The sequence below is a fragment of the Pantherophis guttatus genome, chromosome 3 (assembly GCF_059756535.1).
Source record: "Pantherophis guttatus breed Tessera chromosome 3, ASM5975653v1, whole genome shotgun sequence".
NCBI lineage: Eukaryota > Metazoa > Chordata > Lepidosauria > Squamata > Colubridae > Pantherophis > Pantherophis guttatus.
Window position 1 is genome coordinate 16,833,377 of NC_142065.1, and position 67,596 is coordinate 16,900,972.

Here is a 67,596-nt window from a genome sequence, read left to right on the forward strand (position 1 = left end):
AAGAAGAGGAAGAGATTTGGGGATTTCCCCACATCCCCAAAACTTTAACCTTAGACTGTCTACTGTAGTCCTCACCCCATTCCTAAGAGGTCTGTAAGGGGCGTGCATAAGCGTACCAGCGTGCCTACCGTCCCTGTCCTAATGTTTTCTTTTATTCGTATCCTTTTCATGTATTTATAATTATGTTTACACTTGTATCTGTCATGAAATACATACTTGATGAAATAAATAAATAAAAATAAAAAAATAAATAGAAAGGATGTGTTTCCACCTGGAGTTATTTATAAAATAATAAAGGCAGGATAAAAAAAATAAATATTCTTGATTCTACCTTCAGAGGGGATGAAATTTTTTCTTATGTGTTGAATGCAACCCCTTTGTTGTAGCTGGAGTTCATAAAGTGTACCATTGTGTCTATCCCTGACTGAAGTCCTCTTTCGTAGATTAAAAATTGGGGGGACATCAAATCTGAATTTCTACAATATACAACTAGGCTGGTTATAACTATTTCTGTTAGCATTTGCTTTTCCTTTCTATCAAATTGCCTGCTGCAGAACTACACTAGAAAGTCATTTTGTAATTACATTTCTGCAAAAATGGAGCAAATATAGTTCGTATTCCTGAAAATTTAAATGGGCTTTTTCAGGTTGCACAATTCCTACCTAAAGCTGTGCTTAGCAAAAAAAAATAAATAAAATCTGGCACCTGCATCTTTACAGAAGCCTTGTGCCACATCCATTACCTCACTGAAACTTCATTTCATTGGCTGACCAAATCTTGAGAATAGATTCTTTTTTTAAAAAAAAAAAGCCCTATAAAGTTACCAACTGTAAAAAGTAGCCTTGTTCAGAAGACTGTAACTTTTCCATTTATATGGAGGTCTCACATCCAAGTCTGCTTTCTACATTTGGTTTTGCAGAAAACAGAAACAAAGCCCCCAGTGCCTCAAGGAGGATACAGATTAAATACTTCAATAAACTAGGTACTACATATCATTTTGCCTCACTCAAAATAAAACCAACTCCTGTCACGTCACTGGATATTCCATGAAGGAGATTAGATGAATTCGAACCCCGAGTAGCTACGGACAAACTCCCCCCCACTAACTACTCCTTTTGTGGAAAAACAAGCTGGAATTGGGAAGATACACTGACTAAACAATAGTTCCACCTGACTAACTTGCCGGCTTTGGGGGAAAGAGAAAGACACGAGAGATGATGGCGATGATGCTACAAATACAGGTTGGAGGAGTTAGGGGGGAGGGAGGACCAAAAAAAAAAAAAATCCTCTATTTCAGTTGCTTCCAAAAATAGGCTGTTGAAGCTGAAGCTGTATTGTGGGTGAGGTGGGGGCGGATTATTTATTTATGCATTTCCAGTTTGTCTGTCTGAGGACTCGAGCACGCACCAAAAAGAGAATAGGGGGGAAAGCAGCGGTATAAAACGCCGTTTCCTCCATCGGAAGCAGCTGATTAAAATCTTTTGCGTCCGAACTACGGAGGTTATGTAATTGAGGAGAGAGAGAAAAACCGGGAGGAGGAAGTTTCTAGAAGATGATTCCTCGTCTAACTTTTCTGCTTCTCTCTCCCCCCCCCCCCCCACTTCGTTTCCCTGGGAGCGTCTGACTAGTTCTGCAGCTTGGCAGAAAAGCCAGACGTTACCTCATAGCTGCGGCCAGACAGCCCCGTCTTCTGTGCCAAGCAGCTACGGCAGAAGCTCACGCGGCTCCGGCCTCGCTTGATTAGCACTTTGGCTGCTTTTCGAGAATCCTGGAGTGTTTTTGTTCCAGGTGGGCCGCCCAGGGTGGTGCGGAGACTGAGGCTCCTTTGGTGTAAATGAGCCTTGCGTGGAAAACGAAGTGGGAGCGCGAAGCAGCATTTAAAACACACACACACACACACACACACACACACACACACCCCTAGAGTCTGTAGAGATTCTCAGTCATCCAGGTCATGATTCTCTCTCTCTCTCTCTCTCTCTCTCTCTCTCACACACACACACACACACACACACACGCGCACACACACACACACACACACACACACCCCTAGAGTCTAAAGATTCTCAATCATCCAAGTCATGGTTGTCACACACACACACACACACACACACACACACACCCCTAGAGTCTAGAGATTCTCAATCATCCAAGTCATGGTTGTCACACACACACACACACACACACACAGACACACACACACACCCCTAGAGTCTAGAGATTCTCAATCATCCAAGTTATGGTGGTCACATACACACACATTTGTAGAAATTCTCAGTCATCCAGATCATGGTTGTCACACGCACACGCACACAAACACACACACAGACACACCTAGAGTTTAGAGATTCTCAATCATCCAGGTCATGGTGGTCACACACACATACACACACACGTCTAGAAATTCTCAGTCAGCCAGGTCATGGTTGTCACACACACAGACACACACACAGACACACAGACACACCTAGAGTCTAGAGATTCTCAATCATCCAGGTCATGGTTGTCTGAAAGGTGCTTTTTCAGGAGGCAACTGGACATTTTCTTGTTTTTTCTTTGAAGATGTTTTGCTTCTCATCCAAGAAGCTTCTGACAGGATAGCAGAGAATGGAAGGATTTATATTCCTTGCAGACAGCTAGTCATTTGCATCCTTTTGCATCCTGGATGACTGAGAATCTCTATAGACCTTTAGCTATACAATTTGGGATGAACACCCTTTGAACGGTGTGGGAGAGTAGGAATGGATTTCCAGATTTTGGGGGGGGGTGGAAATGGCAGACTACAGGAACCAGGAGCACCACTCAGGTGACCCTGAGGACACAGATAAACTTCCAAGTGCTTCAATGACCCTCTAAAAGGATGCAGATGACCGGCTGTCTGCAAGGAATATAAATCCTTCCATTCCCCACTATCCTGTCAGAGCTGAAGAAGCTTCTTGGATGAGAAGCGAAACGTCTTCAAAAGATAAAAGAAGAAAGTCCAATTGCCTCCTGAGAAAGCACCTTTGGGGCACCCACACCTCTAGAGTGTTGATGGGTTACTAAGAGGACACACAAGGCAATCGCAATTTCCTTTCTGTCGTCTGCGCAAAACTGGATCTGTTCTTTATGTTTAAGGCCATCATCAAGGACTCTCAGAATCCGGCAATCTAGGGGAGGGGGAAACGAAACAAAACAAGAAGTACCTATGGGACAAGTGGTTATTGTGTTCCTTGATGGGTTGTGTAGGGATATACAGGATCACATGACCTTGGGACACTGCAACAGTCATAAATGTGAATCAGTTGTCAAGCATCCAAGTGTTAATCACATGACTTGAAGGGATGCTGCAACAATCATAAGTGTGAAAAATCATTAAGTGACTTTTCAGTGCCGTTGTAACTTCAAACAGTCACTAAGTGAAGCTGTTGTAAGTCGAGGACTACCTGTATAGCTGTGCCATTTATTTCTGCGATTGTGAAGAGAAGAATGCTTGTGACCATCAGAATGGCTGTATCATCTTGATTTTGAACTTTATTGTTGCAGGAGGATGCAATTAACTTCACTTTTTTCCCCCCTCCTCTTCGTTACGTGATAGTCTACCCAATTGCCCAGGCTTCCCAGCCTGAAAAAGACCGAGAGGAGTTCTTTTTTTCATTATACCTCTTTGAAGAAGAATGAAAATGTGGAAAGATGGGGTGGGATCCTACCCAGTGGTGGGATTCAGCCAGTTTGCACCACTTCAGGAGAACCGGTTGTTAACTTTCTGAGCAGTTTGACAAACTGGTTGTTGGAAGAAATCATTAGGGCAGAGAACCGGTTGTTAAATTGCTTGAATCCCACCACTGGTTCTATCCCTCCATCAGCTAACTAGGGGAACTAAACAATCTTACATCCTACCAGTGAGAATTTTGTTAAAATTTATTCTTAAAAAAAATCAAAACACCGCCCCACATAAAACTCTGAAGCATTTTCCTTTCCAACAGACTGAATAAGAATGATTGAAAAATGCAGGATTTTTTTTTGACATCCGTGTGAAGCTAAACCGGATGAACCTGTATAATTTCTGAGGTAAATATGGGTTTATCTTTCATTTTTGACAGAGTTCCTTCCTCCAACTTATATGCCTTTCCTTTTCTTCCGTCTGTATAGATAATCTTCAATTTACAATCATAATTGAGGCATTGGATGTATTATGTTTTTTGCAGTGGTTGTTAAGCAAATGCTGGCGTTGTTAAGCAAACATAGCAGTCATTAAGTGAACACTGTAGCCATTATGTGAATCCATGGTAACTTATGGGCATTATTTGCCAGAAACCAGAAGTAAACACCAGAAATCAGCAAAAAAAAAAAAAAAAAATCAAAAATAATGGTCCTGTGACCGCAAGGTGCTACAAATGGCCATAAAGTGAGTTGGTTGCCAAGCACTCAAAATATGATCACATGATTGGGGTGTGTGGCAATCCTACCTCTCAAATTGACTCCTAAGTAGCTTTTGGGAGGGTCTGTTGTAACTTTGAACAGTTGCTAGGCAATTACTCATAAGTTGTGGACTACCTGTATTACTTTGATTATTATTTTCCTCTTCAGTTCTTTCTCATAAGTACAGCTTCATCCTCCATCCTGCAACCCTCTTTCTTTTTGATGCTGCCCTGTTCCAATTCTTCAGCCACCCTCAGTGACATTTGTCTCTTGCCTTTGGGACATTTGTATTTTGCTAGACTCTGGTGGAGTTAGAACAGTGATGGCTAACCTTTTTGCCGTCGTTTGCCAAAAGAGGGGGGAGAATGGGGGGGTCATGTGCGTGTGTGCCCATACCCATAATTCAATGTGCCCCGTGCACGCTCCCTCTGTTTTTGGCACGCAATGGCACAGTGGACCCGGTAGGCCTGTTTTTCACTCTCCCCAGGCTCCAGAGGCTTTCTTGGAGCCTGGGGAGGGCAAAAACAGGCTTCCCCACCCCTCTGGAGGCCAGAAAAGGCCCATTTGATGACTTCCAGTGGGCCCAGAAGGCCCAAAAATTAGATGCGTGCGCTGGAGCTGAGCTAGGGCAACGCTCGCGTGCCCACCAATATGGCTCCGCATGCCACCTGTGGCACACGTGCCATAAGTTTGCCATCACGGGGTTAGAACATAAAGGTATCTGTCAGGAGAAGGGTTGAGATCCAAAGATGGCAGAAAGACAAAGACGAGGATGGGAGAACTTAAGACCAATCGTCATCTGGTGATGGAAATGGCTCGCTGCGCCCCATTTAGTGTTTGCTTGACATTTCCTGTCACTGTAGTTGATGCATAAAATATTAAATATTTGGTTGATCTGCAGAAATGGCACCATCTAGACCGTCTACCTTCTATCCTCCAGAGGTAGTGGATTACAACTGCTAGAATTCCCTGTTGATGAATTCTCTAGAGATTGGAACAGTTGAAAGGAACGGAGCACTACTCAGGCAATACACAGTAGATTTTTCTTCTCACAAGAAAGCCTACATCAGAAAATATGTGTCGTGATGGCTTTCCTAGAATCTTACAGTCCAAGAAAGAGTGCCTTCCTCTAAAGACATTTAGACTGATTTGTATCATTTCTCTCTTTTGCAGACCAAACAATGTTATTCAAATTCACACATTTGCTCTGTTTTCTACCAAATGATTCTTTTCAATATATATGTGTGTGTGTGTGTTTGTGCGTTTGCATTGTTTTCACATCTCACTGTTACTCAGCGTGAAGTGTCCATTTAATTAGCAAACATATGGTACAAGTCACGCAATAATAAACATCTCATTTCTTTTCTAGTTAATAATTATTAGCCGTTCAGCAGTGTTATGTTTTAAAATATATTGCATTAGTCAGTATAACGTGACCAGGGCAGATTCATTTTCACATTCTAATAATAATAAATGAGACTCCGAAATAACCATGGCAGCATAGAGAGCTTCTGTTTAACATTCCATCCAGTGATGCCCTCTCCAGTATATGCCATTCCATCCCGCCCATGGCCAGTCATCACGAGGCATTTGGTAAGGATGGCTATATAAATCTTTGAAAGGATGCTTGGACTTGGAATCATAGCATATGGCTGGAAAGGATCTTTGGAGGTCTTATTGTCCAACCTCCTGCCCAAGGCAGAAGTCCTTGTACTATCCCAGACAAAGATGTCCAATCTTTTCTTTAAAACCCCACAACTTTGGGAGGTAAGCTGTTCCATTGATTGTTCTTTCTGGAATTTCCTCCTTGGTTCCAGGCTGAATCTCAGAATCTCCCTCTGATGAGGGAGATTCCACCTGTTGCTTCTTGTCCTGCCCTCAAGGGTCACGGAGAATAAATTGACCCCTCCCTTCTCTGTGATGACTCTCCAAATATTAGAAGACGGCTATCATGTCACCTCTAAGCCTTCTCTTTGTTAGGCTAAACATGCTTGTTCCTTTAGCCATTCATCATATGGTTTAGCGGCCAGTGGTGGAATTCAATTTTTTTTTCTACTGGTTCTGTGGATGTGGCTTGGTAGGCGTGGTATGGCTTGGTGGGCATGGCAGGGGAAGGATACTGCAAAATCTCTACCCCACTCCAGGGGAAGGATACTGCAAAATCCCCATTCCCTCCCCACTCCTGGGGGAAGGATATTGCAAAATCCCCATTCCCTCCCCACTCCTGGGGGAAGGATATTGCAAAATCTCCATTCCCACACCACTCTGGGGCCAGCCAGAGGTAGTATTTGCTGGTTCTCCGAACTACTCAAAATTTCCACTACCGGTTCTCCAGAACCTGTCAGAACCTGCTGAATAGCACCTCTGGTTTAGCCTCCAGGCCCCTTATCATCTTTGTTCTTCTCTGCACTCTTTCTAGGGCCTCGGCTCTTCTTTTTGTACCATGCTGCTCAGAACTGCACACAGTATTGACCTCACTAGTGCAGTACAGAGCGTTACTATCATTTCCCGTGATCTTGATGCTATCATCCTTCTGTTGAAGCAGTCTAGGACTGCATTGGCTTTTTTGGCAGCTGCAGCACATTGCTGACTCATGCTTGTTAAAGCTCCATCTGAAACAAAGCCGCAGAATGGCACCCATCCTTGAAGCAAAGGCAACTAATCCTTGGTTGACTTACAGTGACATGTATTCAACAGCTACTGTTAGAGAAGCAGAAGCAAAGCAGCCAGTTTAGATGAGTTGTCTAGATGTGGCAGAATGTAGCCCAGAAGGAAAAGGGTCTTTCCCAAGGAGCAAAAAAGACATAGTTTGGAATCTTTGTGATGGGAAAAGATAGATCCTTCCTAGCCATTCATAGGGTATATCTAATAGCTATGCAGATTAGTGCTTTTAGCCCGGCAAGATTTCTATTGATAGACAAGCAACAATAAAGAAACTATTTTGAAATAACCTCACGTCGTTGTTGATTCCTTGGGCCTGACACCATCTTTGACTCTGTCACAGTGGAGTGATGTAACTCTATAACACCCTTCACTTCAAGTCAGAGTGATACCCCTCTAAGGCACAGCACCTTGTGGAGGCAGATCTATACTGAATAAGTTTAGAATCCTTTGAGCTTTTCCTTTAGCTTAGGTTATCTTTTTCTACAGATTTTTGGTCCTTCCTGCCATAAGCCTTACGGCTCCAAAAAGCCAGCTGGTACTGTACCTCCCTCTCATGAATGAGATGTCATTTGCAAGATATAAGGTAGGGTATTTACAACTGAATACAAAAATTGCAAGAATGATTTTCCTGGAAAAATAAAAGTATGTCTTTCAAGGAATTCTGTTGTTGAAGCCCTAATGTATCTGGAGTACCTCATATTAGGAACACTGCAGGGGTGAAATCCAGCAGGTTCTGACAGGTTCTGGAGAACCAGGAGCAGGAATTTTGAGCAGAAAATTCCGGAAAATTGGTAGCAGAAATTTTGAGTAGTTTGGAGAACTGATAAATACCACCTCTGGCTGGGCTCAGAGTGGGGTGGGAATGGATATTTTGCAATATCCTTCCTCCAGGAGTGGGGAGGGAATGGGGATTTTGCAGTATCCTTCCCCTGGAGTGGGGTGGGAATGGAGATTTTGCAGTATTCTTCTCCTGCCACGCCCACCAAGCCACACCATGCCCACCAAGCCACGCCCACAGAACCGGTAGTAAAAAAATTTGGATTTCACCACTGGAACACTCACTGGTATATTTAGTTTGACTCCTATTTATTTATTTACTTCTTCATTTCAAGCCATGAATACTATAGGCACACAACTCAGCTCCAATAAATCACTTTTTCTCATCTTTCCATGGTAGTATAAATCTCAGATTCTCTAACAGTAGTATCACAATAATATTCCTCCTGTTCTTTCAAAGTAAAAGCGACTTTGAAGAATAATTTTGATACTAAAGTCAGTGGTAAGAGAACCTTCTGATTTTGACAGTCACAAAGGAAAAACCTCAGCTGTGTAATATAAAGTAACTTCCTATCATTTGAGCTATGCCAAGGAAGTTGACAGTGCTTTCTTGCAGGTTAAGTTGTTACTGTTTTTAATGATTTTAATGATCTTTTGGAAGTGAGGTGGGTGGTTATAGAAACTTAATTAAGAAATATATAAATTTGGTCAAGATCCAGAATAATGGCTTGAGTCAAATTTTAAACGGATTTTAAATTGGAATGTTTTAATTACGGCCAAAATTATTTAATTATTTTAAACAGATTTTAGATTTTGTATGTTTTGTATGTATGTCTTGTTTTTACTTTGGCTGTTCACCGCCCTGAGTCCTACATTGGAGAAGGGCAGTATAGAAATTTAAACAAATAAATAAATAAATAAATAAATAAATAAATAAATAAATAAATAAATAAATAAATAAATAATGTTTTTGTATAGTCTTCAAGAAAGCAGATTTTACTAAGTTTAGAGAAATGATAATAGGATCCTGTGGCAGGAAAAGCTAATGGATGGGTGGAAGAAGGAAGAAAAAGCTAATGGAGCCCAAAATGGATAGGAGAAGGGAGAAGACAGAAATGATAAAAATTACTGAGATTTTTAAAAAATGGAAATTGCATAAAAAGGCAGTGCTGCTGCACAAAAATCCTGATAACGAAAAGCACACCTACCGTAGGAGATGGAAAGAATCACTCAAGAATACCAAAGAATGATATGAAATTTTAGATCATAATTTTAGAGATTTTGTGAGGAAAATTAAAGTTAGCAAAAGATATTTAAGATCAACTGGGAAAAAAACCATTGTAAATATGTTCAAAATCATAGGCAGAGAAAAGAAAGAAGCATTCCAGCTACTCTGAGGATGGCAAAAGGTTCCAGGTTGAATTACTCAACACAGCTTTTGGCTCAGGCTTCCTTGAGAAGATGGAAGGTGTCCCACCACATACTTTTAAAGAAGCAGGTTTTCAATCAAGCTGGAGCTTAACAGACACATAGGGAATATCTGATGACAATCAGACATGCAAGATTGATCTCAGCCCCAGTAGGAAGATCAGACCATAAAATCAACTCCATGGGAAGCTAAAACTACTTTTATAGAGATAGGCTAAAATAACAGAATCTTCCAAGTTTATGCTGGGCCTCCTCCTTCTCCTCCTCATAGTTCTGGATGCCTTGAGAGATATCTACACTTCTGAATGTTATCTAGTTCTGAACCTAAAAAGTATTTCAACCCCTTTGCCTATATAATTAGAAGAACAGCAGGCAGAGCTGGGGCTGATGGTGGAATGAAGCACATCATCAGATTAAAGTTATTGTGTTACCATAAACAACCCCTGTCCAATCCCTCTTGAGTTCTGTTGACCCTTATCTGGCTCTAAATTAGTATTCAACTTTAGTTGATTCATGTGTATAGACTTGAGCAATAAATTCTTTTGGAATTGCAACTTAACACATGATTCTGATTCTTTGCACCTGACAGTAAAGGTTCCTGCACATTTCTATCAAGGTCATTTTCCTTACTCTACAGGTATCAAATGGACTAAGCAATTGAATTTAATACCTTTTCATACGGAGCTACAGAAAGCAAATACTTAAATATACGTAGCTAGATAATAGTAGATAAGAAATTGAAATCTTGAAATTGTAGCTGAAGATAAACTGAATTTGAGTTACTAGTGTGATATTGCTGCTAAAATGACAAGTATAGTTTTAGGTAGCATTACTGGAAGTATCATTTCCAGATTTCAGGAAGTAAAAGTTCATCTGTATTCTGCATTACTCTGATTCCAACTCCAAATCATTTTCAGTTCTGGGTAACACATTTTAAGAAAAATTTAGAACAACTGAAATGCAGGCAAAGGAGGGTGAAGATCAAGCTGGTACAGCTACCATTGACCTAAATATGATCAATGTGAGACCATGCCTTTAAAAAGTCTTCATGATCCTATTACAATAGTACCAATTATTATATTCTTTAGCAAGATCCTCAAGCTAACGATTGCTAGGTAAGATCTTCTATTTTTTAGAAAACTGATTTCCTAAATACATATTAATCAGGTTTCAATTCTAGCTTTGGCCCAGAAACATTGATAGTTGATTTGTGCTGGAAGAATGGGATCAGAAGGAATGACCCTATCATCAGTTTTCTGTTCTGTTGATTAGCCTATTGAAGTTGACATTCACGAGATTGTAGTCATCCCATATCACTAACTGGAGGGCTGTTTTTACAAGCCAGTGAAGGTTTTTGAACAGGATATCACTAACACACCAATAACAACATCATTCTGTTCCATATGTATTTTCTGTCTAGTTCAGGTGAGGCAGAGAAATGTTAAATTGGTGGCAAGACAGAATGAAACTCTTAAGTAAAAGCAGCTTTTTTTTTTTCCCCCATCAGCCATGCTGAACAAGAGAAAATGAACTGGAAAGGCAGGATATAAATTTTCTAAGCAATGTTTCTGATAAATATTTGATTTTTTAAAAAAAAATTCCATATTCCTCAATTAATGATAATGCATCTTTATGGTCTTTCTTACTCTTTCTCTCTCCCAACTGACATGACACATTCCCTCCTCTGCCTCCACCTCCCCTTCTTCTCTTGTCTCAGACATTTTGTGTTTTAGTTTGTGAGCCTGCAGGCAGAAACTTGTGTTTTCTATTTTTGCATAGCACCTGGTGTATACTAAAGAAGTTGATGTTGATAAGGTGCCATTTAAGCATCATGACTAATAGCCACTGATTACTTATACATAAATTTGTGTAATCCTCCTTAAAACAATCTAAACCAGTGGTCCTAACCACATACTGTGGCTGTAAATTCAACATGTTAATTATGTACTGTGTAATACTTTGTTTTTTTCTGTCCTGACTGTACTGAACAAATACTGTTCTAAACTAAAATGCCCCCTAACCTCACAAAAGAGTGATATATATTTGGATTTTGTCTAATCAACTATCTTATTATTCATACTCAAACATACAGTTGGGTCTAAATAAAACTGATGATACATGATAGAAAACACTAAACAGTGGAAGCCTTTCAAGCCATAATTTATAAATCAAAATTCTCAAATTCAATTTATCTTAGAACTCCTATGTGAAATGCAGTACAACAGGCTTCTGCTTTCACTGACAGCTATTATAGAATATAGAAGTCTACTGTATATATTTGTGAAGGTTTTTTCTTCAATTGCCAACTTAATAATTTCAGAAGATTGTCGTGATTGTTTTCCCCTTACTGGCTTTATAGTTGGTATTTCATTTCATTTGGAAATTTCTGAATCAATTTTCCCCAACATGGTATATTTTAGAAGCCTTGTGACAACAGTGGTCATGACGGTTGAAAAATTGGGGTGGGTGTTGGAGACTGCTGAAAGATCTAGTAGAGTTGTGACCCCCCCTCCCATTTCAGCCAAACTAAGGTCATCAATGAGAACAGCCAATGCAATTTCAGAGAAAAGAGCTGCTACCAAGACAACAGTCAAATAAAAGAGGGCTGACTCTAGAGCAGTAAAGTAACCGGAATAAACATCTCAGATGAGACCTTCCCTAGTTCTCATAAAAATAAGGGGTGGGGGGAGAGGAAGGATGCATTCAGAATCACAGGATTCTGTTACTATAGCTTTACATTAAAAGTAGTATTGACCTACATGACATTGAGTTCCTAGTCTGATCAATCTTGAAGGGTTGACAGAACCAGATAATCCTTTTTTTTTTCTAAAGCCCTATGGAATTGATGGCTTACCTCTTTCTCATTCACCTTCACCAAAAAGGGCAAGTTTGAAATACAGCTGGGGTCAAGGCTGGCCTCTTAATGAGGATCACGCCAATGCCACTTCAGGGAGATGGCCATCTCTTTCTTCTGCACTAAGTCATTCATAGCCAACTGGACCCAGCTTCTAATCCCTACTCTGGCAGTATATTTTAGTCAAGGGGAACAGGGATCAAACTGACAGAAGGCAATGTTCATGTCACCAAGGTCTTTGTCTAATTCCTCAGGATCTTCAACTTCAAAATCCTCCCAGGTAACCCTGCTGGATGTCATTTCTTCAGAGCCTACCCAGCTTGCTTCTAATTAATTGTTATCACATAGGATGCTCGGTTTGTGGCCTGTAGGTTTCATGTGCCCCCAGACACCATTTTATGTCTCCAGTATGAGTAGCCAATGCAATCCTAAATTGCATTAACAGAGGGATACAATCAAGATCAAGTGAGGTACTAATACCACTCTATAAAGCCCTAGTAAGATCACACCTAGAGTACTGCATCCAGTTTTGGTCACCACACTATAAAAAAGATGTTGAGACTCTAGAAAAAGTGCAGAGAAGAGCAACCAGAATGATTAGGGGGTTGGAGGCTAAAACATACGAAGAACGGTTGCAGGAACTGGGCATAGCTAGTCTAGTGAAGAGAAGGACCAGGGGAGACATGATAGCCATCTTCCAATATTTAAGGAGCTTCCACAGAGAGGAAGGGCTCAAGCTATTTTCCAAAGCACCTGAAGGCCAGACAAGGAATAATGGATGGAAACTGACCAAGAAGAGATTCAACCTAGAAATGAGGAGGAACGTTCTGACAATGAGAACAATCAACCAATGGAACAGCTTGGCTTCAGAAGTTGTGGGAGCTTCATCACTTGAGACTTTTAAGAAAAGATTGGACTGCCATTTGTCAGAAATGGTGTAGGGTCTCCTGCTTTGGGGGGGGGTTGGACTAGATGACCTACAAGGTCCCTTCTAACTCTGTTAATCTGTTAAATTTTGAGATCTATTAAAGAACTAAATAGTTCAGATTCTGTGGGGTTGGGGGAATTAAAAGACCAAGGTGCTTTATGCCAACATGCACCTTTAAAAATCCCCCACCCCCCAAAACCTGGCTGATTTTACTTGGGGGAGGGCTATCTAGTTACAATACACCTTTGCAAAACCCCTCTAATGTACAGTTCCTATGTTAAAGTCATACTCCTCCAACTTACATCACAGCATTTGAGGCCATTAAGAGTGGAATGAAGAATTTTAGCACTCAGCCAGAGGGGAATAATGGAAGCTGACATTTAATCCTTAATATCCAGCACATGGAGAACAGAAAGAATAACATGGATGCAACTTCGATAATATCATTATGATCCCAACATAAGCAACACTAAGCTTCCAGATAAAACTTTAAGAGACTGTTCACACCAGCTTCTCCTCATGTACATCTTCCAGAATCTTGGTAACATTTGCAAAACATCCCAGATGAAGCTCCACATCTGGATTTTGCTGCAAGAACAATTAGGGAGAAACTCACTTCTGGATGCTGTCTGAAGACTTGGAAAGAACCATTCATCCTGTTCATGAAATAAAGGAGAATAGTCTGTGACAGAGATAAATATAGTTTATTTCTTTTTTTGGAAAAGAATGGGGTGGAACAATCATGCCAAAAGTAAGTTTGTGTAGGACTGTAGCAGGCAACCTTATGTGCTATAAATACGACATTGAGAAATATTCAGATTGTCAAAGAAGATTTTCTTGCATGGAGTTTAAGCTTCTAATGTGCCAGAATAAAAACAGGAGAAGGGGAGGAAAAAGGGCACACTAGTCTTACCTGAAGGTAGAGATTTAAGCAAGTAGAGACTGACTGTCCTAGTGTGTCATTATGGGCTGTAATCAGAGATGTTTCGGAGACTGAAACTAGCAATAGAAATATTTTATAGACCATCAAACCAGAAAGAACAAATGGGCTGTGAAATGACTGTGTAAATAATACAGATGTGTCAAGTGAAGGAGGAGGAGGAGGCAAAGAGCAAGAACTTTGGATTTAGTAGCATTCCCTAAACGTTTAATAGCTGACTCCACTTCTTTTTTATTATTTAAAAAAAGGAAAGGGAAAAAATTTCTTCCTACAACCTTAAAAAATTTAAAATGCATCCCAATTTATGACTGCTTTCATGATGTACTTATCCATAACTAACTTAAGTACCGTCTGCACAATTAATCCAATTTTTTTGTGATCACTGAACACAATGAACCACAAAGCAACTATGTGATCTGGCTTTCCATGATTGTTTAAGGCAAAAACTGAGTGGCTTCTTTGTGTCATGTGAATGCAGCTTACAGTTCTACGTCACTATGCAGTGGACTTGTGTATTGGTGTATCGCTTGCTCTGATGCTATTGATAAATGGACAAAAACAACACATGAGTTCTTATCTTTAAATCAGATTTAAAACAGACCAGACTTTAAATAAACCAGGGCTCATCAAACTTTTCTGGCACCTGACACTGTATGCAATTTCATTCAGTATCCCAAAAAACATTGCTAACATTTCATAATTTTCAGGATCCTATTTAATTTCAGCAATATTGTGTAATATGTTTGGGCTCCTTTGGGGATGTTTCTGCATAATATTTGATGAGATTTCTGGGATTTTGTGCAAATTTACATGTGATTTCATGATCTTGCAACCTTTTAAAGGTTTTTGGAGGCCACTTTTTCCACTCCAGTTATTACCCATGGACACCCATGAAGTACCTCTGGAATAAAGGATATTTCCAAACAGAGGACAGCCTGACATATAAATGATTTAAACAAAATATGATGCATGACTCAGTATAGGATGTGGTGATGTTCATTAGTTTTATAGAATGATTCATCCAATTATTTACTGCTGATTAGTCATGGCAGCTGTGAGGTAGTTCCTGATTTGAAAGTGGCATCTTTTCAAATATCGTTTGCTGGGGAACAAGAATTGAGAAGGAATCTCCAGAGAAACCTACTTGACCATGGGTAAGAAGATGCTGAACTGAGTATAAGAATTTAGTCTGATAAGAACTTCATCTATAAGAACTTAATCTGATATAGAACGATTTTTGTTACATGCATGACAGCTTCCCCACCCTTGATAAGGCTAGCAGAAACAAGAAGAACAGGTGTACTAGCCAATTATCAAGGCAATCATTTTGGATTTATGGAAGTTTATAAGCCACAAGAAAATGGATTCTTGCTTCCAAAATATCTTATAATCTACAATTCAACCAAACAAAAAGAGACCAAAAGAGGAAGAATGTATGTTTATTTCCATAACACTCACCTAGGGTTAATTACACAGGGCACTGATTTTCAATCTGGTGCCTATGTAAGAGTCGTGAACTTCAATTTCCACAATTCCTTCTCAGAAACTATATTGCCTCATGATGATGGACACTGAAGTAGGAAATATTGGACTCCTCCCCAAAATGGCTGCTGTGGGGAGAGAGCTTTTCTTTCTCTTATCCACAATCTACTGTGTTTGCTGCCAGAGCTGGCTCTTCAGCAGCGCGCGCGCGCGCACACACACACACACACACACACACACACACGGATTTGAATGGGGCAGTGGTGGAATTAAAAATTTTTTACTACTGGTTCTGTGGATGTGGCTTGATGGAGGTGGTGTGGTTGGTGGGTGTGTCTTGGTGGGTGTGGCAGGGGAAGGATACTGCAAAATCTCCATTCCCATCCTACTTCAGGGGAAAGATACTGCAAAATTCCCATTCCCTCCCTACTCCTGGGGGAAGGATGTTGCAAAATCTCCATTCCCACCCCACTCTGAGGCCAGACAGAGATGGTATTTACTAGTTCTCTGAACTACTCAAAATTTCCACTACCAGTTCTCCAGAACCTGTCAGAACCTGCTGAATAGCACCCCTGCAATGGGGGCACTTAGGAATAACCTGAGGTGACTTTTGGACGGCTGTCTACCTACCTACCTGGGAGAAAGAATCTTAATGATTGCAACTCCTTGAGGAAAGTCAAGGGACTTTTACTTCTCTTCCTACTGGCAGAGTGTTTTTGTAAGCAAGCCTGGGTCTTTTAACTTCACTTTTAGAACTTTTGTTTTTGTTTTTTTTATCTCTGAAGTAGGAAATGATTACAGAACCCAGACCTGTTTCCATACTGAGCAGATTCACCAATATTACTCAGATATCAAAGGCTGCTCAAAGACTGTCATAAAGTTATTTGATTTGATACTCAAATATCCAAGAACAGTACAAAGGAGTATCCAAGGAGAAATGCATTATTTTCTTTTTATCACTCTGACCTGATGTAGCCATGATGACATCTATCCAGGGAGGACATTTTCCAAGATGAACTGCAAAACTGATGAAAACAAAAACACTTCCCAGACTTTGAAAGCCTGCCATTTGGAAGATAATTTTCAGAGACAAGCAGCCCAGTTATAGATTATTACACTTCCTTGCCAGTTAAGGTCATTATCCAACTTCAATAAAACTTGTAACTTCAAAGGATCTGTCCCCTCCTCTCTCGGTGCTCAGGTTTTTTTAATACGAAAGGATGCTGTCATCATTAGATTTTTGCAATGCTCCCGGGGATGAAAATGGGCTGCAAAAAATTTGTCGTAGACATTCTCACAAGCAACCCCTGTAACTATTCGTCCATCTGTGAACATTAGTGCTTGGTTCACACTAATCAACAGTAGTGATTATGGATCAATAACAACCTCGGCATGGATTTTAGCCTTTGTTTGTTGTGTTTATTTGTTTGTTTTCAGCATTGTTAGAAATGTCAGACTTTATACTGGAGATTTACCCCATACAAGCGGGGGTGAAATCCAGCAGGTTCTGACAGGTTCTGGAGAACTGGTAGCGGAAATTTTGAGTAGTTCAGAGAACCGGCAAATACCACCTCTGGCTGACCCCAGAGTAGGGTGGGAATGGAGATTTTGCAGTATCCTTCCCCTGCCACGCCCACCAAGACACGCCCACCAAGCCACACCACGCCCACCAAGCCACACCCACAGAACTGATAGTAAAAAAAAAAATTGGATTTCGCCACTACATACAAGCAGGGGTGGCTTCTACTTTCCTTTACCACCGGTTCGCAACGGGATCACAGACACGCTCACTTCGCTCGCGCACGGGCCTTGCTTCTGAGCATGTGTGGAAGCTTCTGCTCATGCGCAGATCGCTGATGACGACATCTGGGGTGGTGGATGGGGCTCCCGCCGGTTTTACTACCGGTTCTTGTGAACCGGTCCGAACCGGGGGCAACCCACCACTGCATACAAGTATGTACTCTTCTATCAGGTCAGAGGTTCATTTTAGCTAAAAGAAAAGTAGGAGCAAAGGACAACTTCCTGAAAGAAAATACGATGGTTTCTTCAAAATCCCTGTGAAATTGCAGTGGGATAGGATAGTGTTAAACGCAGCTTAAAAGCCCAGATAGAGTGTCCAACCACACAAGACTTTTTCTCCCATCTGCTCCTAGACACACTCCCATCCATCAACCAAGGGCTGACTGCAAACCAGCGATGCTCCATTGAAAAGAGCAAAAAAAAAAATTATCTGCCTGCAACCTTGGGGAACCACTTCCCTTCCTCACCCCCACTTTCCTATCAATCCATTTCAAATAGTATATGCATTCAAGGGCATTTCTCTTCTCTCCATGGCCCCTGCCTCCTAACTTGTATTTCATATTCTCTCAGCTGGTAGTAACAAGCTGCTGGAAATATTTGCAGTCTGCAGTTGATGAAGTGAACGTAGATCCTGCCTATAGTTGTGTTAAGACCCTGGATTGCGGTGTGAATGAATTGTGTAGAAGAAGGGTTCATTGTTAGGATCTGAGCATCAAGACTACCCGTGCAGTGCTTTTGGCCAGCTTCCACCAGTCTGTTCCTTTTAAGGTGTGTTAAATTTTGGTTCCTAGCAACCTGCTGTTTGTGTGACTCTGAAATCTAATATATCTGGAGGATGTCAGGTTGAGCAGGCTGGTCTGAGCATCTGCATCTCATCCTGAGTCATCAATTTGCCTGTTAAGACAGAATGATATGTTGGGCAGAGAAGTCACAGAATAGCAGCAAATGATTAGGGATGTTGGTGATGATAACAATGATGATGATTGCTAGGGATGAAGAGAAGCAACTGGTACCTCATGTGTCATAATACGTAATTTGCCCGTCTCTGTATATTGAATAGCTTGATTTGTAGGGCAGATGTCAAGGGTAATTTGTTCACAGCAAGGTATCTTTGGTCTATCCTTGAGGGATGCCAGGGAAGAAAATAGGTTGAACAGAGGACAGATCTGCTCCTTTCCTGTTTTCTGCTCATAAACTTGATTGGCATTTGACTAGGGTTGAAATAATAGGAAAACTTCAAGAATTCTACTATATTTAATCACGCTCTTTCCAATAACTTTGCAAGAACTACGAGAACGAATTCTTGGATGTACAAGTTCCATCTGAGATTAAATTAATGATATTTGTGCGGCAAATGTTTGCTTAACCAAATGCAAATTCTCTAGTGAGGGACACAGATGAAGGTTCTATGATTAAAAAGACATTGATATCACAATTGCAGGCGACAAAAATGAATTCTGGTCAACCTCTGAAAGATAAAAATGCTATTTAAGATCGCAGAACCACTAGAAAATACCACAGAAGTGGGATTTATGTGGTATTCACACAATCCAGTTTCGTATTATACAAAGCAAGGCAAATAAGAACCAGTAGGCTGAAAAATTAAAGCATAAAATAAAATTTTTTTAAAAGGAAATATAATTAAATCTTCCCCACGCTTCCCCACCCCATTCTGTCCATTCAAACTACTTCTACAACATCCATGTGTCAGTCTTAACAAAATATCCATCAACTGTGACAACAAAACTTAGGTGAGCACTTAAGAACTTCAAAGAATACTCAAAGAAGTGGGAGGAACATAACATAAACCAAATTTCTCAGCGCAAATGTCTCAACTTGAATATTTCATCTGCTTCTGTAGTTTTAACTCAAAAAGTTTTATCACATGCCAGGGATTGAACATGTTTCGAAAAACCAAGCAAAAGCTGTTACATGTAGGTGAAGTCTTCCCTGCCAAGCAAAACACATTTTTGTCAGTTGTCTCTTCCACCACCCATTTCCCTGTTCCTCCTTTGTTTTCTCTTTTAAAAAGAATCTTTTCTATATATCAAGCAGACATGACAAGCTGTTCTGTTTCATGGCTTGATTAGAGCTGCAGATGTAAATCAATGGGGAACAGTGCCCAATTCCTAATGAAAAAAAAAAAACACCAATACGTTGTAAAGACTACATGGTATGGTTTAAACCAGTGGTGGAATTGAATTTTTTTTACTATCAGTCCTGTGGGCATGGCAGGGGAAGGATACTGCAAAATATCCATTCCCACCCCACTCCAGGGGGAAGGATACTGCAAAATCCCCATTCCTGGGGGAAGGATACTGCAAAATCCCCATTCCCTCCCTACTCCTGGGGGAAGGATACTGCAAAATCCCCACTCCAGGGGAAGGATACTGAAAAATCTCCATTCCCTCCCCACTCCTGGGGCTAGGAAATTGCAAAATCTCTATTCCCACCCCACTCTGAGGCCAGACAGAAGTGGTATTTGCCAGTTCTCCAAACTACTAAAAATTTCTATTACCGGTTCTCCAGAACCTGTCAGAACCTTCTGAATAGCACCTCTGGTTTAAACCCATTAAGCTCCTAGCTAGCACTATGGACTGTTGCGAAATTATTCCAGATTCATGATAGCAAAACAAAGGCTACAAATATACTTCAAATCAGTGCCTGCCTTAAAGTTTGTAATTCAAAATATGCCATATTGGTGACACAGTCTCTATCTCAAGATACTAGTTCAGAAAAAAATTGGAGTTGACTGGAGACTTTAACCTTATGCACTTTCCTAATCTGAGATTGGAGTCAGCTCAAATGGAGTTAAACCAGATGATAATCATTTGAACACAGAGAGAAAAAGGAAGAGATGTATTTTGTAATAATTTCAATGTGAAAGAATCATTGTGGCTGAGTACAAGTAGGAGGATTTCTTATTCGAACCCCACATATCCCAGATATCTGGAGTAAAATGTAGGTGATACAGGATTAGGTGTTTTAGCAAATTTAGCAATCACCTTTAGCTAAATACACATTCTTCACTGTATTACAGCCTTACCACTAAATTCTCAGAGTGATTCTAATTTGAAATTAAAGAAATATGACATCATCAAAGTGTCCCCAAAAGCCAACTGACATCTACTGTACAAAATGCTGCAGAATGCAAACTAGCAGGATAGAAGGGATGATGAGAAAAAAACAATTCATTTTATGAATTCTGGAGCTAATAATAATAATAAAATAAAGCCTGGATAAAGGAGATGGATAAGGGGAAAAAAGGTTGAAATGATAGACTTATAACAACAGCAGATATGTCCCAAAGGTGCTTTTTCAAGACGCAACTGGACTTTCTGGTTTTTCTTTGAAGACGTTTCACTTCTCATCCAAGAAGCTTCTTCTGCTCTGACTGAAGAAACCTCCATGTGGCCTCAACAACTCTGTAAAAAGAATGCAAATAACCAGCTGTGTGCAAGGAGTATAAATCCTTCCATTCCTCACCATCCGGCCAGAGCTGAAGAAGCTTCTTGGATGAGAAGTTAAAAATCTTCAAAGAAAATCCAGAAAGTCCAGCTGCCTCTTGAAAAAGCACCTTTGGAATAACCATGACCTGGATAACTGAGAATCTCCTTAGACATTTAGCGATGCACAAAGCTGAAGAAGCTTCTTGAATGAGAATTGAAATGTCTTCAAAGAAAAACCAGAAAGTCCAGTTGCCTCTTGAAAAAGCACCTTTGAGACAACCATGACCTGGATGACTGAGAAGCTCCATAAACAGCACAAATGGTGAAGAAGAGGGCAAGAAAAATCAATAATTGGTCAGAACAAGGGGAAGATGAACTGCATGGCTTTGGATTGAAACATCTGACTATACCCACTCATATGAGTAAATATGGAATATAGTTCTATTAACTATATTAAATGCATGCTCTTCACAGTGTTGCCCAACCTCGATAAATTCCACGTTTGTGAACTTTAGTTCCCCAAATTCTCAAATCAATGACCCTGATAGTTATGGGATTCTGGGATTTGAAGTTCATACACCTGGAAGTTGTCGGTTTGAGAAACATTGTTCTATCAGATCAGAATAATTTTGTGGCCTATCCAGACCTTGCCACTATCTAAAGTAGCCTGCCAAGAGGTCTGTTTTTGCATTCCCAGATGGACCGAATAACAAGACACATCTCTGCACTCGTTTTGCAGCACTGCTGGATTATAATAATTAACAATTCTTACAGATTTACAGAGAAGAGATGAAATAAGAGATTGGGAGGGAGGGAGGGAGGGAGGGAGGGAGGGAGGGAAGGAAGGAAGGAAGGAAGGAAGGAAGGAAGGAAGGAAGGAAGGAAGGAAGGAAGGAAGGAAGGAAGGAAGGAACTGTATTTTCATTATAATGTAGCACAGTGTGGGAATATTTATTTGTGCATGTTTCCAGCAGTGAATTTGTTTCCACGCATTATTACGATAGTTGGACTTTGGTAAACCCTGAAAATAGAATATCAAAGATTCATCTGAACAATAGCAGCTGCTTCCAACCGAGTTACATCTGACTGAAACAAGTTGAATGCAGCAGGATGGAAAGCAATGTTGACAAAACAGACAGAGGCTCTTTCTCCCCAGCTCAGTTAAAGCGCTAACCCCGTTTCTTTAAGCCAGGAGAATACTATAACAACAGCCTTAACTTTGCTATCCTCATTGTCAGTGGGCTGGCTTGCTGCCAGATGGTGGTGTCTGGATTTCCAAGGTGCAGGAAGTATGAAGCCCAAGCCAAGCCATTGATTAAACTCGTTGACTTTGCTCTGCCCTCTTTCTTAATGTCACCAGCCAGTGGGCCACTATCTGCTAATTGCAACACTGCTGTCATTGGTGAATGGTTTTGACAGATGGCTTAGATCTGCAGTAAAGATGCTAGTATTTCCCTAAAATGTCTGGTAGGTGTTCTTTAAGGACAGGGCAAAAGCAGGAGACACTCTTGGATCTACCCAGCAGTTCCCCCCAGCCCCAACAATCAGCAGTTTGATAGGCATCTTCTGATGGGGCAAAGAGTGATGTCTTGTGCCATTGTCATGCCAATGGCATACTTTTTGAAATGCAGTAGTAGAATTATGTACCATCCAGGGGTGGGCTGCTACGGATTCGCCTGGGTTCAGGAGAACCTGTAGCTAATGTTATGCTGGTTTGGAGAACTTCCAATCCCAGACCTGGCTGGCCCACCCCATCCCACCCCGCCCCACCCACCCCACCCCTCCCAGGAGTCTCCACGCAGCCCATTTTGAATGTAGGGCCTGCGCGGAGGCTCGGGGAGCGGGAAAAATGGGCCTCCCAGAAGTTCCAGAAGTCCAAAAACAGGCCCGTTTCCACCTCCGGAGGGCCTCCAGAGCCTGGGAGAGGCAAAAACGCTCCCCCCAATGTGGTGCAGGAGGCCAACTAGGTCACGCCCACCATGGCCACACCCGCCCACCAACCGGGCAGAGAACCCATTGCTGAAATTTTTGAAGCTCACCCCTCTGGTTCCCTCAGAAGATTTAGGGATATGTAATCAGAGATCCAAGTCCCAGGGAAGGAGGATAAGAGGGAGGACACCTATTTGAGTAAAGTTTGGTTATGTATAAGTCAATATGTACTTGATACGTTTTGCAAATTAAATTGAAATTCAGTATGCTTCTACAATAGTCTGGAAGATTATGAACCGTGATCCGTGCACCTATTCAGACAGCTCTCCATATATTCATTCCTGAACAATTATAAAAGAGCTGATTTGAGCGTTTGGATCAGTCAGCACTTCCAATACAAATAACTTCCAATAAGCACACTTTGACAGTTCTAAAAATGAGGATATATAGCCCTTTTACCGAAGGATGAGCTAAATGGCAATATCTAGCCAACTGTGGCTAATGTGGAAAAAAGTCTTGGATTTGATTAGTACATGGGGTGGGAATCTACCAGGATGGGATATAAGAGCTAGGAAAAAATTACTTGAAGAAGGCATTGGTCAACCGATTTCAGTTTGCTGCCAAGATACCTACAGCAGAGAGAGTCAGAAAGTCAGGACGGCAACTGTGACATGCACATTAAAAATTGTGTTGCACTGCGTATAAAAACAGGCAGAATTTCAATCATATCTTTGAAGCTGCTATTTTTTGACTATACTGTAAGAACACCCCCAATGACTATGCAAATGTATTTAGCAAGCAATGAGCTACCTTCCTTCTAAGGAATCTTTTCCAGGGGATGATTGACATTGAATTATGGATGACCTAAATCAAGAATGAAAGTCACTACAGTGTCCAAATTAGAATGTTATTAACTTAAAACTGGAATAAACTTCTTTGGGAACTTGTCTTCCTGTTATGTTGCTCTAGCTGTGATAGTTGGTAGTCCCAACGATTATGTTCACACAGCATACTTGCCAGGTCACAGGGAAAGACCTAACACAGGTACATTTGCCCGACACGCTGAGCTCAGTTTAGAACTAGTTTGGGTTTTTCTGAATACGTGGTGTAGCATGTTGTGCGAACTCAGTCATTTCGATTAATTGGTGATTCAGTGGACCGTGTAAACCTAAAAATGGATTGATTCAGTAAGCAGCTCAAACATGTTATGTGAAATCAGGCACAGTGCTAAAGAGCTTTCTGATGTACTTGTGACCATAATGACAATGCAACTGCCAATTTTCTACTTTGGTTCTTGTTGTGTTCTTTCCATGCCACCCGCCCCAAGCCATTCTTCTTTGTCTCCCCCCCTCCCCTCCCCTCCCCCCAAAAAACAAAGAAAAGTTGAAAATAAAACTGAACATCACAACTACATATTTGGGATGTGGAGCAGCACTCCCACAAGGGAGCTGTTACCTTCTTCTGATGCTTTTCTTCAAAAGAAAGATGGAAAAAAAAGAACACAATTTGTTATTTTCAGCAGTCTGTTACCTCAAATCTGATAAAACACGGAATATCAGCAGATTGTATTATTGTTGCTTACAGAAGCAAATATCATGCCCATAGCAGCACAAAGTACAGAGGCGCTGGGAGTCAGGCCGTCTATAAATATAATATGTTGTTGTTGTTTATCATTGAATTTAACCCTACAGATGCATATCTCTTTGTGCAAGAATGATTCTGAAGGACCCAGCCCCCTGTGGAATTGAAGTCAGGGTTATCCACAAGGAGGAGGTCAAAAACTCAAGATGGCAGCCAGAATACTTGAGGGACAGCTTTAATCTCATGACTGTGGTACCATTTAGATGTTTTTGACCCCCTCACTGGTTGAAGTACTTCCTCAAACGTTCTCATGAAGTTGATTGTTCCAATTGCTGATCCTTGTTCTGGCACTAACTGTCTTAATTTCAAGACCTGCAGTCACCTGACTTCCCTCTATTTTATACATTCTCCACATCCATTGATTTCTTTTTCCCATTGAAGAGAAGAGGTATCACCCAGTGGTGGCTTTCAAAATTTTTTACTATCAATTCTGTGGGCGTGGCTTGGTGGGTGTGGTGTAGCTTGGTGGGCGTGGTTTGGTGGGCATGGCAGGGGAAGGATACTGTAAAGTCTCCATTCCCTCCCCAATCCAGGGGAAGGTTACTGCAAAATCCCCATTTCCTCCCAATCAGCTGGGACTTGGGCAGCAGAGAATAGATGGGGGCAGGGCCAGTCAGAATTTTTACTACCGGTTCTCTGAACTACTCAAAATTTCTGCTACTGGTTCTCCAGAACTGGTCAGAACCTGCTGAAACCCACCTCTGGTATCACCTGGTGTCTTACTATTCTGCTGCTGCCTGTCTACATCAGGAGTCTCCAGATTTGGCAACTTTTGGTAACTTTGCTGGCTGGGGAATTCTGGGAGTTGAAGTCCACAAGTCTTAAAGTTGCCAAATTTGGAGACCCCTGAACTACATCACAGGGTTAAAGATGGAACAACCAAAAGTCACTCCCTGCTAATAACCCACAGGGCTGTTTCTAGGGGCTCTGGAAAGTTTTGGGTCCTTTGAATGTGAATATAGACACATCTAGGTATGGATGGAATGACACTGCTCCAGACAGATCTGATGCACAATCTGAGGATCCTGTTTGACTCACAACTCTTGCTCAATGAACAGGTGGCATTTGAAGCTAGGAGAGCCCTTCAGTTGTATACCAGTTATGCTTATTCCTGGAGGCCCTATGCCCAGTCATCACCTCCTGGTCACCTCCCACATGGATTATCGAAAGTTGCTGTAGGGGCTTCCCTTGAAGAGCATACAGAAGCTTCAGCTGGTACAAAATGTGTGGGTTGTTTTATTTTTTATGTGTCTAATGGTTTATATTGTTTTTAAAGTTTTTTTTTTAATTTTATGTTTTTGGTTATGTTGTTTTGTTGCTTTTGTATTTTTAACTATGTCTGCAGAGTCACACACATGAGATGGTAGCCATATAAAATTAACAAATAAATAAATAAATAATGCAAACTCATGGTCACTGTTTCTCTCTCTCTCCCTCTCGCCCTCTCCCTCCCTCTCTCCCTCTCTCTCATGCTTTGCTTTTGCCCAGCTTTTATCTCTTTTGCTGGTTGACTGGTTTGATGTTTAGGAATGTTTAACAAATAAACATCAAGGTATATATGTTTTTTTCCTTGCTGAACTGAGTAGCATGTACACTTGTTTTGATATGAATATAGGAACTGACTGGAAATTAGATTGGAATTACTGAGAGTATAATTTTCCAACATCCTCCAGGTAATGAATGACAAAGGTAAACAGGTATTATATACCTTGAAATTGGTCTTGAACTCTGCAGGAATAAACAAGAAAATGCTATTTTAACACCAGACAGCTAAAGATGACTTAAGGCTGCATTGCTCATGGGCTTGTGATGAGACGAAGCAATGTAATGGAAATGCAACAGAAGAAAGAAATGGGAGGAGGAGGAGATGGATGGATGACCAACACTTGCATACTAATTTAGATAGAATATATCTTAAGTGGGATTTATAAGTGCACTTTCTCTGAAGCTGTCCCTTCCCTGTGGAATATCCCCTCCATGAGATCTGGCAGACCACACCCTTTAGTCTTCTGGAAGGGTTAGCTCTTCCCCCATGTGCTGGGCTAGGGTGAGGATAAAACATTCAATAAAGGTCAATGAAACTGTACAGTGCCACTTTGGGGCACTGGAGTTGTTTGGTGTTGGTTTGGCTATTTCCTTTCCTTCCCATCCTTTTCCCTTTCCCTTTCCCTCTCTTTTCCTTTCCTTTCCTTTCCTTTCCTTTCCTTTCCTTTCCTTTCCTTTCCTTTCCTTTCCTTTCCCTCTCCTTTCCATTCCGTTCCGTTCCTTTCCCTCTCCTCTCCTCTCCTCTCCTCTCCTCTCCTCTCTTTCCCTTCCCTTCCCTTCCCTTCCCACCCCACCCCACTCCATCCCATCCCATCCCATCCTTGTGAGTGCCCAGGATTATTGTATATACTGTAAGATGGCCATATACATCTTTTTACTAAATAAAGAGCAGGAGTAAGCATATTAAAAGTAGGCAGCTGTGAATAATTCTGGCCAGTGTCAGCCTCTTGTGGATCTTGTCTAGATCCAGAAGGGAAGTAAGATTGGCCCATAGCTGATAATTGGATAGGAGACTGTTAAGAATGATCAAGGCTGCCTGCCTGTATCCTGACTAAAATCAGTGCCAAATTCCTTTCCTATTCTTGTTAAAAAAGAAATTTTCATTCAGGTGTTCGTGATGCCACAATGCCTTTATTTTTCCAGACCTTATTACTATTTTGCTTGGTTTCCCATGAATCCATTTTAGTTTAGTTTCCCATTGAATCCATTTTAGCATCCTGATTCTGCCTATTTTGAGGGGGGTGGTGTTCAGGCATAACCATAAAATGCAACCCTTGCTCAACTTGAGCTACAAGCATCTTCAGAATTCCCTCAAGGTTGCCTGTAGGCAGGGTGGTAGAGCAAGGAGAGAAAAGGATGTGGCCAGAGAAAGCTGAACGAGCAAAGGTCTGAAAGACCAGGTTTGGCTCTTGGCATTATGAAACTTCCCTTGTCCCAAGTCTAACTTCTGACACCCTAAATGTGGATCTCCTTCATCATATCTGTGTAAACAAGGGGATGTGGGAGGGGATCAAATCAGGGAGATATCTGAGACCCCAGTATATGGGTTGACTTATTTTGTAGAACTTCTTGTGTCTGAATTCTCCTACCCTATTTCCCCGATGACTAGACGTTTCATCTTAGGTTAACTTCCATCATATGGGTATTGGAAGGGAATGCCCCACACCTATTTTTCTCTGCTTGCAACATGCTACAAAGAGCAAAATCATTTTCTGCATATAAATTTTTAATTAACCCAATAGAACCAAGTTATTAGCAGTCTCAAAAGAACCCAAACACAGCTTTATTTATCCACATGGACGATATAAGCGAAGAGAAAGCGAGAAATGGAGAAATTATAGAACAATTAAATAGTAACCTAAAATATGAACAAGTTGAGTCACAAATTAGCCAAGCTACATTTGTCCAGTCTACATGCTCAGTCCATCCCTCCCTAAACTTTTATTTCTAATTTAAATCTTAAACCTATTGCCATCCACCCCAACATTGAAATGAAAAGAGTAATAGGCTTAATATGCTTTACTGTATGAATTCAAATTAAATTAAATTTGGAAAATTAGAATGGTTTTGTTCTACCTTTCCCAGCCACATCTCCTTCCCTTCCCTCAGTCTAAGCTATCGTCTTAGGAAAGCCCAACCTGCCTGCATTGAAAAGCGTTCAGCAATGCAGAGAAAAGAGATCAGCTGCCGAGGCTGAAATAAAAGAGAGAGAAAAGCTAAGCTTGCTCTGTGTAACTTTTCTGCGAGAACCTGGCAAGGCAATAAATAAAACCAGCAGATTCTGTCTAGACCTCCCCTGCTGTTCTGGGGAAGGAGAAGTCTTGCAGTCAAGCAGATGGCGTGGGTGAAATCCTAATAGATCCACTGACATCAGAATTGCTGGATTCACCCCGCCAGTATCCTGCCTCGTCAGTAAAGGTTTCACATTTGAACCGGCTTCCTTCTGAGCTTTAAAGGGAGCTGTAATAACTCCAGCAGTGTGCTTGCCTCCAGCAAAGCAAGTAACATATGAATTAAAGAAGAAAAAGAGGGAACATTTATTATTAACCAGTAACAGGCCAGTCATTATGATGAATGATGGGCACTCTCACGGAAGGGGGAACATATTAAAGACAACCCCCCCTCTCCGAAATGAGGAGAGAGGGAGGGGGGAGAGAGTAGGTCTCTGTTCATTCTCTGTGGATACAAAAAATTAAGAAGGCATTTTTATGATACTTAATCATGGAGAATCAATTTTGCCTCTCTGGTGGTTCCAAGTAAGCTGCCAAGTTCACTCAACTTTTCATCATGAAAGGGGGGCCAGGAGAAAGACCCCCACTGGAATTCCAACTGTCTTTATTCTCAAGGGGTTCTCATTCAATCAAATTCATCCTTTGATAATTAAGGGAAGAAAGGTTTTTTCTTTTGATTGCCGGAGAAATCAGACTTATTGAAGTTCTGATCTTCCCTAGCTATCAAACTTTTGGAACCAAACAAACTTCCTTAACGATTGCATATCATTTTTGGCACATCTCCTGTAAAGCTGCTTAGTTTTGAATAAGAACCAGGAAAGCCAATTTGGTGAAGGGGTTTAAACACTGAACTGCAACAGAGAGGTAGTTTTAAGTCTACTTGATTGTGGAACATATTTGGTGGCAGTGGTGTCCACATAAGATGGTGAAAAACATCCCGATGATGACTGTGATAATATAAATGAAATTCCAGTTAGCTTTTAACCTGCAATGCATGGTTGTAGTTGCCATCTTGTCTTTTTTTAACCATGCACTGTAGAAAACCCTGTATTGTAGCCAGGGGTGAAATCCAGCAGGTTCTGACAAGTTCTGGAGAACCGGTAGCAGAAATTTTGAGTAGTTCAGAGAAGCGGCAAATGCCACCTCTGGCTGGCCCCAGAGTGGGGTGGGAATGGAGATTTTGCAGTATCCTTCCTCCAGGAGTGGGGTGGGAATGGAGATTTTGCAGTATCCTTCCACCAGGAGTGGGGTGGGAATGGAGATTTTGCAATATCCTTCCCCCAGGAGTGGGGAGGGAATGGAGATTTTGCAGTATCCTTCTGCCAGGAGTGGGGTGGGAATGGAGATTTTGCAATATCCTTCCCCCAGGAGTGGGGAGGGAATGGAGATTTTGCCGTGTCCTTTCCCTGCCACGCCACCAAGCCACACCCACAGAACCAGTAGTAAAAAAAAAATGTATTTCACCACTGATTGTAGCCTGCCACACATGAGAGTAAGAGAGAGAGTGAGATGAGAGAGGGGGGGAGAGGGGTGGGAGTGAGAGAAAGAGAGAGAGAGAGAGAGATAAGAATTATTATAGAGATAAGCTAGAGAACTCTATGTCAATTTTTGATCCCCTAGAAGAAGGATAAAATAGGAATTTGCATAAGTAATCAAACAAATACTTGATAGGAAGCCACCAGAAATGCCAGTGCTATAGTCTGGGAAGTTAAAAATCATCCCCAAAGAAGGAAATAGCAAGCCACTTCTATACTATTGGCAAGAAAACTGCATAGTTGTGTTGATATAGTTAACAAGAATCAAGCTCAATTCCAGTGTAACATGAAGTCATGGTACTTCTCTATGTAGCCCAGGACTATTTGCTTCTGCAAGAAGCAGATCCTCAGAAAAAATCGTGCATTTTTATGGGCCTTTCTTTAACCTATTATACATTCTAATGCATGTTACAAACTGAACTACAAAAGGCAAACAACAAAAATTGTTACCCACTGTGTGGGGACCAGATGTGGGTAACCTACAGTTCACATGGCACCCTTACGCTCATTTTTGTGGTCCTCAGAGGAGGGCATCCATGGGGGGAGGTGTCAAAAAAAATGTCAAAACAGTTGCCATAACTGTGCAATCAAAGCTGTCCCCTTTTTATGTACATAAGAAGAGAGAGGCAAGACAACTGTGCTGTTCCAATTGCTGTTTTGATTTTTTTGACACGTGTGTATCCAGATGCCGCTGGTTAGAGTCCTCTGAAATATTTCTACTGTTAATGCAGAAGCAAAAGCTTGGGTTTTTTAAAATTATGCTGTTCTTTCTCTTTTTTTTGGAAAAAAAAAAAAACAAATCCAAAAAGAGATACATTTGTTTTGAATTCCCTTAAACCCACACCAATTCTCCAGGCTGAAAATCTCCATTTCTCTTATCTGCAGACTTTGAAAACATTAAATAAATAAAAAGAAGGATGCCTCCCCTCGGCCAAAATATATATATATATATATAGTTCGCCTCTGACAGATAAATTCCAGAAATTAAAGTTTCGTTACACAAATTGCTCCTCCATCTCTTCATGTCTGATGGATAAATTTAAGAAAGATATAGCACAACCTCCAATCAGCCTAGATCTCAGTAAACCATGAAGGCATCATGACCAGGTTTTTTTAGCAAGAGTTTTTCAATTAAAAAAGAAGTAAACGAATACAGTGGCTTTCTTAAGGTCACCCAATGATTTTAAGACTTGCAACGCAAGCATCGTAGCCATGACACTAGAACAATTCTCCTTTCCTTTCACATGGACTTTTCATTCCTCCTTGTACCGAACACAATGTCCCCAGCTAAACAGCTAACAACAGATAAAGGCAAATATCTCGTCCTCACATCATTTTAGTAACCAAGAAAGACTAGACTTCTGATTGCACATCCGTCATTATTTTCTGAGCTTCTGTTGACTTTTAAGACCTGCGCTTCAGCTAACAGAATGAAAATAAAATCCTCATAAGTATTCCTGGAAATGAAGCTCGGTGGGATATCTTATTATGAAGTTCCTCTTTTGCCTTCTATCATTGCTTAAAATTATTTCAAGAGGTCCAGATTCTAAGAGAAGAAACCGCATGTTCTTTTATTGGGGGGTGGGGGGAAGGGACGGAGAATATAATGGTTATATCCACACTTTTAAAAAAACAAAAAACAAGCAGTTAATTTAGATTAAGCCTGTAGAAACGGTAATGGCCAGTCTGAATTCACCCTGCCAGTTATTTATTTATTTCCTGTGTTTTTCTCAACTGCAGAGCATCACAATAGTATGTTGTTATTTCCAAGGACAATTTGTTTTTCAGAAACATAGAATGGCTGCTAGAGTCAACCAAGATACTGCTTGGGGAAAAAAGGTGGCACGGGGTAGGAGAAATCGATGTTATTTTTTTTAAAGGTGGGCTATATAGAATAGAATAGAATAGAATAGAATAGAATAGAATAGAATAGAATAGAATAGAATAGAATAGAATAGAATAGAATAGAATAGAATAGAATAGAATTCTTTATTGGCCAAGTGTGATTGGACACACAAGGAATTTGTCTTGGTGCATACGCTCTCAGTGTACATAAAAGAAAATATACATTCGTCAAGAATCATAAGGTACAACACTTGATGATAGTCATAGGGTACAAATAAGCAATCAAACTATATTAGAAAACAGTCAATATAAATCGTAAGGATACCAGCAACAAGGTTACAGTCATACTGTCATAAGTGGGAGGAGATGGGTGATTATTTCAATATGAGACCACCCCAAAAATATTCATAGAATTTTCCCACCCAAAATCTCCTTACCTGTAAAACTATGTGTTAGAGAAGAGTCAAGCACCTTTAGTATACAGAGCAATACCGTAAGAATAGCCTAAGGGCTTTCTCTCACACAGTTATGTTAACATACTGGCCTGTAGTCCTTGCCCTGGCGGAAAGGTATGTTAACATATGTTGCATTGTCCAGACACCCAAGCCTTACCCTGCTTTGCTGTTAGGCAGGTGTCTTTCCAGTTTTAATGCAGAATAATGTAGAAGAGCCGCGGTGGCGCAGTGGTTAGAGTGCGGTACTGCAGACTACTTCTGCTGATCACCGGCTGCCAGCAGTTTGGCAGATCGAATCTCACCAGGCTCAAGGTTAACTCGGCCTTCCATCCTTCTGAGGTGGGTAAAATGAGGATCCAGATTGTTGGGGGCAATAGGCCGACTCTGTAAACTGCTTAGAGAGGGCTGTGAAGCAGTATATAAAGTCTAAGTGCTATTGCTATTGCTATAATACAAAGGGTAACAATTGGTAGATCTCTACAGCTACTTTCCCTAACACAAACTATCTTGTGTTGACAGAAGAAGAAAACACAAATCCCTGTCAGCCTTTAACAGTGGCTGTTTGGACAGGGGTGTCAGATACTTTACAAGTTACCTATGACATGTCTCCAGCAGGAGTGCTGTCTGATGCCAATGACTTGTCAGTGAGGCTATTTCTGAACATGGGTCTATTGGTCTTCTGAAAGACTAAAACTTTACCCAGAAAGAGCCTATGGTAGTTAACAGGAGAAGCAAATAGAATACAGAATAATATAGTTGAAAGAGACTTTGGAGGTCTTCTAGCATAACCCCCTGCTCAAGAAGGAGACTTATACCATGAGCCAGGGTGGCACAGTGGTTAGAGTGCAGTACTGCAGGCTACTTCTGCTGTCTGCCGATTGACTGCAATTTAGCAGTTCAAATCTCACCAGGCTCAAGGTTGACTCAGCCTTCCATCCTTTCTAAGGTAGATGAAATGAGGACCCAGTTTGTGGGGGCAATAAGCTGATTTTGTATAAAATATACAAAAGTATGAAGGCTATTGCTTAACGCATTGTAAGCCGCCCTGAGTCTCCGGAGAAGGGCGGCATATAAATCATTTTTTTTTAAAAAAAGGAGACTTATACCATGAGCCAGGGTGGCGCTGTGGTTAGAGTGCAGTACTGCAGGCTACTTCTCCTGTCTGCCGATTGACTGCAATTTAGCAGTTCAAATCTCACCAGGCTTCAGGTTGACTCAGCCTTCCATCCTTCTGAGGTGGGTAAAATGAGGACCCAAATTGTTGGGGGCAATATGCTGATTCTGTGAACCTCTTAGAGAGGGCGGTAAATTACTGTGAAGGGGTATATATTCTGTAAGTCTACATGCTTTTGCTATTGCTATTCTGAACACATGGCTGTCCAGTCTCTTCTTAAAAACTCCAGTAATGGAGCACCCGCAACTTCTGAAGGCAATCCATTCCACTGATTAATTGTTCTCACTGACAGGAAATTTCTCTTTAATTCTAGGTTGGATGTCTTCTTGATAAGTTTCCATCCATTCCTTCTTAGCTTGTCTTATGTGCTTTGGAAAATATGTTGAAACCCCCCCCCTCTCTGTAAAAGCCCCTGAAATATTGGAAAACTACTATCCTGTCATCTCTAGTCCTTCTCTTCTTTAGATTAGATATATCCAGTTCCTGCAACTGTTCATCATTCGTCAATTTTATCCTGGTTTCAATATATCCCAAACAGTGGTGGGTTTCAAAAAATTTTACTACCGGTTCTGTGGGTGTGGCTTGGTGGGCGTGGCAAGGCTTGATGGGTGTGGCATGGCTTGGTTGGCGTGGCTTGGTGAGCATGGCAGGGGAAGGATACTGTAAAATCTCCATTCTCTCCCCACTCCAGGGGAAGGATACTGCAAAATCCCCATTTCCATCCGATCAGCTGGGACTTGGGAGGCAGAGAATAGATGGGGGCAGGGCCAGTCAGAATTTTTTACTACCGGTTCTCCGTACTACTCAAAGTTTCCGCTACCGGTTCTCCAGAACTGGTCAGAACCTGCTGAAACCCACCTCTGATCCCAGATCAATATATGCTGATTGGCAGCTTTCAAAAACAACCTGTGAAATAGGCAAAATGGTGCTGTCATACTCAGAGTAAGAAAATCAGTAGACAGCGCAGCCATACAGCATCCATTCTTAGCAGAGGCCTGAAATTCATTTGAGAGATAATCAGCTTTTCACAGCTGGATATCTTTCCCTATTTAAATGGGCCTCCCAGGTTAGTAATCACACTAGGGAGCATTAATGCTTTTTTTTTTTTAAAAACAAGTATAGGTCCAGCAGGCTTTCAAATACTACTAAACCTTTGTTTAACAAACAGTCTAGTACTTTCAAAGCAATGTAGCTGAAACATTTATACAAGTTTGAGTGGCAGATGAAGAACACTTTCTAACCGTAATTTTCTTATTTTGAATCTACTGTATATTGTACATCCTAAGATTGCCTTCAGATTTCCTTCAGATTACTCTGTGCCATTTAGCAGATGTGTCCAGTGGTGAAATGTAAAATTTGTTACTACCAGTTTTGTGGGCGTGGCTTGGTGGGGGGGGGATAATATGACTGAGTGGGCGTGACCAACTTTTTTTTCTTTTTACTTTTAAAAGCATTTTTTCTACAACCTCTTTGGCTGAAGAGGTTGTAAAAAAATGCTTTTAAAGCCTCTGATGATCCCAGCTGACTTGCCTGATCGGCAGAGGCTTTCTTTTTTTTTTTAAAGCCTCTGATGATCCCAGCTGAGCCGCACGATCATCAGAGGCTTTTTTTTTTTTTTTACTTTTAAAAGCATTTTTTCGGCCAAAGAGGTTGTAGAAAAAATGCTTTTAAAAATAAAAATAATGATTGCGCGGCTCAGCTGGGCAATTGGGGGGACGCAGGGATTTTTGCTACCAGTTCTCTGAACCACCCGCCTCCATCGCTACCGGATCGGGCGATCTGGTCTGAACCGGGAGCATTTCACTCCTGGATGTGTCCACTTCTACAGGTATCCTTGATTTACCACCATTTGTTTAGTGACCCCTCAAAGTCACAATGGTACTATAAAAAAGTAACTTATGATCATTTCCCTCACTTATGACGATTGTAGCATCCCCGTAGTCACAGAATCAAAATTTGGACTCCTGGCAACTGGCAGGAAGTTGACAGTGGCAGTGTCCCAGGGTAGTGTGATCACTTTTTGTGACCTTCTGGCAAGAAAAGTCAATGGGGAATTCATAGTCACATAACAACTGTGTTACTAGCTTAACAACTGCAGTGATGCAGTTAACCAAGAAAGGTTGTAAAATGGGGCAAGAAAGGTTGTAAAATGGGACAAAGCTTCTTGTTTTGCCTTAGCAGCAGAAATGTTGGGGTCAATTGTGGTCACAAGTTGAGGATTACCTGTATTCTCTTGGGAATTCATCGAATCATACCATTTGAGTCTGGGTCGCTAAATATATATATATATATATATATATATATATATATATATATATATATATATTCTCAGGTTTTCGCGGGTGTTTGTATGTAGGTCTTTGGTTATTCGGGTCTTCTCCCATGTAAAATTGGAAGTGTCTTGGCGACGTTTCGATGAAGTCTCATTCGTCATCTTCAGGCTGGTGTTCTCGGCTTCGTGCTTCCAGGAGCAATTGCGAGACGATACGTGCTTCCAGGAGCAATTACGAGACGATACCTCCCGCCTACCAGCCATTTGGAAACCCGCCCTTATTGACAAACGAGTCCCTAACACGACGAATGACACCAGACCCACACTCACGAGTGCCACACCTGATGTCACCACCACACATCCACGCAGAAAGCAGACTCAAACCCACACTGATAATGAGCCACGACCAAGGACCAGAAGCCAGACCGCAGCTGCATCATTAGCCACTTTAAACCCCTCCAATCCATACATGAAGCAGACTGACACCCACCATGAAGAGCTCGCACGGCCACAAACACGAAGCCAAACAACAACAATGCAGCTCACCAGCTCAAATCCCCCTGCAACTCAGACTAAGCTGAGCACAACCAAGCCCCCACCCAAACAGAACACACCCCCAGCCAATCAGAGCACAGCCAAGCCCCTAACCAATCAGAACACACCTCCACCCAATCAGAACACAGCCAAGTTCCCACCCAATCAGCTCACACCCCCACTAGCAGTTAAAAGGAAGAGACAGCTGCGATCTCACATTGCTCCTGGAAGCACGAAGCCGAGAACACCAGCCTGAAGATGACGAATGAGACTTCGTCGAAACGTCGCCAAGACACTTCCAATTTTACGTGGGAGAAGACCCGAATAACCAAAGACCTACATATATATATATATATATATATATATATATATATATATATATATATATATTAAACAAGTTTTATTGGGGTTTTTTTTTCTCCTCTCCCACCTTCACCCACATCTTTCTTTCTTTTTTGAACACAGTATTGGTAGTTTCTTATCTTATACAATTAGTTAAATTCAAATACATTTTACTCAATTACAATTTTTGTCAGTATTGTCTTCCCCCCTTTCCTTTTTTTTTTTTGAATATACCTCAGTATTTCTATACTTGCATGTATAAACACCTTCTTCATTTATCCATAAGTTCTAACTTTGCTAGTTGTACATATTTATCCTCTTTTATTCTTTAATAATTCATTCTTTTTCCTAATATATTTATATTTGTTTGTTCAGAGCTGCCTTTCTTCTACCTCATCTTCTTTTTTTTAATAATACAACAATCTTTCTCCTCAAACCTAGCCTTTCCCTCTTCTCCTTCCAACTTTCTTTCCCCACCTTGTTCTTCTCTTCTCTACTTCCCCTTCCCTTCTCCTTCTCCTCCTCTCTTCCCCCGTCTTACCTTCTCTCCTACTCTGCTTTCCCTTCCCTTCCTTCCTCCTTACTCTTCCATCCCTCTCTCTCCTTCCTATTCCCCTCCAATTTCTTCATCTCTCTCTATTGCTGTATTCATTTTCAATTTAATATTTTCCATTGTGGAGTTCAGGCAGCCCCAATCCCTTATCTTTTTAATTATTAACAATATATTTCAGCATATTCTCTTTTTTCCTTCAAATCTTTACTCAAACACTTTTCTAATCTCTTGCCTTTTTTACTTTTACCAATATATATTTTTTTACTTTACTTCTTGCAAGTATAACATTTACATCAATTAAAAAGAGAAAAGAAGACAAATTAAGAATATTTTAAGAAATAATTGGATTGGGTAAAATGAGAAAAGATTAAGATGCGCTTTATAAATATATATTTGAATAAGTGGAAATATATTGTTAAAATGTTTTTGGGTCGCTAATATTCAAGTGTAGTTGTACTTATATTGGAGGAGATATGTGCAGATTATCAGTTTTACTAATTCCTCAGATACACAAAGTTCTGTTTAAAAACCTGTCAAGAAGAAAAAAGGCTATATATGAAAAAAGAAAAAGAAAAAAAAAGAAAAAGAAAAAAGAAAGGTGAGATGAATAGAGGATCAAAAGTATGTCAACCAGCATAAAGGTGATCATTCGGAGAGGGCTCTAGAAATATAAAGATGGACAGCAAACTAGAGATGTAAAGAAAAGATCAATCCTACAGTGGAAGGTCATGACAAACTTTGACAAGATCATGAAGAATAAGGATATTTTTATAACAACAGAGATCAGAAGAGCAATGTATTTTTCCTAGTGCTAAGATAAGTCTCTGAAAACTGGACATTGAGAAAAAGTAGGAGAAAAGAGATGGATGGCTTCAAATTACGAATTTGGAGAGTTACGAACAGTAGCATAAAAATAACCAATCAATCACTCTGAATGAAATAACGACTGACTGCTCCCTTGAGGAAGTGATCAGCAAGTAGAAATCCACAAGTTGTGGGCATGCAATTCAAGCAAAGAATGTACTCAAAACCAATTTCTATCCTTGGTAAATGAAGCAAGGAGAAGAATGGGGCAACAATGGAAAAGGAGGTTGGACAGGTTCAGAAGCATCCCTGAAATGTCCTTCAGAGTTCCAAAGGTGCTTTTTCAAGAGGCAACTGGACTTCCTGCTTTTTCTTTGAAGATGTTTTGCTTCTCATCCAAGAAGCTTCTTCAGAGCTGTAGAAGTTTCTTGGATGAGAAGCGAAACGTCTTCAAAGAAAAAGCAGGAAGTCCAGTTGCCTCTTGAAAAAGCACCTTTGGGACAACCATGACTTGGATGACTGAGCATCTCCACAGACATTTAGCTATGTCCCTTAGAATCCTGTGAATTGTCATTTGGTTAAGATGAAAAGCATTTCCCAATGCAAGAATCGGATCAGGCCCAACCTGATGGCAGCCACTATACAAATCACCCTTGATATACTTTGCTTATATTGGTCCTGAGAAGCAGCATACCACATGGAATGCATTTTTTATCACTGTAAATACTGTACAAACTCTGAGGTTTTGTTAGCCATTGTATGCATTCTCACAACCCTCCCTCCTCACTAGCTTTCTCAGAAAATTCATTTCTAGCAACTTGCAGCTTTATCCTCCCATTTATAGGGCATTGTCACATGCTTGCAGGTTCAGAGTTCATGGAGAGCATCATTAGTAATAATTGGACTGTCTAAACTATCTAAGGTCTAAGCACAGAGAAGTCAGCCAATGATAGTGTGGCATGGTTATAAACTTGCAAATCATCAACACTGTATTTGGAAAGTTTTCTTAAGCTCAACTGAGTCTAAGTAGGAAATATGGGGGCATGGTAGAAAGTTTCCCCAAAGACAAAACACTTATGCTCAAGACATTCGCTGAATAGATTTGTGCATGAGTTTAAAAAAGAAGGGGAAACAGTTTTACTCAGAATAATAAGGAGCCAACATGTTTTTGACATTTGCTATGCAACCAATCGTCATTCATAGATGATGCAGTAGGTAGATCTTTCATTCTGGATTCCTGTTAATGTGCTTGAGGAAAATATCCTTACATACAGCTCTGTATGTATGGGGGGCTCTTTTCTTGATCACTTTACACAAAACTGGACAGTGTCTTCCTGGAACTGTCAAATAACTTCTGGATTTAGACTCCTTGTGAGTTCATTTTCAAATTAAACCCCAGAGTAAAATGTAAAAAAGCAAAGGAGAAATAGTTGCCATAGAGCAGTATATAATGATGAGGAGATCTGCTTATCAAGAAGCCTATCAAAAAATAATACTACGATAAAATATAGTACATGTTGAGTAGCATGGACATCAACAATTGTAGGGCATTAGGGAGGTAACGGTTGATCCCAAAGGGTTACATTTTTCTCCCAAAATTGAGGGAAGGAGTGCTAGTTTCTCCTATCTATAATTTGCAAATTTTCTCTTCCGAATGGCACCTTTATCAACGATTGGAGCTCTTCTTTTTAAGAAGAATTTAATGACATAGAATATTTGTTCATGAGGTCCCAGGAGATATTGAATGAGACAGAGGCAGCTAAGTCTGGGTTCCTTCATAGTCTTTCTTTTTTCTTTTTTTTTAAATGACATGATTTTCAGTTCTCCCCTGCACAGCAAGCGTGAATGCATCACAATCAAATCCCAACACTATGACATGACTGGTCACAATAGGGAAATAAGAATCCCATGTTGTGTCTCTCCAGGGAGATGCATTCTTTATTTGCTGTTACCTGGAATGTTAGGTTTCATTTTTGGCTTTTTAATAAAGGTAACAATAGTGTTTTATCACAGCATTCATGCCTCCCTTTGGAGTGGTGCGGTGGCCTAGAGGTGGAGCTCTTGCTTCACAATCAGGAGGCTGTGAGTTCGATCCTAGGTAGAGGCAGATATTTCTCTCTCTGAGAGAATTTATCTGCTGAACAAAATTCCGCATTGGCAATAGGAAGGGCATCCGGCCAGTAAACACTCTATTAGCTCCATTCAGGTGCCCAGACTCTACCCCGCAAGGGATTATAGGGTCGTTAAAAGAAGTTGTTGGTGATGATTCATGCCTCCTTTTGAAGTTCAGGAAATCAAACTTTCAAAAGTCCTCACTTTTTTATGTTAAAAGAATCCAGATATTTTGCTTTCCCCACTTTGGAAGATGCTTTGTGAGCCATAAAGAAATGCTGGTGAGATGCTCATTCTGTATCCTGCCCTTCCTTTCAAGGTAAGTGCGAGAATGCTGTAACATGGGGATCAGGTCCCATCCATTTTCTTATTATTTGCTTAGATCCAAACCCTGAACTTCAGGGTAAAATGGCAGGATCTAAAAAAAGAAAAGAGTGTCTCTTGTGAAATAATTGCTGACTTCATTTGGGACTTGGCAGTTGTCAATCATGTATGTTCAAAGGCAATTGAAGAGATGGCTTTTGGAGAGTACCAGAATAAAAGCTCCCTCCCTTGAATGTCTTATTTCTCTCTCTCTCTCTCTCTCTCTCTCTCTCTCTCTCTCTCTCTCTCTCTCTCTCTTACATACACACACACACACACACACAATATTATTATTAAAAGTTTTAAAGAGAACATAAAAATAGCACAAGTGAATAGAAAATAAAGGAAACAAAGAGAGAAAAGACAAAAGTGCAGGAAGATTAAAACAGAAAATGCTTCCGATTTCCTTTGCAGAAAATATGATTACAAAGCAATCTTTCACTGTGTGATTTCAAAAAAAAAAAAAGGCTCGCTTTTTCTATTATTTAATTTTTTTCCTCTGATGATCAAAAACACAAGTCACAAGTACATTGTTTGCTGTTTCATGCAAAAAAGTCTCTAAGGGGTTTCCAGTCAGCCAAAAAATGTAGATATTATCAAGGAAGTCAGCTGGGTCATCTCTGCAAACTCCATCATTGTCACCAAGCATTCCTCCATTGTGGGTAGTGTTGAACTTTTTCCACTTTTGAGTACGAGAGGTCCTTGGTGCTCTCTGAGCTTGCTTGTTTTCTTGCAGATGTTTCATTACCCAAACTAGGTAACATCAGCACTGATGATGTCATCTAGTTTGAGTAATCCCAAAGGTCAGTGGTGAAATGTAAAATTTGTTACTACCGGTTCTGTGGGCGTGGCTTGGTGGGGAGGGGGGATAATGTGACTGGGTGGGCGTGGCCAACTTTTTTTTTTACACTTTTAAAAGCATTTTTTCTACAACCTTAAGAGGTTGCAGGAAAAAATGCTTTTAAAAGCCTCTGACGATCAGGCAATTCAGCTGGGATCGTCAGAGGCTTTTTAAGGCATTTTTTTTTTCTACAACCTCTTTGGCCGAAGAGCTTGTAGAAAAAAAAATGCTTTTAAAAGCCTCTGACGATCCCAGCTGAGCCAAGCGATCATCAGAGGCTTTTTTTTTAACTTTTAAAAGCATTTTTTCGGCTGAAGAGGTTGTAGGAAAAAATGCTTTTAAAAGTAAAAAAAAAAAGCCTCTGATGATTGCGCGGCTCAGCTGGGTATGGGGGAGGGGCAGGGATTTTTGCTACCGGTTCTCTGAACCACCCGCCACCATCGCTACCGGATCAGGCGATCCAGTCTGAACCGGGAGCATTTCACCCCTGCCAAAGGTGGTTTTAATCTGAAGACGTTTCGCTTCTCATCCAAGAAGCTTTGTTAGCTTCTAGGGTGAGAAGCGAAATGTCTTCAAAGTAAAACAAGAAGTCCAGTTGCCTCTTGAAATAAAGCACCTTTGAGACAACTATGACCTGGATGACTGTGAATCTCCGTAGACATTTAGTCTGGATAATGAAACGTCCACAAGAAAACAAGCAAGCTCAGAGACCACCAGGAACCCCTCATTTCAACCCTGAGCTACAAATATTCTCCTGTATTGGTACTTTTGAGCATATAGAAATTTTGGTGCAGTTGTCACGTATAAAATCTAAGTTAAATTTGCTTTTCTTCTAGCTGGTGGTCCATTAATCCCCAAAGGAAGGTTTCTGGTCTCAGCTATACTTTAGTCTTTAAAATCTTCTGAATTAATGAATGTTCTCTTTGAGGCTAGAATATAATGTACCATATTTTTCAGAGTATAAAACACACTTCCCCCCCAAAAGAGGGTGGAAATGTTGGTGTGTCTTACACACCAAATACAGCTATTTTTGGCCTCCCGAAGCTCCACCCCACTTGTTCCATTTTTTTGCGAAAAATGGGCCCGTTTTTCACAAAAACAGGGTGCACAGAGGGTTTGGGAGGCCTGCAGAATGCTCCTGGGGGCCGGGGAGGGCAAAAACTTTTTTTTTTCCTCTTCAATATCTTGGTGCGTCTTATAGTCCGAAAAATATGGTAAATTATGCCTTGTGACACTCTCAAAGGCATCTGCTTGGCTACTATGCAAAACAGGATGTTGAGTGGAGGAAACTGTAGTCCAGTCGAAAATAATTTTTAAAGGGAAAGCACCATTTTCATCTAATGAAGAATTAGGACATGCAGATAAAGGCATGAGACCTGTTGTATTGCATTGTTTGGCAAACCAGGGCAGACTAAAGTGAGGGAGAAAAGTTTTTGCTTCCATTTCCTCCCAAGCCCCCAATTCTTTCTTTTATGGAGTGCCTAGAAGTAGACACTGCTATAGGCACACTCTCAAGCCACGGTTGCTATGGCAACTCTAGTCGCTCAGTCTATCATAGCAGGCATAATGAGAACAAAATCTAAAGATAATGTGTTCTCAAATGCTACTTCTTCAAGAAGCGTTGCTAATCTTGGATGCCTCTAAAAGAGCTCCTGAAATCATTTAGGCTTCAGGAGAACCGTATCTCTGGATGATGTTAGCATCACTGATCCTAGTGGTGGCCTCTTAATAGCAGGGTGAGGTACTCAAGAATAGAATAACAGAGTTGGAAGGGACCTTGGAGCAGGGGTGGGTTCTACTTACCTTTACTACCGGTTCACAACGGGGCCGCGCATGCGCAGAAGCATTTTGATGACGTCGGGGTTGGTGGGCGGAGCTTCCCGCCGGTTTTACTACCAGTTCTATAGAACCGCTGCGAACCCGAGGCAACCCACCACTGCCTTGGAGGTCTTCTAGCCAACCCCATGCTTAGGCAGGAATCATCATCATTATCATAATATAGAATAATAGATTTGGAAGGGACCTTGGAGGTCCCTGCTCAGGCAGGAAGTCCTGTACCATTTTAGATAAATGGTTGTCCAATCTCTTCTTAAAAACTTCCAGTGTTGAAGCATTTACAACTTCTGGAGGCAAGTTGTTCCACTGATTAATTGTCTGTCAGGAAATTTCTCCTTGGTTCTAGGTTGCTTCTCTCCTTGATTAATTTCCACCCACTGCTTCTTCTCCAAAGCACCTGAAGGCTTCTTTGTGGCAGCCCCTGAGATATTAGAACACTGCTATCATGTCACCCCTAGTCCTTCTTTTCATTAAACTAGATATACCCAGTTCCTGCAACTATTTTTTATATGTTTTAGCCTCCAGTCCCCTCATCATCTTCGTTACTCTTCTCTGCACTCTTTCTAGTGTCTCCACATCTTTTTTACATCGTGGCAACCAAAACTGGATGCAGTATTTCTCTCCCCAGGCCTGAAATTGGTGATATACTTTGTCGTGGTGAAAACAGCAGATAAGAAGGTAGGATTGAAATGAGGGAAATTTAATTTCTTTCATTTTTGTTCTGCCTAGGGATTTTGTGTGCTTGGGAGAGTCTTCTGAAGAACTTCAATCAGGATGACTAATTATGGGTAAGTATAGTGTTGGAGAATTAACATGCCAAGGTAGGAGTAGAGAAATGAGATATATTGTACCTGTCTCCTCCTCTAGTTAATCCCTTGCTCAGACGTAGACATACCTGCCTAGTCTCTGGCCTGCAGGTACTGATGTTATATTCCAGGTTCATGAATAGTAAGGTCTTCAATATCTATGACTTGTTTATGGAAGTTGTTGGAGTGATGGAAGATGTAACTCTCTCAGCTGTGGTCTTTGGTGCACTAAAACAGATCAGTGATTAAAAGGAGAGATCTATAGGAATTCTCTTTGCCCCTCCAAATTTCTTGTCCACACTTACCTTATAAAGTCCATTCTCAAAACACTTTATGGGCCCCTTCACATAAAGAGTTTTTGAAGTCCATTCAAGCACTTACCTTTTATGTTAACTCTTAACATAAAAATTTGGAGAAGATGGAGGACTTTTTTGGTGTGTTATCCAGTCTGTCAGGCAGGGGTGTCAAACTCGTGGCTCACGGGCTGAATTCATCATGTGCTGGCCATGCCCACCCCCAGTTTAGCAAAGGGGCGGGGAAGTCATGATATGTCACGTGACAACAACATGATGCTACGAGATTGACACCCCTGCTGTCAGGTAATCTCATTAGCTGAGAACAAGGAAGTAGCCTCAGATTTGATGTTCAGCACTCCCAAGGTGATGGTCTAATGGACTTCTATACCTATCCTAAACCCTCATAACTGGAGGAGCTAAGAATTTGTGTTCGTGTTAATTCTGGGACCTGTCCCAATTTAGGTGTCAAGTCATATTCTGGATCTGATCTACTTGGCAGGAAGATTGTAGTCTGAATGTGGGAGATTTTGCATTATTTCCTTTATAAGATCATTTCCTGTTAAGATTTAGATATGCAGCAACTGTTCCTCTTTTCAGGGGTATAAGATCCATTGGAATAGTCTGTCCCTAGAGTCTGAAGAAGTCCAGAGAACACTCAAGTCAAAGCTATGATTCCCTTGTGGAATACAGTAATCAACAGTATAACGGAAGGGACCTTGGAGGTCTTCTAGTCCAACCCCCTGCTTAAGCAGGAGAGCCTATATACCAGTGATGGCGAACCTATGGCATGTGTGCCGGAAGTGGCATGCCAGCTGTTGGCACCCGTTGCTCTTCCGGATTTCACTGTGCACATGAATACCAGCCAGCTGATCTTCACACCAGAAACCGGAAGAGCAGTTCCCTGGCATGCATGAGTGCACCGGGAAAGCTGAGCTTCCATTTCCAGGGTGCGCATGTGTGACAGCCAGCTGGTGTTCGCATGTGCATGCATGCCAGAAACCGGAAGACCAGAATGACTGGAAGCTGGAAGCTCAGCTTCCCAGTGCATGCATGTGCACCGGTGTTCTTCCAGTTTCCAGTGCTCCCGCACGTGAGTGCCGGGGAGCTGCTCTTCCGGTTTCCAGTGCTCCCACACACACGTGCTCCCATTTTGGCAGTTGGTGCCAAAAAGATTCGCCAGCACTGGCCTATACCATTCCAAACAAATGGCTGTCCAATCTCCTTTTAAAAACTTCCAGTGATGGGTCTTATTACAGGAGGGGACAAATCAGCAAACAGGGAAGAAATTCAGAAGTTATCTACATGGTGCTCAGAAAACAACTTGCATCTAAACACCTGCAAGACAAAGGAGATAGTGTTGGACTTCCGGAAGCAGAGAAAGGAACCTGCCTCATTCTATATCAAAGGGAGCTGTGTGGAGAGGGTCTCCGCATTCAAATTCCTGGGAGTGCACCTTAGCCAAGTTCTCACCTGGAAAAATAACACATCCCAGGTGGTTAGAAAGGCTCAACAGAGACTCCATTTCTTTAGGGTCTTGTGGAAAAATCAGGTGGAACAACAGCTGATGACTTCCTTCTACCAGTTCACAATAGAAAGCGCCCTCACATATTGTGTCACGGACAGCCACGGACAGGAAGGCATTACAGAGGGTGATGAGCACAAAAAATCACGAGCTGCCTCCTAACCCCACTGGATGAAATCGCCAGGTCCCACTGTCTCAGCAGAGTGAGGAAAATCCTTAGGGATGATTCACACCCTGGACAGCATTTCTTTATTCTCCTACCATCGGGCAGGAGATATAGACGCATAGGCAGCTGAACGAATAGGCTGAAAAATAGCTTTTATCCATGGGCTGTCAGACTTTTAAACGCAACGTAACAGCACAATCAGGCTTAATGTGATAGACTTACAGTGCCAGGGTAACATGCAACATGTATATAACAGTGTAATATAATATTATATATGTACCCTGTTTCCCCCAAAATAAGACATCCCCTGATAATGAACCCAATCAGGCTTTTGAGCGCATGGCAATAAGGCCAAGCGCTTATTTCAGGGTTCAAAAAAATATAAGACAGGGTCTTATTTTCAGGGAAACATGGTATGTATGTGTAAATGTGTGCTAGTTCATTACTTATTTGGGTTTAGGGATTTCTTTTTTATTGATTGATTTATCGAGATGTATTCTGTGTTCTTCGGTGGGCTGCACCAAGGGAGTCTCATTCAATTTCATTGTACACATGTCGTGCATTGACAATAAAGGTTTGAATTGAAAGTGATGGAGCACTCGCAACTTTATGCCATAACATACTCCTGAGTATCCTGTCCTAGAAAACACAGCTTATTCAGCCACCTAATATACACACTGACTGAAATTAGGAAGGAAGGTGGGGAATCATTTAATGCAACTGGAGGAAAATTCATCTCTTCGATTAAATACTAATAAGACACTTACCAAGGCTATTCTGTGATCGCAAGAAAGATGGGGAAAAAATCTCCATGACTTCATCTTCTCAATATTACATAGTAAAACTTTTCTAATTAGTTAAAGGCTTCTTGGGTTCTAGCCTTTCAGGAGATCACACTGAACAGCTCAACAGCTTCTGTAAAATATTGGCTAGATCAGTGGTTCTCAACCTGTGGTCCATGAACCCTTGGGGGATTGCGAGCAGGGGTGAAATCCAACAGGTTCTGACAGGTTCTGGAGAACCGGTAGTGGCAATTTTGAGTAGTTCGGAGAACCGGCAAATACCACCTCTGGCTAGCCCCAGAGTAGGGTGGGAATGGAGATTTTGCAATATCCCTCCCCTGGAGTGGAGAGGGAATGAAGATTTTGCAGTTTCCTTCCCCTGGAGTGGAGAGGGAATGGAGATTTTGCAGTATCCTTCCCCTGCCACGCCTACCAAGCCACACCATGCCTACCAAGCCACGTCCACAGAACCGGTAGTAAAAAAAATTTGAATTTCACCCCTCATTGCGAGGAGGGTCTGCAAAGATTTGAAGAAATGTTATGATTTAAGTCTTGGGGGTCTGTGGCCATGGCAAATACCATCTCCAAGGTATTTAAAGAGGATCTGTGGCGAAGAAAAGGTTTAGAACCATTGGGTTAGATAGTTTTAAAACAAAATTAACTATACATCATCATTCTGGACTCTACAGTTTTCTTAATCCAAGTCTCTGGAGATGGGTGAAGCATGATCTGTTCACAGCCTCTTGAATGACATTTTAAGGCCTGAAAAATCTAGAAAAAATGTTTGGAGATACATGGCCAACCACTTATTTGCTTGATTCTTGCCCTTTATTCACCCAGTATAAGAGATCAGGAGTTTCCTTCCTATAAGGAATAGTCTCAACTTCATTAAAGGCAGCTGCAATAAGAACAGACCTGATCATGGCATGTAGAACATGGGTGTCAAACTCACCACGTCACCTTGCCATCATGTGACATATCGTGACGTTTTTTCCCTTATCGGAGCTGACCTGCACATGACGCATCCGGCCCATGGGCTGCCAGTTTGACACCCCTGATGTAGAAGAACTGAATAATTGTAGATCTGCTGCCAACATCTCTTTCCTAGGCAAGCTATGGAAATAAATCATGGTTGAACAGAGCCAGGTGTTTCTGGGCAAAATCCATTGTGTCTAGGAACATTTGGCTCGGATCAGCCATGATTTTCTAGACTCAATCCAGTAGGGATTCATGTTGGCATTGAAATTGAATTATTCACCCAGTGGGATGATCATTGCCCACAGACAGATGGGGGACGACGGTCCTGAATCTTGAGCATTTCCCTGGATCTCTCAGCTGCTTTAGATACCATTAGTTAGATGTAAAGAGGATTGTTTTACTGCGGTTCTGCTTGTACCTGAAAACCTGACCTCAGCATTGTGCTGGGAAATTTCCTAAGTGATGAAATTTGCATTGTCTGTTATTTCTCAGCCCATTTATCTAATCGGTGTTACTCAGCCTTGGCAACTTTAAGATGTATGGACTTCAAGTCTCTCATATTTCCCCAGCCAATTGATCTCACCTATCAAGAGTTTGAATTTTATTTCCCTTTTCTGGTGGTATTAGCGATCCCATCCAATTTCCTTCTCCTGCAGACTTGCTAAATGCTCACTCCATCTTTTCCTCCAATTCATGAAAGAAATTGATGAAGAGTGAAGGACCCAGCATTAAATGTTATGGCACTCTACGCACTACCTCCCTTCAGTTTAATGAGGAACCATTGACGAACAATCTCTGAGTGTGCTTTTTTAGGCCTTAACTGCAGTGCCATCCAGTCCGTACTTCACTAGCTTGCAAATCAGAATGCCATGGAGGATTTGATCAAAAGTTTGCAGAAATCAAAATACATTTCAGCATTCCTATTATCTCACAAGTAGTAATGCAATCAAACCCAGCATAAGATAGATCTAAAGATAGATCTGAGCAGTGGCTCAGTGGCTAAGATGCTGAGCTTGTTGATTGAAAGATCGGCAGTTCAGCAGTTCGAATCCCTAGTGCCGTGTAACAGGGGAGCTCCCGTTACTTGTCCCAGCTTCTGCCAACCTAGCAGTTCGAAAGCACGTAAAAAATGCAAGTAGAAAAATAGGGACCACCTTTGGTGGGAAGGTAATAGCATTCCGTGTGCCTTTGGAGTTTAGTCATGCTGGCCACATGACCACAGAGATGTCTTCGGACAGCGCTGGCTCTTCGGCTTTGAAACAGAGATGAGCACTGCCCCCTAGAGTTGGGACCGATTAGCACATATGTGAGGGGAACCTTTACCTTTACCTTTTTAACAAGACTTGTTCTTGATAAATCCAAGCTGAATTCTGTACAGGATTGCATTATTTTTAATGTTGCTTACAGACTGATCGCTTTATGCTGTACTTAAAATCTTTCCAGATATCACATGGTGTCACAGTGGTCCTGTGGTTAGAATGCAGTATTGCAGGCTGATTCCATCCTCTGTCAGGAATTCGATCCTTACCGGCTCGAGGTTGACTCAGCCTTCCATTCTTCCAATGTCAGTAAAATGAGGACCCAGATTGTTGGGGGCAATAGGCTGACTCTGTAAAACCGCTTAGAGAGGGCTGTTAAAGCACTATGAAGCGGTATATAAGTCTAAGTGCTATTGCTAAGTGCTATTGCTATCCCACTGGACTGTAGCTTTTTGGCTCCTCCTTTCCCCTCTTAAAGGGATGAAGACATTTTCCTTCCTCTGCTTATTTGCTATTTCACCCCTTTTCCAATCTTTCGTATCAAATAGATATTCCCTCATCATACAGGTAGTCCTCGACTTACAACCATTTATTTAGCGCCCGTTTGAAGTTACAGCAGCAATGAAAAAAGTGATTTATATCCATTTTTCACACTTACGGGCATCATAGCATCCCCGTGGTGATGTGATCAAAATCCAGACACTTGACAAATGACATGTATTTATGATGGTTGCCATGTCCTGGGATCATGTGATCATCTTTTGCAATCTTCTCTTGAGCAAAATCTATGGAGAACCCAGATTCACTTAGCAGCTCTGTTAAGTGAACTTAACAATTGTAGCAGGGGTGAAATCCAGCAGGTTCTGACAGGTTCTGGAGAACCGGTAGCGGAAATTTTGAGCAGTTCAGAGAACTGGCAAATACTACCTCTTGCTGGCCCCAGAGTGGGGTGGGAATGGAGATTTTGCAATATCCTTCCCCAGGAGTTGGGGTGGGAATGGAGATTTTGCAGTATCCTTCCCCTGCCATGTCCACCAAGCCACACCACGCCCACCAAGCCACGCCAACAGAACCGGTAGTAAAAAAAATTGGATTTCACCACTGAACTGTACTGATTCAATTCACTTAACAACTGTGGCAAGAAAATGGGTCAAAAACTTAACAACTGTCTTGCTTAGCAACAGAAATTTTGGGCTCAGTTGTGGTCATAAGTCAAAGACTACCTGTATTTCTATCTGTCTCAATTTTCACTCCTCTTCCTTCAATCTGCTATTCCTACAATTCATGACCGTTTTGGATGTACTTTTTCTTGGCAGCCTGTTCCTCTGACTATCTGCCGTATGCACCCTTTTTAATTTCAAAATTGTGTAAGCTTTTTTTTTTTTTTTGGCTGCCACATTTGCTTTTTATGCTGTTTCCATTTTTTCTCATTTAAATACTTTCCAATTGTACTTTGAGTGTCTTTTTTGGCACTCCCACTCGTCTTAGTTCCTTTCCCCACGTCTACTTGGCTGTGTATTTCAATTATTGCTCAAAATGTGAATGTGGAAATTTTTAATATATTGTAAAATGCCCTGGGAAAACTTGGCTTTGAAAGATAGCTATAACATTTTAAAAATAAATGTTGCAATAAACAGGAAGCTCAGGTTTTTGGGGGTGGGGGAAATAAACAGCTTTTTCTGTTTTCTTTCTGTGGAAGAAGGAAGTTAATTTTTATGAGAAGTGAAAAAGGTTCTCTGGATGGATAGCATGGACTGGTCAACTTTTAAAGAAAAATATTGATTGACTATTGTAGTGAGCAAAATTCCCTATGTTGCTTAGTCAATATATCAGATAGAACAGCGGTCACCAACTGGTGGTCCATGGATCACTGGTGATCTGTGAAAAAATTTTGGTGGTCCACAGAAAAATTATTTGCATTTTTAATATTGCACTAAATCAGGGGTCCTCAAACTACGGCCCCTGGGCTGGATACATGCAATGAACGTTTGTGTTGCTGCAAAGAGCCTCCCCCTTCGGGGTCTTTTTGTGTGGGTCGGAGGGAGGCAGAAATTCTGATTTAGGGTCTGCTTCAGCCTCCTGGTGTGGGGCTTTGGACGAAGGCTGGAAGGAAGCACCGCTGGTGGCAAAGAGCCGGAGGGCCTTGTCCCAGTGGGATTGCCTCATGGCCTGGAACTGGCTGACCATCTCAGGCTGCTGAGCCTCCAGGCACCGGTGCCTGCCCTTGCACTCCCACAGTTTTTCCCTCTGCTTGGAAAGCCTAGGCTCGTAGTCCTCAGTGAGGTGCTTCTGCTGAGCCTCCTTCTTGGTCAGATCCAATTTGAACTGAGCTGTTTTGCCAACTCTTTCTCGTGGTGGCTGTTTAGCTCCAACAACTGCTTCCTGTTGGGGCCCTAAGAAGCCTGGGCGGGGAGGCGAGGAGTTGGCCATGCCCACCCAGTCACATGACCACCTAGCCACGCCTACCCAGCTGGTCATTAGGCAGATCATATTAGTGGTCCACGGAATTTGAAATTATGAACTTAATGGTCCCTGAGGTCCGAAAGGTTGGTACCCCTGAGATAGACCATAATGGTATGAATCTCTGTAGAATTACTACAATCTGTTTTATTCATCACTTCAGGTTTAATACGACTTCACTATCTTGTGTTTGGTGATACATATTTTAGCTTCATAGATTGTTTTAGATAACCCTTTAGATTTACATTTTAGATTTTACACAGGTAATTAGCACACCGTATAATCTGAAGGACAACACAGTGGCCAACCAATTGAAAGAGGTCACTCTGCATTCTGATACCAAAAAAAGGAGATTTAACAGTGTGTGCAAACTATCATACAATATAGCCTTAATTTCACATGCTAGCAGAATAATATTTAGGATCATCCAATGCAGATTAAACCCCCTATATAGAAAACGAAGTGTCAGGTATTCAAACTGGCTTTTTTTAAAAAAGCCAAGGAACACAAATTATTGTTGTGGGTGTATGATGGATAACCGAGAAAGCCGAAGAATACCAAATATTAGTCAGTGTGTGCTTCATCAGTTATAGAAAATCTTTTGGATGGATCATATCAACTTTGTGGAAGTACTCAGAAAAATTAGAATCCTAGAACATCTTAGTGTCCTCATGAGAAATCTATACACAATTCAGGAAGTCATAATATGAACTGAACATGGACAAACAGACTCCAAGCTGTCAAAGAAATGCAACAAAGCTTATAGTTTCCCACTCCTCCCCTTATTTATTATTATTATTTTGCAGAATATATATCAGAAAACAAGGACAGGCATGCAACATTAGCGCTCTCTGACAAAACGATGGACAGCATTACCTGTTTAAAATCCCTGCCATGGTGAGAGTCGCCATTCATTGTACACACCTTCTCTCCATCATCACCCCTTCTGTAGAGGACAATAGATGCTGTCTACTATGACAGCTTTACCTTTGTTCTTGTTCTGGGAATATAGGCACACTGCCAAGAAAAATATTTCTTTGCTGCCTCCCATCATTTCTACACAATATTCTAAATTTTCCTAAATGTCCCCCTTTTTCTCCCTTGAAAATAAAGAATATCCTAGAACAGCAGTCACCAACTGGTGTCCATGGATCACTGGTGGTCCACGAGAAAATTTTGGTGGTCTGCAGAAAAATTATTTGCATTTTTAAGATTGCACTAAATCAGGGGTCCTCAAACTCCGGCCCCTGGGCTGGATACGTGCAATGAACGTTTGTGTTGCTGCAAAGAGTCTCCCCCTTTGGGGTCTTTTTGTGTGGGTCGGAGGGGGGCAGAAATTCTGACTTAGGGTCTGCTTCAGCCTCCTGGTGCGGGGCTTTGAGTGAAGGCTGGAAGGAAGCACCGCTGGTGGCAAAGAGCCGGAGGACCTTGTTCCAGTGGGACAGCCTCATGGCCCAGAACTGGCTGACCATCTCAGCCCACTGAGCCTCCAGGGACTGGTACCTGGTCTTGCACTCCCACAGTTTTTCCCTCTGCTTGGAAAGCCTAGGCTCATAGTCCTCAGTGAGGTGCTTCTGCTGAGCCTCCTTCTTGGTCAGATCCAATTTGAACTGAGCTGTTTTGCCAACTCTTTCTCGTGGTGGCTGTTTAGCTCCAACAACTGCTTCCTGTTGGGGCCCTAAGGAGCCTGGGCGGGGAGGCGAGGAGTTGGCCATGCCCACCCAGTCATATGACCACCTAGCCACGCCTACCCAGCTGGTCATTAGGCAGATCATATTAGTGGTCCGCGGAATTTGAAATTATGAACTTAATGGTCCCTGGGGTCCGAAAGGTTGGTGACCCCTGTCCTAGACAGTAGTGGGTTTCACTTACCTTCGCTACCAGTTTGGAACTGTGAACACACGTGTGCGTGCTTTGCTTGCGTGCAGTGCTTCTGCGCATGCACAGAACCTTCTGCGTCCGTGATGATGTCTGGGTGGATGGGTGGAGCCTCTCGCCACCACCACTACCAGTTTGTCCAAACCAGGGCACACCAGTAGAAACCCCTCACTGGTCCTAGAATGTAACACTAGGCATTGCAACGCGTAAGCTTCCAATTGATGCCTTTTAATTCAAACCAACAAATTAAGGGAATCAAACTCAGATAAGTCCTAGGCACCACGTTTCCTACTGTTCTCAGAGAGTGGCATCATACCTGAATCCAGTTCTAATCTTGCAGCTCCCTAATTAGCCTCTGAAAAGCAGGTTAAACTCTGAGGATTCATTGGCTGGCCCTCCCTTGGTTCCGACTTCTCCGGGATGAAATTAAGTTTTCTTGAATTGACAGTGCCTTGGTTTTCATGCAGCTTTGAAGGAGACAAAACAGAGCTGAAGATGAGTCAAAACAAAAGACTCAAAATTCAAGGTAAAAGAGAACCATTATGAAACAATATCTTACCCATGAGCCATCCTTCCTTTGACTAAGATGGAAACACAGGCCTCCTTTCTTCCTTTGGGGCGCAGTGCAAGGTACAAACCTGTCATCCGAGAACATTTTCGTTAAACCCGGACGTCATCACGGACGCTCTTTCTCAGATGTCAAACTGTGACTAAAACAACAGCCCCAAAGAACAATGGCCCAAGGCTAACAGACAAAGAAAAGGTTTTTTAAAAAGATGTTTTCACCATCCCTGGAGTCCTTGGACCGTTGTTCTTTGGGGCCGTTGTTTTAGTCACAGTTTGGCATCTGAGAAAGATGTCAGGGCTCTCCTTTTTACCTTACTTTTGAAGGAAACAAGCCCCTATTTTCAATAAGAGAAGGAAAACAAAGAATATCAGCTTTAAATAAAATGTTCTCTCTTCACAGAGACAGCAGTGGGGCAATTGCCTTTGGTTTCCCAAACACCCCCCCCCCCTTTCTTTCTTTCCCATTCCTCTTCACAATAGAAACATTTAAAAGTTGGAAGCAAGCTTTTAAACAAAAGAAGGAAATCACTCAGCTATTGCCGCTTGCTTTATCTCCATTTCCATATTCTATCAGGTTTTGTAGAGCACTGAACACCTGAAGGAAATAAAGTGTCTGAGTTCACATTGGTCAGGCATAATGTTGTTTCCTGCTTAGCAAGAATTGAATGTGGTCTACGAAAGGTTAGATGGTAATGTCTGTGTTAGCCACTACTAAAACTGTCATAAAAATTTGTGGGTTTTTTGATTAATTCAGTTATCTTTACAAAATTACATAAAGCCAGGGACTAGGATTTATTTTGGGTTAAGACTTACCGGTAGTCTAGGACAGTGATGGTGAATGTTTTAGGCACTGAGTGCCCAAACTGTGCGCATGCCCAAACAGAAAGGTGCCCTCACTTGTGCAAACATGTGTATGTGCAAATGTGCACATGCACAGACATACACAGGCATGCGCAGTCATGCGTGAACCTGTGCATGCACAGACATGTGTACATGCACAGCAGGGACCCAAAGACCAGCTGGCCAGTGGGAGATGGGGCATCCCAACACCGGTAACACAGCAGGAGGTGAGATCTTTTTCTTTCATGAGGTTCTGTTTTGTCGTTCGCAGGGAAACAGAAGCTCACAAAAGAAATGCCACGGAGATCTGAACTGGGATGACAGCACGCGTGCCAGCAGAGAGGGCTCTGCGTGCCACCTCTGGCACGCGTGCCATAGGTTCGCCATCATGGGTCTAGGATATTAACTTAGCCAGCTGTGACTGAATCAATAAACCGTGGTTAAGCAAAGTAGACTAATGCAATGTGTTTACCCATTAATTGTCTTCTGGAAACGAACCTTGTAGAGTTTTCTTCGTTTGGTGTCCTCAAGATACTTTTGGTCTACAGTTGCTAATATTTCTACCCACCATGACTGGGAATTCTGCAGGTTACGTTTTCTACACACCTACTTAGAAGGCTTTACATTGGGAAAGATGCATCAAAATCAGAAGATCCATTTGTATATAAAGATCGTTCCAGCATGGCTATGATAAAATCTAAAACTTCCAGGCCATATAAAACAGAAGATAAAATTTCTGAACACATTTTCAAAGCAGAGGCAAAGAGCTCTGCAATAATGATAATGTAATAATGTTGGACAATCACTTAAACATGAGCCAGCAGCGTGCAGCAGCAGCCAAAAAAGCTAATACAATCCTTGGTTGTATAAACAGAGGCATAGAATCAAAATCACGTGAAGTATTAGTATCGCTTTATAAAGCCTTAGTAAGGCCACACCTGAAATACTGCTTCCAGTTTTGGTCACCACATTACAAAAAAGATTTTGAGACTTTGGGGGAAAAAATGCAAAGAAGAGCAACTAGGAGGGTTAAAGGCTTAAAGACTAAAACATATGAAGAATGGTTCCAGGATTTGGAATTGACTAATCTACAGAAAAGAAGGACTAGGGGGGACATGATAGCAGTGTTCCAGTATTTGAGAGGCTGCCACAAAGAGGAGGAAGGGGGTCAACTTATTTTCCCAAGCACCAGACAGTAGGAGAAGAAACAATGGATGGAAACTAATCAAGGAGAGAAGCAACCTGGAATTAAGGACAAACTTCCTAACAGTGAGGACAATTAACCAGCGGAACAGCTTGCCTCCAGAAGTTGTCATGCTTCATCACTGGAGGTTTTTAAGAAGAGACTGGACAGCCACTTGTCTGGAATGGTATAGGGTCTCCTCAATGGTGGGATTCAAGTAATTTAACAACCGGTTCTCTGCCCTAATGATTTCTTCCAACAACCATTTTGCCAAACTGCTCAGAAAGTTAACAACCGGTTCTCCCCAAGTGGTGCGAACTGGCTGAATCCCACCACTGGGTCTCCTGCTTGAGCAAGGGGCTAGATTAGAAGACCTCCAAGGACCCTTCCAGCTCTATTCTGATTGAGTTTAGAAAGAGTAACACACTACCACAATGACTGCATGATGTTAGAAGATGTTTTTAGATATTAGCATGGAGGGCATATCCTTAGCGCATACAATATAATACATTGTTGTGCTGCACTACAATTGTACATTTGCAGTACAAATTTGGATGGTTTTTGCATGCAAACCCAGTAAAAGTATCCTGAGTAGCATTCATACAAGTAAGATAAATCAATTAGCATGCTTCGGTTAACCGTAGATTGGTGTGTTATGTGAACATAGTCTGGTTAAAAATCAATACAAGCCCAGTTATACTGTGGGCAAATGCCAGCATTGGTCATGATTCAAACTCAGTCAGTGCAAGGGCTGGATATTGAATGTATTTTGAAGCATGTTGGGGGCACAGAGGGCATTCTAAGTAGAATCCTATTGATCCAACTAAATTTGCTGTTGCTGAGAACGATCATTCTGCTGTGCTTATTTAGAAGGGATTAAGCAAAGCAACTACCTAAATGAGGAAGCTTTTTAGCACACAGAAGTGGTGGTAGAGAGCTTAGAGGCACAGAAGACTAAGCAAGAAAGCAGGTGGTTAGGAAATTCAAGTTGCCTAAAAATGGGAATGCAAGTGAAGTGTTAATACCACTTTATAATGCCTTGGTAAGGCCACACTTGGAATACTGCATCCAGTTTTGGTTGCTATGATGTAAAATAGATGTTGAGACTCTAGAAAGAGTGCAGAGAAGAGCAACAAAGATGATTAGGGGATGAGGCTAAAACATATAAAGAACGATTGCTGAAACTGGGTATGTCTAGTTTGATGAAAAGAAGGACTAGTAACAGAGTTGGAAGGAACCATTGGACCTTTCTGAACAACAAGCTCAGCATCTTAGCCACTGAGCCGCCTAGGAAGCTGCCAGTGTTTCAATATCTCAGGGGCTGCCACAAAGAAGGGGGAGTCAAGCTATTCTCCAAAGCACCTGAGGGCAGGACAAGAAACAATGGGTGGAAACTAATCAAGGAGAGAAGCAACTTAGAACTAAGGAGAAATTTCCTGACAGTTAGAACAATTAATCAGTGGAACAACTTGCCTCCAGAAGTTGTGAATGCTCCAACCCTGGAAGTTTTTAAGAAGATTGTGGATAACCATTTGTCTGAAATGGTGTAGGGTTTCCTGATCAGATTGGATAATGAAAAGCATGCCCATAATTTTACACCAAGGCTACTGAATGAAGTCAAGCCCCTTTCAGCTGTAGACAATTTGAAACTGTGGGTGATAGGTAGAAACTCAGGCTTCATTAAGTGCTAAAATTTCATCTGGGTCATTTTAATCTGCAGGTGCAAACTGGGGAGGCGTCATGCAATTCTCTGCACTCTGGAAATGAGGTGGCATTCAATCTAGCCCTTTTCTTGAAAAGCTTTTCTTCACCGACAAGGAATCAGCTTGTACTGAGGAACATTCAATCAAGTGAATTACCACCTGCTGACTGACACGATAGAAGATCCATGACCAGGTGCCCCTCCTGTAATTGTATTTTCTTATTACAGAGAACGGTTTGAAGGTGGGGCTCTTTCCCTCAGGAAGGATAGCACTGGGTTGCCCTTGCTGCAGCTTTTTAAGCAGAGGCCAGATGGGTCAGAAGTCTAGGACTTTCAGCCTTTGTTTTGGAATGCAGAAGAAGGTTGGAGAAGGAGATATCTATGTCTCTGACTCCTTTTGCACCACACACTAAATTGCAAGATGGCCAAGTCCATTTTAGCTTAGAGCAGGGGTATTTGGCCTTGCTGGCTGAGGAATTCTGGGAGTCGAAGACCACAAGTCTTCAAGTGGCCAAGATTGGACACCTCGGGCCTAGAGCATTGGGTGAAGTCAACCCCCATAATTAATTCATGGTTGTCTATGTTGAGCATTGAGTTGCTTGGCTTGGCCAGCGATAGACAACTATGTCCTTGTGTACACAAGCCCCCAAAGTTGCAGCAAAGTGGTTAAGAAGATGAAAATATTCTAATGCTTTCCCCCACCTTGGCTCTTTTCACACAACTTGCTTTATAGCTCAGTGTATTAGTCACATGCACTCAACACACTAGAGTTTGTTACCGTTTTTTGTGGCATGCACATACAAATGCAATCTGTTTGGTTAACCGTGCAATGCATAAAACAAAGGCAAAGATTGGATTGATTCAATAACCAGATGTGATTGGCTGATGGATTCTGGGATTGAAGTCCACAAGTCTTAAAGTTGTGAAGGTCAGATGCCCTTGCTCTAAAGATAAGGGACTGCAGTATGGAGGTAAGTTGTAAGCAAACGTTGGGAAACATTGTGCTCCTTGTCTTCATATTGTATCTACTGCTATCACAAAACCCAACTTCTAATTCTGGGTCAAGAACCAGCATCCTACTTAGGGATCAAATTAATATTGAGGGGAAGGTTGCACTAGATTGGATGAAGATGCTATATCAGAGACCTATAGCCAGGATTTTGTGTTTATTCCCATAAGAGCTTGACTCTTTTTAAAAAAGAAACAATGTGCTATATATATATTTGGGTTTCCACTATAGATTTTGCTTAGTTGTCAGGATGTCAAGATGAGAAATAGGATCACAGTTCATTCAGTGCATAGCACATAGCTTGGTGCACAAACATTTATTTATTCACTCTTCAGCTTTATTCCTCCCTTCAACCACAACACCCATTCTTTCTTTTAACCTTAAAGGATACCAACTGTAGGACAAGTCATTAATAACAGAACTGAAGCACGTTTGACACTGTGGCCACTTACAGAAATTATCATACATAGCAAAAGTTGTTCAAAAATATTTTTAGTAAGAGAGACAAGGCCTTTGTTATACCTATGCATCATTCTTTACAAATGATACCAGTCTGAGCATATTTAGGGCACAATCAAAGTCCAGGTTTTCTCTACACGTGATTATGCTATTTGATGCTAGCTAGGATCTCTAATCTATAGACTACCTACCAATATACTATTGTCTATATTCCACCAACTGTGAGGTACATGTTGTCATAGTTGGATGGAGTTTGTGAGATCCACAGAAAGGAAGTGAAGTCTAATATGGATATTCATCGAAGATATCTGAGCTATCATCTTGTCCCATTGGGACTGGCCCGCTCCAATCCTTCTGTCAGTAGGGGCCTACTGTGGGCCTCATCAACCAAGACATTTTGGCTAGTGGGGTCTAGGAGAACAGACTTTTCTGCCACAGCTCCTCAAGAACATCCTGTCACTAGAGGTGAGATCTGTCCTCACCTTCCTGGCCTTCAGGAAGGGCCTTAAAACTTGGTTCTGTTGATTGTCATGAAACTCTGATGGAGAAGCTGGTGGTTGAGCAGTGGTACAGAATGTACCCTCTCCGCCCTGCTCTGAACCTGATTTTTTTTTTTAGTTTTGTACTTATTGTTTTATTATTTTAATCTGTTTTTACATGTATAATTATTTTTATATCTCGGTTTTTACTATAAGCCTCCCAGAGTCACTTGGACAGTGAATAGAATAGAACAGAACAGAACAGAACAGAACAGAACAGAACAGAACAGAACAGAACAGAACAGAACAGAACAGAACAGAATTCTTTATTGGCCAAGTATGATTGGACACACAAGGAATTTGTCTTTGGTGCATATGCTCTCAGTGTACATATGGAGAATAAAATACGTTCATCAATAATAAAAAGATACAACACTTAGTGATAGTCAAGGTAACTAATAAGCTATCAAATCATACTAGGAAACAAATAAAACAATATAAATTGAAAGATACAAGCAACATGGTTATAGTAATAAGTGGGAAGAGATAGATACTAGTCAGGAAGAGAAGAATAATAGTCATACAGTCTTAGTAAATTATTTGACAGTGTTGTGGGAATTAGTTGTTAAGCAGAGTGATGGCATTTGGGGGAAAACTGTACTTGTGTCTAGTTGTTTTGGTGTGCAGTGCCCTGTAGCGTCTTTTTCAGGGTAGAAGTTGAAACAATTTATGTCCAGGATGTGAGGGGTCTGTAGATATTTTCACAGTCCTCTTTTTGACTCCTGCAGTATACAGATCCTCAATGGAAGGCAGGTTGGTAGCCATTGTTTTTTCTACAGTTCTAATTATCCATTGAAGTCTGTGTTTATCTTGTTTGGTTGCAGAGCCAGAAAATTTAATAAGTAAAAAACAAACAAAAGACATGGATGGATGTGGTAGAAAAAAGGTTGGTAGAAAAATATGGCCATATACTGTAATTATATAAATGCAGTGTTTATAACAACTAGTTTCAGCAATGTTTTCTTTCCTTTTTCTTATCTCTTGCCTTCAATTCCTTTGGTTTATCCCTTCTTACTTCTCTTCTGAACATCTCAGTCTGATGTTTCCTACCTTGAAACAGAATAAAACGAGGGGCACGTATAGCAAGAAAACAAACAGAACTAAAAATAGTTTTGCATTCACTGGCTTAATTATTACTGGGCCGGGTGGATTGACTCAAAAGCTCATTCGTATTAAGGAGGATTTTAATCTCTTCTGAATATCCCCACTTTGTCTACGTTGGCCCATCACAATATCCCCCTTTATATAATGAACCGTGCCATAAGAACTTGTAAAATCAGAGCCAAATCTTCCGCAGCTGGCAGAAATGTTTTCTTTTCTGTCCTTGGCAAAGTAGGAGAAAATGAATGTCATTTCACAAGGTTTTTGCCCGACTTTCTCCTCAGGCACATCCACGGGGAATGCAGGGAATCCAGCGAAAAACAGAATTCAAAGAAGCTCTGCTTGGTCCAAGTTCTTCATGCACAGGGCAGCCAGGGCAAGCAGCCCAGTCTTTGCCAGTGAAAGAATTGTAACAGAAAACAGAATAACAGAGTTGGAAGGGACTTCGGAGGTCTTCTAGTCCAACCCCCTGCTCAAGAAGGAGGCCTTATATCATTCCAGACAAGTGGCTGTCCAGTCTTTTCTTAAAAGCCTCTAGTGATGGAGCACCCATAACTTCTGGAGGCAAACCAGTCCACTAGTTAATTGTTCTCACTGTTAGGAAGTTTTTCCTTAGTTCCAGGTTGTTTCTCTCCTTGATTCATTTCCATCCATTGTTTCTTCTCTTGCCATATGGTGCTTTGGAAAATAAGTTTAACCTCTCTCCCACCCACCCCATCCCCTCTTCTTTGTGGCAGCCCCTTAAATATTGAAACACTGCTATCATGTTACCCTCAGTCCTCCTTTTCACTTGACATACCCAATTCCTGCAACCGTTCTTTATATTGTTTGGATATGGATAATAACCACAGAGAAGGAAGAGAAGGCGCCCAATCATTTTGTGCATCATTCCATGCTGGCCACATTGAAACAACTGAATTGCTTCTTGAGGAGGGCTACTAGACGAGTGGGCTTCGAAAATTTTAGCAAAGGGTTCTCTGCCCGGTTGCTGGGTGGGCGTGGCCAAGGTGGGCGTGGCCTAATTGGCCTCCTGCACCATGGCGGGGGGGATGGACGTTTTTGCCCTCCCCGGGCTCGGAGGGCCTCTTCCCTCTCCCAAATTTCCCTCTCCTGAACTTCTGGTAGGTCCATTTTTCACCCGTCCTGAGCCTCCACACCCACCCTGCACTTACCTGCATCCAAAATGGGCTGCGTGGGGACTCCTGGGAGGGGAGGGACAGATGGGAGCCAGGAGTGGGATTTGGAGTTTCTCTGAACTGCACAGAATCTTAGCTAGAGGTTCTCCCGAATCCCTGCAAACCTCCAGCAACCCATCCCTGATACTAGATCTGGGCTGCAAAAACACAAACAAGCACTAGATAACAGAAAAGAGAACTCTATCCTTTTTACTACCATCAAGTGAGATGTAGATTTTCTGCCGCCCAGATGTCATCACCTCACTATTTCAAGAGTCTGATATATTGAAGAACCTGCTCCTAAATTGGGATTGGTACATATGTGATTATATACACTCTTCTCTCTCACTGTTCACGCTTGGTTAAAGATAATACCACTCTGTAAAGCCTTAGAAAGACCACACCTAGAGTACTGTATCCAATTTTGGTCACCACACTATAAAAAAGAAGTCGTTGAGACTCTAGAAAAAGTGCAGAGAAGAGCAATCAAGATAATAAGGGGGCTGGAGGTTAAAACATATGAAGAACAGTTACAGGAACTGGGCATGGTCTAGTGAAGAGAAGGACCAGGGGAGACATGATAGCAGTCTTCCAATATTTGAGGGGCTGCCACAGAGCGGAAGGGGTCAAGCTATTTTCCAAGGCACCCGAAGGCCAGACAAGGAATAATGAATGGAAACTGAATAAAGAGAGATTCAATCTGGAAATAAGGAGAAATTTTCTGACAGAGAGAGCAATCAACCAATGGAACAGCTTTCCTTCAGCAGTTGTGGGAGCTTCATCACTGGAAGCTTTCAAGAAGAGAGTGGACAGCCATCTGTCAGAAATGGTGTAGGGTCTCCTGCTTGGGTGGGAGGTTGAACTAGATGTCCTACAAGGTCCCTTCCACCCCTGTTAAACTGTATCTAGGTGAAGAAGGGCATCCATTGCAAAAATCATCCATTACACAGATTTAATGCAGCTCACTCTTCTAACAAGGAATAAGATTGCAGTGTCCTTCTGACTCTCCACATAGCTTCCACAGCTGAAGGTCTCCCTCCCGCCACACCTATTTTTTCCTGGTTGATAAAAAACCCGATTAATAGGATGTTTTTTTCCCCCAATAGAATTTTCAAATGCATTGTTATTTGCATAAGATGTGAGTCCAAAAAGGCTTTTTCCCAGCTAAAAAGGAAGCGGGACTGCAGTCTTCTGAAACAGAATGGTAAACAACACTAGGAGCCTCAAACAGAACTGATTGCATCTGCAACTTTGCAGCAGCTTCTGGAAAACAAAACGCTCTCCTACCCCTCCATTTCTCCCCCCTTCACCATCTGACCGTTGTCTTACAATAAACAAAAGTAAAATTAGGAACCAAAAAAAATGTGTAACCCTTTTGTTGCATGCATCAGAACTTTTCTCAAACATACCTAATATTCCTTCCTCCTATTATCTCCAGTACAACAACCTTGTCTTGTGGGTTGGACTGAGAGAAAGGAACTGGTTCAAAGTCACCTAGCTAATATTCACGGCTAAGGTGGGACTTGAACTCATATTTTCCTAGTGATTGGCCCAAAGTCACTCAGTTGGCTTTCATGTCTAAGGCGGGGCTGGAACTTACCTTCTCCTAGTGCAGGGGTCAGCAATCTGTGGCTCTGAAGCCACATGTGGCTCTTTCATCCCTCTGCTGTGGCTCCCTGCTGCTGGTTGGCTCCACAATTGATAGTTAGCTTTCGGTTAGGACAGGTAGAGGAAAAAGGATGCTGCGCTAGGAGGAGACTCTATGGTGGGGGAACTGGATTTCCGGTCAGCAGAGGAAAAAGGATGCTGCGCTAGGAGGAAACTATGATGGGGAAACCGGACTTCCGGTCGGCTCCAGAATTGAACTGAGGCTTCCGGTTAGGACCTTTGGGGCTCTTTGAGTGTTTAAGGTTGCCAACCCCTGTCCTAGTGATTGGCCCAAAGTCACCCAGCTGACTTTCATGGCTAAGGCGGGACTAGAACTCACATCTTCTTGGTGATTGGCCCAAAGTCACCCAGTTAGCTTCCATGCCTAAAACGGGACTAGAACACAGGGTCTCCTTGTTTCTAGACCAGCGTTTCTCAACCTTGGCCAAGGTTGAGAAACACTGTTCTAGACTGAAGCTAGTCACTAGATCAGTTTCTGCTCTGTTCCCAGCACTTTCTTAAGCCAGTAATGAATTCCTGAGATCTAAATAATCATTTCTAAGCTTCAGATGGGAAGCAATCGGCTTATTAACTACAATTTTTGACCACATGGCCTATAGAAATAATCTTTCATTGATGAATTGGGAATCCAATGATGGGTTCCCAGGAGAACCGACCCCCAACAGCCCCCCTCCAGAAAGAAAAGGAAGTAGATAAATCCTTTCTTAATGAAATGGCCTTTAAATGAATATGTCCAGAAGAAGCCTTCCATAGAAGAGAAACAAATAGAGCCTGGAAGGACAGGTTAAAGGTGTTCAAAGTCAGTTTATTCATTGAAGCCATATCGGCATCTGGATTTTCTACAGCAAGATTTTGAAAAATGAAGTTTTTCCATGAAATTTGTGACATGTGGCTAAGCCCATGCTTTTATGCAGAAAGTCTCAAGGGCAATACTGGCATCTCCAAACTTACTTTCTTCTTTCTTTCTTTCTTTCTTTCTTTCTTTCTTTCTTTCTTTCTTTCTTTCTTTCTTTCTTTCTTTCTTTCTTTCTTCCTCCCTCCCTCCCTCCCTCCTTTCTTTCTTTCTTTCTTCCTTCCTTCCTCCCTTCCTTCCTTCCTTCCATCCTCCCTCCCTCTTCCTTCCTTCCTTCCTTTCCTTCCTTCCTCCCTCCCTTTCTTCCTTCCTTCCTTCCTTTCCTTCCTTCCTCCTCCTTCCTGCCTTCCTCCCTCCCTCCCTTTTTCTTCCTTCCTTCCTCCCTCCCTCCTCCCTCCCTCTTCCTTCCTTCCTTCCTTCCTTCCTTCCTTCCTCCCTCCCTCCTTCTTCCTTCCTTCCTTCCTTCCTTCCTTCCTTCCTTCCTTCCTTCCTTCCTTCCTTCCTTCCTTCCTTCCTATGTCTGGACTTCAAATGGCTGGGGGAATTCATGCTGACTGAGAGTTGAAGTCCACACAGCTTAACGTTGCCAAGGTTGAGAAATACCGATTTAGATCCATCAGCTCTTCAATAGATCCACTCAATTAACAGGTTGCCAAATTGATTTTATGACTTTACAATGGTCATAAAGCAAACCACTACGATCATTAAGTGAATCATAAGTGGTTGTTAAATGAATCCAGCTTCCCCAGTGTTAATGTTAATGTTAATTTTATTTATATACCGCCCTTCTCCCCAAGGACTCGGGGCAGTGTACAGCCAATTTAAAAACATAAATATACAGACATCATCATTAAAAGTAATTAAAATGAATTAAACAGTTTCGGCCAAAATTTAAAACCCCAAGTTAAAACTCCAATTTAAAAACCACTTAAAAAGACAGCCCCGCCTGTCGGAACAGTAGGGTCTTGAGGGCACAGTGCAAAACCCGGAGGTCAGGGATTGTATGTATTTCCGGGGGCAGTTCGTTCCAAAGGGCAGGAGCTCCCACTGAGAAGGCTCTCCTCCTGGGTGTCGCCAGCCGGCATAATTTGGCCAACGGCACCCTGAGGAGTCCCTCTCTGTGGGAGTAAACTGGTCGGTGGGAGGCTATTGGTGGCAGAAAGTGGACTTTTTTGCATTTTTGGGGGGCCAGAAACGAGCAAAAAAAGTCCCAAATCATGACCACATGATCACAGGACACTATAATCAATCATAAATGTTGCCAAGTGCATGAATTGTGATCATGTAACTGTAGGGGTGATGTGTTGGTCATAAGTGCAAATACAGGTCATTGTGACTTTAAAACCATTGTTAAATGAACAGTCGTAAGTCAAAGACTACCTTTATTCCATGAGAAGAACACCACACCTTGAACATAGAAAGCCATGTATTGCCTGAATGATGGGAGAGGGAGGAAGGTAACTGGCATTACAAGACAGATTCCTATGCAAAATTGTCCAGTTTCTCTTGAAATCCAAGCCAAAGAACCATGAATGTAAGTCTTATCATGGCAGCCCAGATAGAAAACAGGCATACTAAGAATTGTAAGTAATTAAATTTATTGCAGTAAACTAAGAATTACAAAAAAAAACACCCCACTTTAGCTATCTTTCTTGTGACTCCGCCACTTATTAACACTTTCTGGTTTCCTTCTGGCTCTGCAAAGAATTTCCTGATGAGATCTCTCTCTCTCTCTCTCTCTCTCTCTCTCTCTCTCTCTCTCTCTCTCTCTCTCTCTCTCTCTCTCTCTCTCTCTCTCTTTTCATTTACTTATCGCTAAGTCTTCCATCTGCCTCCCATCCAGGGGTGGGCTGCTGGGGGTTCACAGGGGTTTAGGAGAACCTCTAGCTAAGATTCTGTGCAGTTCCGAGACCCCCCAAATCAGTGGCGGGTTCCAACTGGTGTTACTACCAGTTCTCTTCGTGCATGTGCTTTGCGCGCGATCGCCGCATGCATACTCACTTCGCTCGCACATGCACCGATCTTGCGCTTTGCGCAAGCGTATTAAGTTTCTGGCCAGCTGAGGTGCGACAATCCACTCTGCTGTGCCTATCAGCTGGTCAAAAACCAAAAAATAAAGATAGGAATAAAGCAGGGGCGGGCGGGAGGGCCCAGCTCCCAGTCACAGAGAACCAGTTCGGTGACGTCACATTGTCACCGCTACTGGCTCGGCCGAACTGGGCCGAACCAGGAGCAACCCACCACTGCCCCAAATCCCACTCCTGGCTGGCCCCACCCACCCCACTCCACCCCTCCCAGGAGTCCCCTTGTGGCCTGTTTTGAGTGCAGGTAAGTGCAGGGTGTGCGCGGAGGCTCGGGGAGGGTTTAAAATGGGCCTACCAGAAGTTCGGGAAGGCCAGAAATGGGCCTGGGGGGGCCTTTTTCGCCCTCCAGGAGGCTCAAGGCAAGCCTCTAGAGCCCAGGGAGGGCAAAAACGCCCTCCTGCTGCGTGACTAGGCCACGCCCACCATGGCCATGCCCACCCAGCAACCAGGCAGAGAACCCCTTGCTAAAAAATTTTGAAGCCTGCTCCCATCATCTTCCTTGCCCCTACGACTGGACCACAAGAAGTCCTGACTAGATTGGTGACCCCCAAAAATGTGGGCTTTGGCAGAAAAAAAGAAAGAAATCTGGTCATTTCCTGATGATGGGAATGGGTCACAAGGAACTGAGCATGTTGGGGGAGGGAATGAAGAAAGGGATTGATTCAGACAGTGATGTCTGCACTCTGCAGGACTCTGTACTTTTGTCGAAATGAAGAAAACCCTGAGGCATATAGCAAGCTACAAGGGGCAAGGAAGGGGGCGAAGGCTCGTATTGTGACACCCAACTTGGCTTTCCTCACCCTAAACCCTTTTCTGGTTTTCAAACCGCGTGCAAACAGCACCCTTTTCTGCTCTCGCTAAAATAGCTTGACTTTTTTACAGGTTTCCACGTGAGCTAATATATATATATATATATATATATATATATATATATATATATATATATATACATACATACACACACACACACACAATATATATGGTTCTCTGTTAAGGAATCCACTCATTAAAGTTAATGCAGCAATCCTTTATTTTTCAGTTCGCAAGGAAGCCTGGAAAAAGTCAAGCCACTTTAATGAACAGCCGAGAGGTGCTGTTTTTGCATGACATCAAAAGCCTTCCTTCTGAATAATTTCTGAAGCACACACAGCTTGCTTATTTATTTATCACATTTGTAAGGCTGGCCAACTCCATAGCAACTCTGGGCAGATTACCTTACTTACCTACTTACCTTGACACTGCTTAGCTTAATAGAGGGTTAAAAACCTGGGGGGTGGGGGGCTGCATGAAAAATAGAACAGAGAGCAGCCCTGCAGAATTGAGGGAGTGTGGAGAGGGCGATCAGGGCGGGCGAGATATAGATACATATATACAGAAACACACATACACACACACACATATATCACAGGGAGGACCAGTGGTGGGATCCTCTCGGTTTAACAACCGGTTCGGTGATTGTGCGATTTGCGCTTGCACGTTTTGCGCTGGCCCACACCTAATGCACGCTGCACAGTTTGAAGGAATCTTCACTTCC

General features: G+C 41.8%; 3 long non-coding RNA genes across 4 annotated transcripts; 2 read left to right on the forward strand and 1 right to left on the reverse strand.

The window, feature by feature from the left end:
* Nucleotides 1-835: 835 nt before the first annotated feature.
* On the forward strand, nt 836-60,104 carry LOC132711183 (uncharacterized). Its single transcript, XR_015732970.1, has 4 exons — nt 836-1,241; nt 43,465-43,523; nt 57,193-57,368; nt 60,006-60,104. It is a non-coding gene; the product is annotated as an uncharacterized LOC132711183 (long non-coding RNA).
* LOC148114504 (uncharacterized) lies at nt 5,927-13,750 on the forward strand. 2 transcript variants are annotated; one of them, XR_015732969.1, is made up of 2 exons: nt 5,927-5,994; nt 13,451-13,750. It is a non-coding gene; the product is annotated as an uncharacterized LOC148114504 (long non-coding RNA). The 2 variants fall into 2 exon arrangements; XR_015732968.1 differs by having other exon boundaries at nt 5,931-5,994; nt 13,362-13,750.
* On the reverse strand, nt 13,417-15,641 carry LOC117674870 (uncharacterized). The gene is made up of 2 exons (XR_004594024.3): nt 15,451-15,641; nt 13,417-13,708 (listed from the first exon to the last, which is right to left on the reverse strand). It is a non-coding gene; the product is annotated as an uncharacterized LOC117674870 (long non-coding RNA).
* Nucleotides 60,105-67,596: the final 7,492 nt, after the last annotated feature.